This window comes from Lepidochelys kempii, chromosome 17 (assembly GCF_965140285.1).
Source record: "Lepidochelys kempii isolate rLepKem1 chromosome 17, rLepKem1.hap1, whole genome shotgun sequence".
In the NCBI taxonomy this organism is placed as follows: domain Eukaryota; kingdom Metazoa; phylum Chordata; order Testudines; family Cheloniidae; genus Lepidochelys; species Lepidochelys kempii.
Genome location: NC_136396.1, coordinates 8,404,324 through 8,476,412, shown reverse-complemented (window position 1 = coordinate 8,476,412; position 72,089 = coordinate 8,404,324). Strand labels below are relative to the sequence as shown.

Sequence of the window (72,089 nt, the reverse complement as noted above, 5' to 3'; positions counted from 1 at the left end):
TTTTAGCCTCCTTTTTATGAGCAAGAATTAATTTTCATGTGTCAATTTTTGCTATTTCACATTCTCTCTAACACTTTCTTTTTGTAAAATAGACTAGAATTTAAAAAACCAAGTAAATCAAGATAATAGATTATGTTATTTTGTTTTACCTTTCTTCCTTGCTTTGACCGCCTCTTCCCATAACCTCAGTGTCTCTACCTGCTTTCCAGGCCAGTTTGTTACGTGCTGTTGTTGTTGTTGTTGCTGCTGCTGCTGCTTCTGGTTGCTGGTCTCCTCACTCATGCATGCTACGCCAGTCAAGTAAAAACACACACAAATTCACCTTGGAAATGTATGCTCCTTTCTACTGAAAGGATGAAGGCTTTTGTTTAAGTTAAAAACATGTTCAGAATCTTGAAAAGAGAAAGATAGGAGTGTTTAAAAACATTTAATTAGTGCTGTATTTCAGTAGAATTACCTCTCTAAGATCTAGAGAAGTGCAAGCTATGAGCTGCCTGATTTCTCTTTCACAGTGAGTGACATCTCAAGGATGATAAACAAAGAGAATGAAATACAGGACTTTAAAATGGAATGGCTTCTCTGGTACTCATACAGATCAGATTTCCCCAGAACTCAAGGAGGCAGCTGAGTCAAGTTATGTTAGAACACAGCAATAATTACTTAAAAAGACACCTCTCACCCCTTCTTGAAATCAAAATTAAAAACATTTTTAGTTCACCCTCACATCAGAAAATAGCTATTTACTCTCTGGCCACATAGCTGCTCCTGCCACTTTCATCTCTGCCTTTTGTGAGTCCCATAATACCTCCTGCGAGCTGTTTAGGGTCACTGAACTGATAACGAAAGGCAGAATAGTTGGTACTGTGGGAACAAGGACTCCAACAACCCCTACTTCAAAAATAATTCACATTTTAATTTTATTTTCCACATCCAAGTCAGTATATATTTGTCAAGCTTACTAGATATTCTAACTGACCTCAAACTTCTGGGAATAAAAGAACACATTAAATATGAACTAAAAGGCAAAACACTGTTTGAAGGTTTTAAGGATGGAATTTTCAAAAGAACCTAGAGGGAGGGTTAGACACTCAACTCCTTTAGGCTGGGATTTTCAAAGGAGTCTACATCACCAACATGACGTGTAGATTTAAGTTTCAAATACTTTTGAGAGAGAAAGCCAGTCTCTCCTTCGTTTACTTGCCACTCCGAAGTTCAGGATTCAGCATTTCTGCCGAGGATATTCAGATTTTAACGCCAGAATTACAATCGCCTAGTCTGACCTCCTGTACAGCACAGGCCAACCACCACCAATGCCCAAAACGCATCAGGCAATGCAGGAAAATGCCTTGCTTTAAGTGCTTATTTTGTCCAATGCTTCAAGGAAAAAACACCGACAGCCTTGATCCAAAGCTCATGGAAATCAGTGGGAGTCTTTGGCTTCACTGAGCTTTAGATCAAGCTCAAAATCCTGAACGTAAGACTTGCCAAGTTTTCAAATATTTTGCTATAAAAGGCAAATGTGTCATTTTAAAATCTACACACATTCTGTTACTAATTTAAAATCCTGGACACTATTCTCCCTCCCCCCCCCCCCTTTTTTTTTTTTTTATTTTGCAGTTAAGGAAGTAGGTCAGGATGTATCCAATTGTACTCATAAGTTGAAAGACAAAGATATTAGGATCTTCATACTTAAAAGTGAAGAACTATTCTCTCTCACTTCAGGGCATTTCTCTAAGAGATAAGACAATACTCCTAGTTCCAGATCAGTTCCACATACCCCGATTTGTTGATCTGGAGCTTTTCATGAAGAATCCATTTTCAGAGATCTATTTTCTGATAGGTGCAAACATCTAAACTGAGTCACAGGTGTATTTTACATTTTAAGAAAGTCAAAGGCAACTTATGTTGCAAAATGTTTAGAACACACATTTACTGAAGTGTTTTTAAAATGTTCACCTACTTTTACTGATGCCTTGTTTACAGGTATTACAGTTGATACTTTGGCTCTGCCCATGTGTCTTTAAGTGGCTGGTGATATACGCTGCACTCAGAAGTTTACCACAGATATTACACGATACCTTTCCTTCATGGCGCACCATGTGTGTCCGCAGTCTGTCTTTGGTGGCAAAGGCAGCAGTGCACGTCTACATGAAGGACAACAGCATTTTTTAAGTGTAGACCATCTTATTCCACTGGGGACCATGTGGCCCATTTAAAAGTATATTTTATTTTCTAGGTGCTACTGTACCTTAGGCATGTTGACAAACCTTTTGATTTTACATGGATTTACAGTGAAGCCTATTTCAAGCTACCACTTAAGAGACAGAACATAATCTAATTGCTTAATGGAAATGGTCTTCTGATAAGTGTGGAACAGAAGAATACTCTATACTACTGGGCCTACTTTGGAGCAATTTCTTAAAATAGAAGGTTGTCTTGCATACCTAAGTGATAGATGGTTTACAAATACCTACAGTAGACAAGGATGGTCTCTTATACAGGCTTCACTGTATAGTTCTGGTTATGATTATTTTTTACTACAGTTAGTTTAGTTCCAATCCAAAATCAGGAAAGGGAAGACAAAGCATTTCTTTAGAGCTATTCTTTTAATTCAAAGCATTTACTTATAATATGATGAGTCATTAGAGACAGGTTGGAACGTGCATGGATGATTCCAAGCGAAACCATAGAATAATTGATTGTTCAACACTAGTCAAATTCTGCCTCATTTTTAATCTTCAACTTACTTTCACCATGACAATTTACTTTCGATTTCAAGCAAAATACTCTATTTTCATAACTGCCTTTACCTATAAAAATTGCTAAACAAATCCTACACATTGCTTCAGCAATCAATGTCAATTTGAGGATTTAGCCACACTGTTTTTAAAGGCAAACTTGACTTGAACTATAGGGTTTTGGGAATATTCTCCAAGGAGCAAATAAGCCTCTAATCTTACAAAATGGTAGGCACATCATCCTCTTAAGCTGCTTCTACACTGGGATCATAACTACAACACTAAGTAACTACAAGCAGTGTGGACAGAGCCATATTCCAACCTTGCATTCAAGGGAACCATGTAAATCAACACAGTCCCTGGTGGAATACTCAGTTGACATTGACTAACTGTACAATTAAACTTATGCTGTTGATAAATCATGTTAACCCTTACTTGGCATTTGAAGGGTCTCTCTGTCGAGTGAACGTGTTTGACATGACAGCTTAAGTGATCAGGCCTGTGAAAGAACAGAGGTACAGAACGTGTACCGTTACAAATAGACGGCAATGATTCTTAGGCTAGCAGCACTGAACATTGCATTGATTGCCATTTTCAGCCCACCTCCCTTCAAAGAAAAAAAAAAGAAAAGAAAAAAAGACTCCCCTTACCTATAAAGCAACCCGCTGCTAGGATAATGCAAAATGGTTACACTAGGACCCAGCCAGCAAAGTTTAAAACTCAGCCATGTGTCTATTATACACCAGGAAGTGCTACAGTTAGTGAATTTTTACTACTTGTAAAAAGGAGTTGCATTAACAGTCCTAGAGATTGACGTTCGCTCTATTCACAGAACAGATACAGCACAGCCAGCAGCAATGCAAGCTCCCCCACACTGCTCTGCCAATGAACCTCAATCTTGACCTCAAAGGAGTTACGTTAAAGGCAAGACGACAGATCAGTCTCCATGCCCCAATCTTTGACCCCTACAAAGATTGCTAACAAGGAGTCCAGCTAGCACCAACGGCGATGTGGACACCTTTCCATGTGACCTGGATTGAGGCCATCAGGTCATTTCAGAACATTGAATAACCATAAAACAGTGACAGCTTTTAGTCATGATCAAACCATCTTAGATTGAGACCCACACCCTAAGTAAACAAGGCTCTTTATCCCCTCACCAATCTTCTAAGATGTCTGGTTCTCCTAGCCCCTTGCTATGATAGTTTAACCCTTCTTGATTACGAAAAGCCAATACTTGAGCTCGCCTGGGATTTTCTACATGGTACCTCGAGAAGCCTTTTCCACAAACACCACAGGTGTATGGTTTGGTGATGCCACCTTCATGAGACCTCACATGATAGGTCATGCGGTCCTTCCTCTTGAAGCGCTGATTACAAATTGGACATTCAAAAGGTTTTTCATCTGAGTGGGACAGCTTATGCCGGTTGAGGTGGTACACATCCCGGAAGGCTTTTCCGCACATCTCACAAGCATGGTTCTTCTTAACAGGCTTGCTGGGCTTCTTCACCGTCTGAGTCACAGCCATGGCTGTTGCACCAGCACTACTGCTGGGGTTGGTGGCAGAGGAAGACGTCGTGACCGTTGACAGGATGCCCGCGATAGTTGAAACCAATGAAGTTCGGCTGTTGTCGCCAGCAATAGTTGAGATTAGGGGCACCATTGTGGTGGGAGTTTTCTTTGGCCGTGACACTAACTTTATCCCTGTGTGGCAGGACTCATGGCGCCTCAAATGGTAGCTGTCCCTGAAAGCTTTGCTGCAGTAGGTGCATACAAAGGAGGTTTTAGGTTTTTCCTTTTTAATTCCAACAATAGCATCCTTTAATGTTTCTGGTGCAGGCTGAGGTTTCTGGGTTATTGGTAAGGGTAGAATCGGCTTCTGATCAGGTGGCTCAACAGCGGAGCTCAGGAGGGGCAGCAAACTGTTCTGTGCTGCCTGCTGTTGGTGATGTGAGGCTTCATGTGCCTAAAATCAAACATTCACACTTCAGAATTTCTGTTGGTGGGCGCTCACTTTGACATGCTGAAAACATTTACAGGCAAAGGAAAGCAAATCTTAGACCAAAGAGTCACTGAACTAACAAGTGCAAGAAATTATATAAAATCTCACTACAATGATTTCCTGATTGGATAAACCACTTACATTTAAATCCATGTGTTGTGCACAGATTCTGCAGTACATAGGTGTAGGAAAATGCAATCACATAAAACAATTGTTACATATCCTGAGGGCAACATTTCTTATGGCAAATGACCAGGTATTCGTCAGGCCTTTTAACATATTGCTTGATTTATGTAGGGAGTGTCGTTGAGATAGAAAAGTGATCATATGGAGAATACACCAGATCTGTGACGGCAGATTATGGATATGCCGAAGGGGTTGACCAATGTGCCAGACAAGTGTTACCAGCCTGGTGGATGGTTACATTTAAAAATCCTGTACAAATTAAACCGTGGCCACAGTGAACTAGGAAGAAACGAGGCATCTTACTTGAATCTCTCTCTTTGCACTACTTTGTCAGTGCTGGAACCACATTTAAATAACTTGTTTCAAGAACTGTTTAACTCTAGATTTAGAGTTATATATTTAAATAGTCTCCCATGGCATTAACACAATGACTAAGATGCTCTAAGGTGCTCTTTGCTTATGGAAACTGATGAGAATAAAGACATGTTTCTTTTCTCTTTATCACCAACTCTTTCACAAAAGGGAGAGGGGGCTAGTCAATAAGCACTAGTAGCAATCTTGTGATTTCTGGAGCACAGACTTACAACAGATATAAAAGTTATTCTTTAAAAAAATAATGTAACTGACAAATGCTGACAAACCTGGACTGCTGCATCTGTGAGAGCAGTACTAGAAAAATCTTTGCTATCACACCACAATGAACAGCCCTCTACTTACCGGTACCCTCTCCTACCTGAGGCTGGTAGCAGAGATGGTGTGGGGTGTCTATATTGAACAACTGCTGTAACTAAATTGATTTAAAACTGATCTAGTTAAACTGGTGCAAAGCCCTACTAAAGACACTCAAACTGGTTTAAACCATGCTTAATATTATTTAGCTTAAAATAACATTAAGCCGAATAATTATAAACATGATTTAAACCAGTTTGAGGGTATCTATAGTAGGGCTTTGCACCAGTATAAACTAGATCAGTTATAAAATCAATTTAGTTACAGCAGTGCAACAGAACAGGCCTGTGGCATGAAACTGATCTTACTGAAACTTTTATTTCTATTAATGCCACATCTTTCCAAGATTACTCCTCTGTGCTTTCCTTTATTAAGTGATATGTACCTCATTTTACATGGTCTTCCCACATTTGAGACTTTGCAGGTTGAGTAAAACTAGGTAATGATTTGGAGCCTACAGGACTGTCAGCTTTAATTTTTAATCAGGATCTGTACCATTATTAAGCATATTCAAATTCAGATCCTTTCAGCTTTAGCCAATAGCCAATTGCTTAAAGCCCTTTGAAGACTTTACTATTTACAGACGCAATCTGTGACTTTCTATTTTGGTGGCATCCAAGCCTTCCTTCTTTTGCCTCTACAGCACATCAATAACCAGAAGCAATGACTACAATATTAAGTACATCTAAGTAGGGGTTTTAAGACTTCCATGCAACACTCCATTCATTCATTCAGGGTGCTCATGTACTCACTTTGTCTTCCCATATTCACCAATCCTGAAGCTTCAGATAATAATGATGTTCTTTGAAAATGGGTTGAAAGTGCGCACAAGTCTTAGCCCACGTGGATGAGAATGCCCACTCTGCAACACTCCCATACTATTTGGTGGGAGACTAGTTCACAGTTTAGGTCAAGCTGTTCTGTGTGAAAGTCCATGGCATTACTTGCTTTGATTACTACAAGCAGTTAGGGTGACTGGTCCACCTCTCTGTACTTTTTAGGTCTATTCAGAAACTTTGGATGCAACAAATATGTTGAGTGTTACCAGGCTAAGTGTGGACATACCAAGGTGCCTCAGTTAACAAACCCTAAACACGCATTCTTGAAGATGGAAAAAAGGGCATTCTTGGCCTGAGTTTGCTAACTCAAAGCACTGGTTCTCAACCAGGGGCACCCATACCCCTGGGGGTACACAGAAGTCTTCCAGGGATACATCAACACATCCAGATATTTGCCTAGTTTTACAACAGGCTACATAAAAAGCACTAGTGAAGTCAGTTCGGACTCAAATTTCATAAAGACAATGTCTTGTTTATGCTGCTCTATATGCTATACACTGAACTGCAAGTACAATATTTATATTCCAATTTATTTATTTTATAATTAATGGTAAAAATGAGAAAGTCAGCAATTTTTCAGTAATAGTGTGCTGTGACACTTCTGTATTGTTATGTCTGATTTTGTAAGCAAGTAGTTTTTAACGGAGGTGAAACTTGGGGGTATGCAAAACAAATCAGATTCCTGAAAGGGGAACAGTAGTCTGGAAAGGTTGACAGTCACTGACTTAGAGCACAGCATGAGGCTCATTTCTCCCATCAAGCTTTTGCATGACCTAAGTGATATTTTGTATTGTTTTACTTTCTCCTGTTTTATAAACTGACGCTTGCTGATGTGTCATACATACAGATGCCAAAATGGGTACAATATAAAACACGAGTTCAAGAACATTTCATGCACTTAATTAGAGCTTTCTGTTCAGAGCATTTTCCAGTCAGGCAATAGTAAATGTGTTTTCACACAGAGTACAAGTGGTTAATATCCTAAGATAGCTCAAGATATACAATTTCAAAGGGAGAGCTAGCAGATCGGATAATAGGGAGTCCAAATCCTTTGGACAAGGTTCAAACTTATGCAGTTTAAGGACATTTTTAAGCCTTAAAGAACCATTAGCACTGCAAGGTAAAACAATTATTTCTGTTGTACCAATATAAACATCTGACACGAAACAATGTATTCATAAGGCTGTCTGCTATGAAACCATCTCTTATATAAGGCTGCTTACCTTGGCTCTCAGATACTCCACCGTTATTACCAATATTGCCTTTTTAACAAAACCTGTCTGCAACAAGCAGCATTACTCAGTTTCCAAGGATCCTCTATATTAGAGCTTTCTAAAGAGGGATCAGGCTGTATTTTTCCCTTGCTGTTAAAGGAGGGAATGCACAGAATGAAACAGCACCTGCTGCCTGCCTTTTGCAAATCATTTTTAATCACTTGTAGGGCACCGTTTTACTTGACTTAGCATTCATGTCAAGTCAACATTTGTGATGTTTTGATTGCCTAGAAAAAGTCTTCCATGCAAAATACAGTATTTCTCTCACTAAGCAAACTTTCATTCCAGGAGGATAGCAAACAAAATAAAAACTGTATTTCATGACCCAGAGTGGTAGGATGTGGCATTGTGAACTTCCAGTGCCAGAGGCTAAGAGATTTTTGCACTGGAGCCTTCATGTCAGAACAGTAAATTAGCATCAGTGAGTCATATCTTGAATGCCCTGTTTGATGGATGATTTCTCCTAACGTTAACAGATACAACTTTCACTTTCCAGGCAGGTACAAAGTGGTTTTCAAAATATTCATGTGCTAGAACACTAATAAAAAAAAACAGAAGTTGCTTATTCAGTATAATCTATATTTGAAAAGGTAAAATTAATCAAGGTAACACCTAAACATGATTAATCTCTTTATTAGGAAAGGAGGATAAAAATTCACTGTACACATTTAATTGCCATTAAAACTAAAATTAAGACATTTAATCATTTCCCCAAAGTCAACTGGCTGAGAATTACAGTTATCCACACAGGGTTTTAAATATACCCTTTAATTATTTTAAAAAATTCTTCTACAGATGTCACAATTGAAAACCATGTGAAGTAAACATTGCATCTCTATACTATCAGCACAGTATTTTATATTTAACAGTTACCAACAAAAATAAAGGTGAGGCTTTGTGAAATGGATTTTAAATTATGAGCCTGCTAATGATTTGTTCTTGTTACTGCCTCATCCTACCCCGTCCCACCAAAACAAGAAGATACTACTTATAACTTCCCCAATCACTACTATGTTTAGGTACATTAGGATAAACAGTATTGTAAAGCATTTGTTTTATCAAAATGACTCGAAAGCTACTGAATAGTCATTACAAGGTTTTAAAGCTTTATTATCTGGAAGGATGGAAGAGGAGGGAATTTCCATGTCACATCTTTACAAAGATGCTTACTAGTTATGCACCATTAATTATATTTTTGAGAAGGTAAACTGCTGAATCCTTAATCAAGTGAAGAAATACCTACTCTAAAACCAAACTAAAAAGTTTGACATCAGTATTTGAAAGTACAATGCGCTTAAAAACAAAACAAAAACCTCACAATGAAGCAACTGAATTACCGATGCTTAATATCTGTGAAAAGACAGAGCCGTAAAATATCTGTAAGACCCCACTCTGAGAATAGTTGTTGTTGAAAATATATTTAAAGGGGGAGCACTGTATATTGAAGGGAGACAGAAAAACTGCTAACTCAAGAAAGGGAGGTGGCCCTAGAATGAGGAATCTTTACTAAGAAGTTTATGTTCAAATCACTGCCCACTAGAGTGAGAAAAATTATAAATCCTTATCCAAACTGTGTGTGTCATCACTCGCACTTATAAGGAACTTATAGTTTCATACCTGTTGTACAAATGAATACAAAAAGATTTAACATGAAATAAAAGTTTGTATATACAGTTTGAATTTGCACTAGCTCAGACTGTTAGATTTGTTTTCTAAGAGAACATTCTTCTAAGCGTGTTTTCAAAAGCAGAGCACCCAAGTGAGTGACTCATCTCCTAGTACTTGCAAGACTATTATTTTTCCTTTAAAAAGAAACACTGCATTCTCTTTACAGATTTATTCATTCCATTCAGGTTTTCAATCAAATGTCATGTTTTTGTTGTTTTCAAAAAGCCAGCCAGGACAAGGAGTAAGTAAGGGGTCCATGCTTGTAATTTTCAAGGTAAAATAATCCTCTTTGCACAAGGTGATGTGTGGGGCTTTTTTTTTTCGGGGGGGGGGGTGCAATTACATATTTCACATTTTCAAGCTACAAAGTGGCAGAAGGTTTTAGAGAACAAGCCAGTGAGCAAAGGATCCAGATTATAGTTCACAAACACGAGGGCAAGAGAGTTTTTCAGTATTTTACAGTTTCCTTTTTGAGTATTAAACAAACTTTGTATTGTATTTTTGAGCATTAGGGCCGTCTTGAATACAGACAAAAACAGTGACTCAGTTTGCAAGTGGAGGGATTATTCTCGCCTTCTGTGGTTTTTCTTGCTATTCTTTTTAGTACTCAGTTCTTAGGGAAAAAAATCCATCTCTCGCTCCCTATTTTAAATTAAATCCTATTTTAAATTAGGACAACATCCCTCGTCAGTCACCGAGGCCGGCTGTTTCAAGAGGAATTAATTTATTCTCTCACACGCACAGTGTTTGCTGCATCTAGGTGGGGTTTTTTTCTGGGGCGGGAACCCCACAAATGATTGTTATTATTTGTAATAAAAAGAGTTTAAAAAAAAAAAAAAAAAGAACCGGCAAACCATTTTTACAAATAAATAAATAAATAAATAAATAAAAATTGGGAGGGCAATCATTTTTTGACCAGAAAAAAAAAAAGCAGCCCCCTCCCCTTCATATGAATCCCCAGCGTCTGCAAGGAGCGCAGGCAGGCGGCTTAGCCCGGCGCGCTATAGCCGGCTCAGCCCAGCGCTATAACGCGGGATCCCCTCTCCCCCCCGCGGCTCCCCCCTCCCGCGCCGGCCTGGGTGGGGGGAGGGGGAGAAGGAGGCCGGGCGGCCGCGCTGACTGACAGCCCGCGGGCCTAGCTGGAAACCGCGCGCTGCGCGGCGGCCGCTGCCCGGGGACGGAGTGGCCCCGGCCGGTGAGGGAAGGGCGGGGGGAGGGGGGAGGTCCGGCCTCCCCGCGGCCTCACCTGAAAGAGGAACGCGGTCCAGTTGGCCTCCATGGCGGGGACTCCCGGGGCCTTCGCGGCCTGGTCTGCGGCGGCGGCTCCGGCTCGATCCCCCCTCCCTCCCCCGGGCCCCTGCTACATGGAGCCGACAACAAAGCGGCGGCGGCGGCAGCTCAACATGGCAGCGCCGAGCGGCCGCTTCCGCTAACCTCCGGGCCGCACCACTGCGGGCGCGGGGGGGGGGTTCGCGCGGGGAGCGCCGCCAGCCCCGGCCCTGCAGAGAGGCGCGGGCGCCCCGCACCTCGCGGGGGTGCGTCCACCCGGCGCGGCACGCGGGCGTCTGGGAGGAGGGCGTGGGGGGGACGCCGCTTCCCGCGGCCGAATAGCGGCCCGAGCCTGGCCCGTCCCCCCCGTGGCCTACCAATGGGACCGTCCCAGGCTGGGGAAGCTGAGCTCGGGAGAGAAGATGGAGGAGAGAGAGGAGAGTGTCCAGGGCTGGTCACCTCCTGCCCACACCCCCCCCCCTCCAGTATATGGGGAGGGGGACTGGGGAGGGGGAAGGAGCATCCCCCCTCTCCCCCCCTCAAAAAAACCAACCCTGCCCCCTGCTATCAGAAATAGATCGGAGGGAAACAATAAAAATATCCATAATTAATTAGGAAAATGTAAAAGTTTTTTTTTGGAGGGGGGGGGGAGAGAACCTCCTCCTCCATGCAGCACCTGCACCAGCAGGTGGAGATTCTGCAGCACGCGCTTCCTATGCATGATGTCAGCATCTTAAAAAAAAATGTTTTAACTCTTAAGTAAGACCCCTCTGAAATAAAGAAGCAGCGGGGAGGAGGATGGGGGCACATATACAACCGTAGGCAAAGCGGCTGCCAATTTTATCCCAAATGATGGCACCCAGGACAGCTCACGGAAATTGTGCAAGGTGTACCTGTTTCCATGGGAAACCTGCATATAATAATAAATATGTCAAAGGGGGACGACACCAAAAGTTATGGGTGTTTTCCCCCCAACAACATCCAAACTGGCCTGTTGATGCAGTATCCTGTCGGTTTCCATTTGAAACCTGGACAAAATAATTTTTTAAAAGTGCTACACTTTTAGTTCCGCTTCACTCCATCACCCAATGCACCCTCTTATCTACTGGGGCCACCTGTGGCTTATTTCAAAAGCCATCTCTTATTTTGTGGTGTTAGCATCACAAAGTCCCACCTCAAACTCACAGTCTTGGGTCGGTATTTCTGCAATTATCATTCAGTTGGTTATCATCTGGCATACAGATGTATGCTATGGTGCCACTAATAGAACATTGTGGGTTGTGTTGCTCCAACAAACTTCAAACATGCATTTTTCATGTAGCTGCATAGGTACAGCCACTGGGGGTGGCTTGAAATCCCCCTTTAACTTTTTCCTCTACAGCTGCTGCAATCTCCATCATGACTGCAAGGGTTCTATATTTCCATTCCTAGTCCCCCCTTTTCTTCCCAACTTCCACCCCAAGCATTTTCTTATGATGACCACACCTTTGCAAAGCTGGTCCTTTATTTCCTGAAAAGGTAGGTGGTTTAATGCTATTTAAAACAGGGTCGTGCCCCATATCTGTTTTTCAGTGCAATTTCTCTGGATTATCCAAAGTGCACCCACCTCCCATGAGATTTATATTTTCTTGATATATGTATTAAAGCACTTAACTTACAAGGCTCATTTGTAGCCAAGGCATCTCAAATGCATCATCTAGATGCAAATTATTGCCACAGTCCCACAACCCCTTAAGTATGTGTTCATCTTTAAATGCATGAGCAGTCACATTAAGTACATACGTAAGTGTTAATAGGTTTGGCACCTAACTGTTGCATTGAGTTTACTGCTCGCTGCCATTGCTTACTTTAGTTGCTCTTATTTGTAGGCATGTTCCTTCTCTACACAATAGCATAGAAAGTGTACAGTAGGCACCATTACAGACATCACAGATGGCTGTTGTACATTTACAGTGTTCCCCATTAAGTGCAGGAAATATCACAAATACAGACTTGGTAAAGTCAAATATTGAAGCACAGCAAATGGATTATTTTAAATGATACCCAGTGGACATGGCACTTTACAGAACAGGACTGTTTCCCAAGAAAGCTGGGAATTGACTTGCAAAACCCTCCTGGGTTAGCCCTAGTCAATCCTCTTTACTCAGGCCCAGGTCCCAGTAACTTGGAGTCTTGGGTGCACAATGAGTAAAAGATCCATCAGCTTCTTGCATTCATGCTTTAGGAAGGGAGACCACAATGGGTGTATAAGAAACGCAGGCTTGTTACCACTGATTCCTTGGGAGTTTGGCCTCAGTAAGGAGGGCTCAATAGGGTCCCAGCATAGTAGGTTTCCTATGCTATTCCCCACTACCACTACCACCACACACATACTGAAAACCTGTTTTTTTCTCATAAAAATTAAGTTACATACATTTAACCCAAAGACACACAGACTTCCCCAACAGTAATATTTCACTGCTAATGTTTCATTGTTCACAGTAGGGGAGAGGAGGATATCTAGAAAGGATAGATATCTAGTCCTTAGAATGAGGGGAGACCCAGGCTCTGTTCCCATCTCCGCCATTGATTTGTGGGACCTTGGGCAAATCACCTAGTTTCTGTAGTATGCTGTTTCTCTGCCCTCTGTAAAATGGGAATATTTCCCCACTTTGTGCAAACATGGTGAGCTGTAACTAATTCTGTTGATTCAGTCTTGCAATTTTATCACAAAATCTTGTAATATGTGTGGTTATTCTTAAAGACCCAGCTCCTGGAGTCAATTGATTTAATGAAAGCAGAGATTCATATGTAAAAATAGTTCCTAGACCTTGTGGTTGGGGAGAAAAGCATGAAAACATTAACCCTAAAAGGTTCAAAACTAGAGGGCAAATAAAAAGCCAACATTGATTATTTAGAAAAACCATGATTTTTAAAGCCATTCTCTTGATATCTGGGAACTTGACTCACTTTTGACCACTTGGGGTTGATCACTGCTGTAACACTTTATTATCCTTGGACAGAAAGTGCTAGAGATGTGCATTTTTCCATTGTTAGATTTAAAAGCCTATTATGCATTTTGAAAATTCAAGGCTCTAAAGAGAGTAGCCCACTATCTTACAGTACAGCTTTTTTGTCAAGACGTGGATGACTTGATCTTCTCTGGCTGGTCTGTGCTAAACAGCCTTGTTTACGGAATACAAAATGCCAAGTGAATGCTCATTTTCACACCTCGCCTTTTCAAGCCATTCGGTGCACCACTCAGGAAAGTCAAATATGCGTGGGAGCTAGAAAGGCCTTTTTTAATTAATGCCCCCCCTTTTAAAAAACAACAACCTGGGCACACAAGTTCTCTTCCTCTCACCTAGTAATTATCTACATGTTTACACATCATCCCTGCTGAAATAAAGCAGCAGCCTGCACATCCCTTAGATCTGCTCCCCTGCCTTTGACTGGGGAGAAGCAGGCCCTGCTACTTGACTACTGCTTTGGGGGGGGGGTAAGGTTTCTTCCTCTCATGTCCCCCATCTGACCTGCCCCCTCCTCACTTATTTACAGGGAGGTTTCCTCGGGGCTGGGGGATTACATTTCAGAACAAACATTAGAAGCCTCTAGTGGACCAATTTGTACCGTGGGGGGTGCTGAGAGCCATGAAACCAAACTGTAAACCCTGGATAGGATGGAGAGCGCAGCAGCACCCCTAGCTCCAGCATCTATGCTCTGTGCCCTTGCCTTATTAGTATAATTCTTTTTGCAATGTGTGTTGAAGAGCGCCCTATATTTTTAACCTCCCTCAGATCCAATCTTTCCTACAAATGCTCTCCTCCCCTGTCCCCTTCGGAGTTAAACACACGCCAGAGAATTACAGCTTGAAGAGGTGCTGGGGGGGGGGGAGGGCGACAAAACAAAACACCAATCCAGGCAGCCGCAGCTTGCCAGCCCGCTGCGTTTCCTCCTTCGCGTCTTTCAATGCGCTGCACTGATTGCGCCGGGCCTTCCCCGGCCCTCTGCCCCGCGCGCCCACGCGCCCACCCCGCCTTGCAGTCCCTTGCAGCCGAAAGGCGCTGGAGGGGAGGCGAGGGGAGAGGCTGGTGGGGCGGCTTTGCAGCCGAGGTGATGCTCCGTCAAGCGGCAGCTGCAGCCGCTGCTCCTTGCCTGCCGCCCGCTAGGGATGTGCTGCTTTGACTGAAGGGGGGGGGGGGAAAGAAAGAAATCCCGCAGCCATGCTCGGCGGGCATTGCAGGTTACACATTGCACCCGAGCGCCCAGACGTGGAAGAGAGAGCGAGCAATGGGCGTGTGCAGCTCCCTCTGCAGCCCGGTCCCCCAGAGGAGCCGGCTTTCACACGGCAGTAGGGGCAGGGCTGTTTCGTTCCTTCAGCTTGTTGTTTGTTTGTTTTTTTTTGGGGGGGGGGCTTTTGTTGTTCCTTTTTTTGTTGGTGGAGGGGGGAAATCCAGCCCCAGACATTCAGAATGGGAGCCAGACGCTCCGAAAGCAGCCCGAGCACGCCACCGTCTAAACCCACAGAGACATCAGAAGAGATTGCTAGGCAGAAGACACGTCTGAGTCGTGAAACGTGGCCACAGAGAGCATTAACTAGGATCTGCCCGGGGTTCCTTTAAGCGGCATGGGCGCCCTCGTTTCTTTTTGGTGTCTTTAGAAAGCACGACTTTTCTTTTTAATTCAGTTTAAAAAAAAAACATCCTCCCCAAAATACTAGCAATGTTATAGCTGGTCGTCCCTAATTTTGCTGGTGGATTATTTGGAGCTCTCAGATTTAGCTTGTGAACTCTCTCACCTTCATTGGAGGGAAAAGGGTGTTTAGTGTTTTAGAATAGCTCCCTCTTTCTAGCTAGATCTCAACGACTTCCTTTCTCCAGCCTGTTCCTTAGCCAGGTGTTAAATAGGTCAAAACATATGAAATGGTGTGACTAAAAATGTTCCCCTTCTTTGTTCAGCTTTCAGGCCCTTGTGACGTCCTAATTTCAGGTTTTGGGGTCACAATACAGCCTTTCATGACAGACAATTTACCGTTTGTTTCTGGGAGGGCACACAAGGCACTGTGCAAATACAGGTTCTGCACTGGCGAGCTCAATCTCCTCTGTGCCAAGTGCTTTATCCTGTGGGCAGCAGTTCAGTACACAGAGCGCAGCTAACCAGTGCCAACTCTTGCGGCGTGCCATTTTTCACCAGTGGGGAATTTGGACACTTGTGATGGGACAGCCAGGGGGTTCAGGAGATTTAATAATTAATTCAAGAATTTCTCATTTCTTAGTTTAGTCAAAGCTCCTGTTTATAGCAGCCAAATAACAGTTTGAACGTGGTTCCTTTAACAGCGTGGGGAGGGATTTCTCCCTGCTCAAAAAAAGCCTTACAGATACATTGAAGAAGTGGGTTTTTTACCTATGAAAGCTTCTGCCCAAATAAATCTGTTAGTCTTCAAGGTGCCACCAGACTCCTCCTTGTTTTTGTGGATACAGACTAACACAGCTACCCATCTGATAATAGATACCCCCTCCATCATCTGTAGGCTTGCAGTGCTGAATAACTCAGCAGTTCCTGCTCATAGTTCAGCTCTAGGGTGCTACACAGGCCTTTCCTCTTTTGTATTACAGTGGCACTCCTGCACTCCCCACCCAGCTCCAAAGAGATTCCCCTTTTGGAAAAGTGGTACAGAGACAGATGCTGTGCAAGTTTCACAGTGATGCCAATGGACCTCAGTTCTGAATTGCAGTAGCCCTTGATTCTGGAGCCCCTTTTTAAAAGAAACTGACAATCATTCCAATTTGTGCAATGGATAGAGAGACAGACTATGCAACAGATGCACACACTTTTGTCATTGTGGATAACTTGATAGAATCCTAAAACTGGAGATCCGAGATCAAGTTGGGCTTTAGGTAACAAGTGAAAGTGACTTTGGAGCTCTTATTCAGGTCAACCAACTACCATTTCAGCCAGGTTAATTCATAATCATACAGCTTTTTTACAACAACCCATATCTGCTTAGACAGGTCCAAGAGTGGACAAACTGGGGTCTTGCATGTCAGGATCAAAATGGGTTGGCAGGATGTCAATACAATCTATCTGTCCCTCACTGGACCAATGTAGACATAAATAGAGGGGCAGAAAAAGCAGGAGAACTAAGCAAAAAGCAGTGGTAAGAAACGATAGTATCAAGCTGCATGTCCAGCAAAGTGCTGCAGGGATCAATGTTGGGTCTTGTTCTGTTTAATGTTTTCATAAGTGATCTGCAAGAGGAGGGTAAACCACATAATTCAATCTGAAAATATCGTAGATTGACATTTAAAGTAATTAGCTTGCATGAATCCATAGTTTAGGTTCTTTATTATATGTTAGGCAATATATGTGCTACCTTATGGCTACATTGCAACCTTGTTCAAAATGATCAGCATCTGTGTACAGGGTGTGAATACGGGACAAACAATATTCACTACGGGGCTGTGTCACTAATTTTTCTCCCAATGAGGAAAACTTGCTCTAACATCCCTATTTCTTTGACTGTTTTGCAGGCTGGATATTTTCCCCAGATGCTTTTTTCCTTATTTTATTACAGACAGCAAGTGTCAGAGTACATATAAAAAAGAAAAAGGCAGAAGACAGCAGTTGAGTGACAGAGCAGTGTCAGGCATGTATATTAATAGGGTGCTAATTGAATGGACATAAGTTGAAAGCAGAGGGTGTGTATTGGGTTGTGTATTAATTAAGGAACTGTGCAAAAGCTCAGTTTTTGTAATAAAGACCAATTGAACTTTGTTTTCCTGTGCTGTGGTGTTTTAGTAACACCTCTTCATACGTGCTAAAATTCAGCTAAATTTCTTTGTTGGATGTTTCACAGATGAATGGAGGTGTAAGATTATTGTTTTATTTATAGACTGAAATAAACAGAAGTGTTTGTATGATTTAGGATTATTTATAAATGGTGCAAGCCTCAAGGTGACTATCCCAATCTAGCCTTTATGTTCCCTAATTAAAACTTTCAGGTAAGATATTCAATAGATTTACACTGGTTTCCTTCAGATTCTACTCTACAGTCAGAGGATAGACAGAGCTGTGAAGGGAAGGGAGAGATTTCACCCAGATGGGAAGAGAATCAGCATGAGAAACCCTAAACATAGCTCTTTGTTGTCAAATGACTCACACAACACTTCTACTGACATGCAAAATGTGAAACATTTGAGTGGTTCAGCCGGTTACAGAAACTGAAATTACAAATTGCCAGCACCTTGTTAGCCCTGATTTTATTTATTTAGCATGTGCATAGTCATCTAGCCAAGCAATGGCATCTTCAGTGGCGTGATGCAGTTCTTCTCGGCCACCACTGAACCTAGTCATCGGGCATTGCTAGGCAATACGCATCGTTGGCTGTGGGACATCAAAGGGCTGTCACGAAGGCCCCCGTGACACTGGTTGGCTGCACAGAGACCTTGCCCTGTCCGGAACCTGTTCAACAGGGGCCACTGGCGATGGGGCAGGTCAAAACCAGGCAGGCAGGTTGTGTGGTCGGCAATGAGGGACTGGTTGGGGATGGGTTTCAGAGTAGCAGCCATGTTAGTCTGTATCCGCAAAAAGAAAAAGGAGAACTTGTGGCACCTTAGAGACTAACAAATTTATTTGAGCATAAGCTTTCGTGAGCTACAGCTCACTTCATCGGATGCTGTAGCTCACGAAAGCTTACGCTCAAATAAATTTGTTAGTCTAAGGTGCCACAAGTCCTCCTTTTTTTTTTTTTTTGGTTGGGGATTATAACAGATATCCATTCCTCTCACCAGAGTGTTTCTGCACTAATATCCTGGCGTGGCGGATGATACCATAATGGACGACGTGACAGCAAACGTGCAGCTGGTGGTTTAAAAAGGTCATTGTGCAGTGGCAGGCTTGAGTTGGCACGTACTTTCTCCATTAACTTGTCAGTGGCAACCTCTCGTCTGATATGAAGACCAGCAATATTGCTCAGAACTGGGAGCCAGGGGAGTGGAGTCAGACGCAGGGTGCTGGAGATGAAACGCATGGCAGCATGTAACTGGGTATCCACCAGTTAGCCCTGATCACCACCTTCATCTCTCCCGTGCATAGGGATTAGGGTTACACATAATAATGAGAGACAGCAGCAGAGGGTTTGCAAAATCTCACTGGTCAAGTTTAGGTTTTCATAAGTCTATCTCTGGACTGATAGATAAGGTTACTTACTACCCGCTCCTCAAGCCCCACCTTTGCCACAGTGCCTGGAAGAAATCTATTTTGTGTATCCCATTTCCTACTCTTCATGTCAATTATCTTCTTATATTGTAGTCTCCTTGGGGCAGTGACTGTCTCTTCTTTGTACAGCACATCCATCTACCACCCAGACAAGTGAGTAATCATCCAAATAGTGCTCTTCTTCACTGCAGAATTAACTTGAGTTATAACTCCAGTCCCAACGACACACAAACCCTTAACTCCATTATGGTGGTGCTTTTAACTGAAGCTTGCTGGTTGGTCAATAGGTACAGGCTGCCGTTTGAGTTAGCACAATTTATCAGCAGCTAACACAATCACCCTGTGGAGTTTGAGGATTATTTTTCAGCATGTCTGCTCTCCGTCATGTTCACTTGGGCGTGGATAACTTGAATTAACTTTGCAGTGAAGAGAAGCCCTTAGTGAGGGCTAAGCTGAGAGGCAGCTTAACAAAGTGTCAGCTAAACTTATTTATAATACATTTACACAATAGTCACATCTGATTTTTAAAGTACATGCAAATATTTTAAGTGTATCCCATTCCCTCCTCTTCCTGTCAATTATCTTCTTATATTGTAGTCTTCTTGGGACAGTGACTGCCTCTTTCTTTGCACAGCACATCCCACAACAGGGCTTCTGGATACAAGTATAATTTAATACTGAACAGGAGCAAAGACCATTGGTGGTTCAAAATTAGATACCATTTATCCCCTTTCCCTGGGTTTAGCAGACCAGGAGAAATGGGTCTGTTTCCCTGTCCCCTCTTTATTTATTTAAATGAAGTGTTCAGTTAAATAATCTAGACCTAGACCCAGCTTCCTGGACAACACCACCCTGCTTTCTTTCAAAGTGGCTCTAGAAACATATTACAAAATGTTGCCCAATTTCCCACTAGACTAAGTTACAGTAAGTGTCAGCACCTGGGCTCAGATAATTTGTAGATCCCTTGGGACAGGGTTGCTTCCCACTAGGGCAGAGGTGACCCCCAAAGGTGATCAAACTCATTCTGAACGCAGAAAGGGGAAAAGGGGATTTAGGCCCTGCTTTCTTTTAAAAGGGAGGCAGGGAAAGAACAGAAGAGAAGAGATTCCTCCTGCATTGTAAATTCAGGTGTTACCTACCCTGGACTAATGAAAAACTCCTAGAATGAGGACGTCAAAAATCATACGGAAATAAAACTTGATTGTTGAGAGGGGGAAGTCATTGCTATTCAGACTATTTGCAACTGTTTTGTTTTGGTTTTTTTTGGTACTGATTGCTAACCCCTATTACTAACGAACTTAGAAAAGCTCTCTCAAGGGTTCAACACCTAACTTCTTCAATTAAAGGCTGAGAAAGCTACAAAGTCCTGATTCATCCAAGAAATCCTGACAAACACAAAGATCAGACTTGAGATTCGTGTTGCTATTTCCTTTGGTTAGAAACAAAGAGGAAGAAACATTTTTTTTTTAAAAATGACATGAATTATTCTTAATAAATAATAAAAGAGCAAAATAAATTAAGGCCATGAGTTATTTTTTCCCCTTGACATAGCATATCTAGAACCTTGCAAGGCAATATGAACAGGAGCAACAAAATTCTCTCTTACTTACCTCAGACAGACCTAGAAACCCGTAGTAACTTCAGAGCTGTAGAAAGAGAAGCCTGTCTTTGGGATAGGGTGAACCTCAGCATTGTGGGCAAACCTGTAGGGAGAAAGGGCTTGTGGGAGATCCATTTATAATGGGTGTGTGTCTGTTGAACATATAGGAATTTCCTTTACCCAGAGCACAATTAGAAGTCTAAAAAGCCATTTTTAAAAAATGATTAAAATATATGCCCCAAGGCAGACCAGACTTCAGGTAACGCACATATATGTGCCTCAGTTTCCCCATCTATAAAATAGGGATAATGACACTGCTCTCCTTTGTTAAAATGCTTTGAGATCTACTGAAGAAGAGCTCTGTGGAGCTTGAAAGCTTGTCTCTTTCACCAACAGAAGTTGGTACAATAAAAGATACCACCTGAGCCACCTTGTCTCTCATATAAAAGTGAGGTATTATTATTATATTGATTAAAGTTGTTCTGCTTCTAACAGACCTATGCTATAGGAACTTTGAATATTATGGCATTGATCTTTTTCACCTCAGTTACCCTAAAATTGTGATAGTAACACCAAACATTTTCCTGCTGTTATTCAATACAAGAGATGTAGGGCCTCGAAGAGAATTTCTTCTTAAACCCCCTCCACCAGCAAGCCCTCTTTCCCATACCTCGCGGGCACCTGCAATGTTGGAATGAATAAAATACCATACAGTGCTCTCAGGACTATCCTGTGGCAATCAGTCTGCTCTATCTGTAACACATATGCCAGTGTGAATCAAAGATAATATTGCAAGATGCAGGATAAGCCGGTCATCACCATTGGCCCCAGTAACTCAGTCCCCTTTTGTCATAGATCGCTGGTGCTGCAGAGACAGCTGCATAGAGATCAGGATTTGCAGCCTCCCATGGGACACTCATTAGCAATGCTCCACAGGTTAGATATTGTCTAAGGTCTTTCCCTAAAACTTCCACCAGTTCAAACATTGAATCAGTTGTTAAAGCTGGGGAGAGTAGTAATGAACACAAGGCTTTGACGGACAAACCCATTTTTACTACAGTTTCATTTTGACTTACTCTCCAGCAGTTTTAACTGAAAATGGCAACCTGAGCCAGAAAGGCTAGTGGTTCATCTGAACCAATGTTGGAACCGTCTGATAAATTTCTACAGACTAAGGACCGGATCTTGACGGTGTTGCGTGCCCTCCACTCCCATTACTGTCAATGGGAATTGCAGGTGTTTAGGACCTCACCAAAGGTGCTCAGCACCCCACAGGACCAAGGCTCACAAGAGGGATGTTTTCTTCTTCTCCATGCTTGCTCTCTGAAGAACTTGGCCAGCCTGCCCAAAGAGCAGGAACTTAAGGATGTTTCCAAATCCCCAATGCCATTGCACTGCAAACATTCTCACAGTTATAAGTCGCTATCAGAAACTGCAACTTTGTGCAGAAAACCAACCCACATTATTCATGCCTCTTTGTCTCAATTAGTAAGCATGCCCCGGGAGACACAGACAGGTCAGAGAGAGAGGAAATAAGTATTGGCAAGCTTGTCACGTTCTGCACGTAATCTAACTAGCTGGTGTATTTAAAATGATCAGCCATGAAACAGTTAACAATTGCTGTGTTTGAAGTGCCACCATTACACAGTGCTGTCTGAGCGTTAACTCAGAAGCCTACTAACTACAAAGTACATGTTAATTATTTCACTATGGTTATTTTAACAGAAACATCTATTATGTTGGGGTGGCAGGCAGGACTTGTGTGATAATTGTATTTTACATTTATATAGCGCACATCTCAAAGCACTTTATGAAAGCATATAAGGATTATTATCCCCATATCACAGCTGGGATAACTGGGATACAGAGATTATGAGCTGCCCATGCCTTCTGGGCAAGCTGGTAGTGGGCTATGAGGCTTTATAAGGTCTTGTATACATTTGTCCTCAAGGTATTTCAAAGATGCAGTATTTTAACTAATCGCAAAACTGTTTGCTGAGGTGCACAGCCATGATTTCACCTCATGAGTATGTACTTGAAATGCTAGGAAAATGTTGTCAAATATTTTACTTTAGAGGAGTCCCTTTCTGTTTATGCTCTGCTCCCAGAGAGAAACAACGCATTTTGAATTTCATGGCTTCAGGGGAGTGAAGAGCCCTTGAGTGTATAAATAAATTGAGAATACATTCCTAAGAATTTATTCTCAGTGAGCAGTTTCCTTTAGTCATGTTCTTAATTCCATGTCTTATTTATTTTCTTCTTTGCAGCCTGGTCTCTCCTTTTTCAATTATTCAGTGAAGTTAAAAGGGGACATATTTAAAAATGGATAAAAGGAAGCAATGTGGGGACTTACTATTGCAGGAACTTATTGGGACAAGAACAGCAACTTAAGTTTTGAAGAAAGTACTAGCTATTCTAATGGATAATATCTACTGTTGCGCCAGCTGTGGTTCCTATACAGCTCTCTGTGCGTTATGTGGGCCGCATCCACACAATATATATACTATCTGCATGACCCTGAGGATGTCACATGGGCTGCAGCTGTGGCTGACTGGGCTGCAAGCGGCTGGAGAACCACTGCTGTATAGAATATAAACATGCTAAAGGCTCTCTCTCCCTCTTCATTTTCCAGGACATCAGCTGGGGTCAAGTAAAACGTCCTCTACACCAGTGGTTTTCAAACTTTTTTTCTGGTGACCCAGCTGAAGAAAATTGCTGATGCTCGCAGCCCAACGGAGCAGGTGATGAGGGGTTTGGGGTGTGGGAGGGGCTCAGGGTTGGGGCAGAGGGTTGGGGTGTGGGGGTGAGGGCTGCGGGTTGGAGCCAGGAATGAGGGGTTCCGGGTACGGGAGGGGGCTCTGGGCTGAGGCAGGGGGTTGGGGTGCAGAAGGGGGTCAGGGCTCTGGGCTGGGGGTGCAGGCTCTGGGGTGGGGCCAGGGATGAGGGGTTTGGGGTGCAGGAAGGGGCTCTGGGTTGGGGGGGCTCAGGGCTGGGGCACGGGATTGGGGTGCAGGGTTGGGGCACGGGCTTACCTCGGGCGGCTCCTGGTCAGCGGCACATTGGGGGTGCTAAGGCAGGCTTCCTGCCTGTCTAAGCACCATGGACCGTGCTGCGCCCTGGAAGTGCCCAGCAGCAGGTCTGCCTCCTAGGCAGAGGCGCACAGCTCTCACCCGCGGGCACCGCCCCCCTTGGCCAATGGGAGTGTGGAGCCGGTGCTCAGGGTGGGGGCAACATGCAGAGCTCTGTGGCCCCCCTGCCTAAGAGCCAGACCTGCTGCTGGCTGCTTCCAGGGCGCAGTGCGGTGTCAGAACAGGTAGGAACTAGCCTGCCTTAGCCGGGCAGCACCGCCGACGAGATTTTTAATGGCCCGGTCAGCGGTGCTGACCAGAGCCGCCGTGACCCAGTCCCTTCCATTCTGCCACCTGCAGTTGGAAAACCACTGCTCAGGGTTGCCATTCCAAGCCAATTAATAAGCATATCGGACATGCTCCAAAGGGTGACCCATTGAATCCTCCTGGGCGATTCAATGGGTCACCCTTTGGAGCATGTCCTACAACGCCTACAATCAATCAGCTAACGTGTTTCTCCCAGGAGGAAATGAAGGCATCATTTGTACACTGCATCTCACTCGTTTCCAGTGGCTCAAGGTCTCTAGGAGATCCTGCTAACAAAAAAAATGCAGCCACACCATTATCACAGGAAGGCTGATGTTTCTGAAAGCTCTGTGGAGAATGTCATCTTTTCTTTACAGTTAGGCTGTCTGGAACATCATCCCACTTTTCAAGAGGAAAACAGGATGCAGGAAATTACCAGCAAAGGTGGTTGAATTACTCTGGTGAAGCATTATTGAACTCAATGAAGAAGCAGCAAGAAGCTACTCAGAGAAAAGAAGCTTCATTAACAAGACTCGGTAGGGATTTTTGAAAGAGCTCCTTGACTTTTTGCTTTTCTGAAGTCCTCAAAGACAAGCTTGAGGTGGATGCATGTGCATTGCGGGGAGGGGAAATTGGGAAAAGGAATGTGGGAAATGCAGTATGGACACATAATGGAGACAGCAAGAGGAACTATTGAAAAGAAAATAGGATTATTATTGTGATTAAGAGAGTAATAATCAGGATTGTATAATGACCAGCACTGGGAAAATCAATCACCATGGGTAATTGTAGCTATGATATTACTAATTGGAACAGTAGTTTCAGCACATTTGTTGAGAATATTCTTGATAAAAGATTGACTTTTGTTGGCAGGGAAAAGACAGTTTGTTTACTTGGTAGCTCCAAAACCTATTACAGGGTGGCCCAACAGTAAGAGCAGAGGACTGGTGGGTCAGGACTTTGAGGTTCTCCTCTAACTTTGTGATCTTGGGCAAGTTACCTACCTTCTGCTCACTTCCACTTCTCCAGCTGTAAAACTTATCTTTTCAGTCAGCCTACAAACAGTTCCCTCCTTTACACACTGCTGCTGTCAATTTTTGTGTGTGCATGCTCAGCTTGGTCTTCCAGCACCAGGATGGGTTACCTTCTACACAGAGATACTATGAAAGCACTGTTTCTCATTCCCAAGGCAGTTACTATTAGCCAAGGAGGAATATTACTAAAGGACCAGATTTATAAAGGTATTTGGGCACCTAAAGATGCAAAGAGGTTCTTCTGAAAATCCCACTAGGCACCTATCTGCATCTTTAGACACCTAATTACCCTTGTAAATCTGATCCAAAGTCCCTAAACCAACAATAGTAGTTGGAGATGTTATGACCCCTTGAATCTGAATGAGGCTACCTTATGACAAAGGGAAAAGTTATGAGGTTCCTGACCAAAACCATAGAAATCAACCATTGTCTCTTTCTAGACCCTTAAATGCTCAGTCTGAGTGACTGCCTTCCATCACATTCTATTTACATACAACTGAGGCTGGTGAAGAGTGCTGTCTAGAGGTTAGAACTTAAGATGGGGCTTGACACCCAGGTTCTCTTCCGTATTCTGCCACAGTCAGGCTCTGGGACTTTGAGTAAGTCACATAAGTTCTCCATGCTTGTTTCTCCATATGTAAAATGGGAAAAGAGATAGATAGAATTGACTAGTTTTTAAAACTGCTTTAAGAAAAGGGCTGTATGTGCAAAGTTTTACTCAATTTACATTTAATACATATGCAGTTTTCCTAAACTTAAACATCCTAATTCCCTTCTGTATTTTTATTAATAGCAGGACAATCAAAAATATTTTCAGTCTAATATCTGTAAATCTCTCTCAGTAGACTGTATTCTTCACTTGTAGGGAGATGGATGATTTTATATATTATAGATTACGTAGTTTGTTGTTCCATCACTTAACTTCTGTGGATCCTACAGTATGTATAATCCTAAGAAGGGGAATGGAAAGCCGACAAGGCTTCTAAATGTCTTGCATGTTCAATGAGGCTGTTTGTCTGTGTCTAATGAGAGAGACAAGAGCTAGAAAGACTGTTTTATAGATCATGTTGTTTTTCATTCTCCCTATTTCATGGTGTAGAGCAGACTCCATGCTGCACTGACTTCTATTGTCTGGTTTTCTCAGTTCACTTTGCCACACCTGCTACAGAAACCCTTTCCTGTTTCCAGTGGAATTCTAGCCATCCTCACTAATCTTCTCTTGCTTTTGATGTCCTTGTGAATCTCAGCTTTGTCCCCTTTCACTCCATGGCCCTCCTCCTCAAAAGCCTCCCAGGGCTTTTTTTACCTCCGCCCCCCCCCATTCCTTTACTTTTTACTGCTTGTAACACTTGAGGGTTATTTCTTAGTCACAGGGAGAGTTCTTTCCCATAATGTCACTTTTATTCCCTCTCTTGCAAACAAAAGCGTGATTGCGCTGGCTTCTTTTGTGTCAAATTTTGAACTTACAGTTTGAGTGGAACACATGATACAATCCTATTGTGTTTTTAACACTGTAGCCAAATGTTTAAATATTAAAAATGAATAAACAATAAAAATTTGATTAGAGTTTTTAACCCATTTCCTTACACTCCATGCCCTTTATTTAAAATAAAACAAAACCAACAACCATGAATTGGAGGCCTAAATTAGTTGAGAGGTGCTCTTCTATTTCCTGTTGGCTGTCATATGGAGAATCTTCCAGCTCCTTTGCTAGTTTGTTCCACTGGTTAATAAGCATCACGGATTTATCATAATCATTGATAAAAAGACAAGGCTCTGCCTAGCACGATCCACTTCTCCTTCACCAATCTCAGGCCAACTCCTTTGCAGTGGGCAGGGAATGGTTTGTAGTATACGTGAAAGGTTAACAGTGTGCTGAAAAAGTGTGATCACATCATTAGAGCACCAGCCTTAGGTAGATGCGTGTTCTATTCCCTGCTCTTCCACTAACACATAGTGCAATCTTGGGCAAATCAGCCCCTTCCCCCCTCAGCACAGTAAAAATAATACCAAGTTAAATACCTCCTAGGGTTCTTATGATAAATAGTAGCAGAGTCTCAAATACATTGAGTCGAAGACAGTAGGAATCTGACAGGATTATGGTGAGTTTCTTTACAGCGCAGACCATATGGTAGCAGTGTCTAGTGAACCACCCTCAATCACAATTAACAGGACTCGCTCCCCTTCTTAGCGCTTCCCCTCCCATTTGTGATCTCACAACCTCCTTTCCAATCATGGAACAGCTTAGTGGCGACTGTAGCAATTATCTGTCTACGGAGAAAAGTTGCATCACTTTAGCTGCAGTGGTACAGCCGCTCCCCCCCTACTGTGGTGTGGGGGTTCCCCCTCAGACCTCTTCCCCACAGCCTCCCTATTCAATTACTTACATCAGGCCAGCTTACCTGTGGATAGTTATACCGCTGCAAAGGGGTTCAGAGTGGGGTACTATATTCTTATATGGGAAGAAGAATAAGTTGCACCAGAACAAGCACATCTGCACTTGTAAAGTGTCTGCATTATGGTGGTTTAACTGAAATGGTGGGGGGGTGAGGGGGGAGTCACCCCCCTACTTTAACCATCATTGTAGAAAAGTAAAGTTTATGAGGCCTTAGAATTTTTCAAAGCTCTAATGCAAGAATCGGTTTGTCTTTTTTGAAAGAGTTATGATTGCCTTTTGCACTGTTTCCTTTTGCTGTTCATTTCATCCCCTATTCCAGCAGTTCTCAAATTGTGGGTTGTGACCCCGTTTTAATGGAATCACCAGGGCTGGCTTAGACTTGCTGAAGCCCTTGGGCTCAGGCTTCAGTCCCCGCCCCCCATCCTGGGGTCAGGCAGCAATTTTTGTTGTTAGAAAGGGGTCAGGGTGCAATGAAGTTTGAGAAGCCCTGGCCTATTCTGTTCTCATCTAGTAATAAGGACAGACAGCATAATGTGACCAGGCAGTAGTCTGAAAACCACTGACAAGTATTCTACAGAAGAGTTCTGGGAACTCTGGGGTAAAAGCTATCGTTGAACACGCAGCATGGGTATTTGGAAAAAATAGCCAGTGCATTGCTGTGCTGAAGAAAACAAGTATGTATATAAATCCATCTGGTTCCTTAGTGAACAAGTAGTCTCTAAAGGTCAGATAGAGGTATTTTCTTAGTGAATTATAAACGTGGAGTTTCTGATAACATTTTATTTAATAGCAGCAGAACCGCTATAGCTACTAGAGGCAAACTACAACACAGATGTAAAAGTATTTGCTGGATGGCTGGATACAGCACCTGCCCTATGGACACAGAAGCTAAACTAACATTTATGTATTATGTAGTGGGGTTATGTTTATTAAAATATTTAGCTGTTTTCCCAGTATATCTTCTGCCTAGGGAAGCATATAAAAAGAGACTTCTGGTCAGTTTTTCCATTTCTTTAGTTTTAGAAAGCTCTTAATAAAGGAAATCTTCCCCCACCAGACAGCACCACTTACTTTTTACATTAGTCAGTCATTTCTTGGCTACCCTGGAAAACTCAAATAGCAACTTAAGAACTAGAAACGTGATATGAGAGAATGAAAGCTGAGAGGCTGTGGGGAGGATTTTAGGGTGACTGTTAAAATTGGTGTTTGCTTTTGTTAACATCTGTTTAACTCCCGAACAAACTCAGCTGACAGGCTGTATGCATTAAGATTTCAGACACACACCTTTCCATTACAGTGTGGCAACTTACCATCAACCTGACTTTTCCCACACATTCCTATTTTAGAGAATGTAATAAAACAGAACACTAACAAGTTCAAGTTGTCTTTTTAAAATCACACAACAGCAAAAAACAAAACAAAACCACACCTTTTAAAAAAGTTGAGTATCACCAATCTTGCCCACTAGATGGCTCTACCGTCCAAAGAAGGATTTCATTTGTTTTTCTACCCTTCCTGAACTCTAACTACCCTATTTTGTTTGTCCTTTTCTTTAAATTAAAAGAAAAACCCCCTCAGAAAGTAAATACTTATTTGTTTGGCATTTATGAAGGAATTTTCTTCAGAATAATCCACATTTGTCAATTAATGTGTCTAGCAGCCTGTATGGTTAATCACAAGCCAGTACACAGGGATTCGCAGAAAGCACATATGATTCTAAAGAACTACGGAAGGCCACACAGTGAGTCAGAAGCAGACCTGAGATTAGAAGCAAAGTGTGTAGCCCATAATCCAAAACTCAGAGCCTTATAAACATTCTTCCCCACATTCTCAAAGACATACACAATTCCAACAACATGCAAAAGGGAGTGAGGTCATAGTAAACGAATGTGCAATTTACAGGGATGAGTTACGAGGCATGGGACCTGAAGCTCTGTTTCTAAAATGTATTCCTCATTGTCCTCTTTTGTCAAGTTATTCTATTTACATTAACACTGAAGAGTCTATGTGGAATTAATTTTATGTCATAAAATTATGTGACAATTGTCAGACCTGTGATAAAGGCTCAAAATGCACTTAAGATTACACAGTCCAACTTGTCCTTTAAAAATAAATTGAGTAGACACTGCATCATTTTTCAAGAGAATGTACAGATGTGCACAGCTATAATAGGGAAACATCAGAGTGGTAATAAGATAAAAGGACACAGGTTAAAATCCACCGTGTGACAGTAGTATGTTTTTACTGGTGCCTGTTTAGAGATTTAATATTTGACCTAGATGATCAATAACTGACAAAGTTCAATCAGGTCATTTGACAAAGAAAATGCCTAGACTTACAGAAAACTATGCTGAAGAACTGCAACTACTACAATTAAATAGAGATGAACCAAAAATCTTGGAACTCAAACCAATGAGGTCTAGCAGATAAAGTTACTGGACTGGATGTCAGGAAACTTACTGTTCACTTTATGATGGACCAGAAGCTTGAAGATTTAGCTAAACCACTTGCCAATATAAAAGTGGGTTAAAGGACAAAGTAAGAGTATTAAAATGGAGAGGTAATTACTCATGCAAACTATGCCAGTCTCAAATTTTTAATGACTGTATGTTAATGCCACTGCTGTGATTTTGTGCACTAAAGATGTTTCAAACATTAAACTCTGCTTCGAGTAGTGGTTGAATAGTGAATTATGTAATGACATCATAACTCAGACTTCTTGTCTAGTTTCAAACCAATTCTGCAGTGTTGGCGTAAGAAGCACGTCACTTAACCTGTTCTGTTCCTCATCTATGAATTGGCATACCTATTTAAGAGGGAATGTTGCAAATATTAGTTGGTTCATGTGCACAGAACTTGGCCTTCAACTAATTCATTCATAACTGTATGCATAGTTATTGTCAATTTTAAACAAATTATATTTTAAATTGAAGTTAATTTAGGTTGCGTGTTAACTGGAATGAAGTATGTTTGGTTGGAAGTGTATATTTTCTATTTTCATTGTGTTAGTTAAAACGTAAAGCTACGAAACCAAAGACTGTTTTAATTACACTACTCAATTTAGATATGACGACTAGGGATGTTCTGCACTGAATACAGTGGACACTACAAGTATCAAATCTATGACTTATCCACAAAGTAGTTTGTGAGTGACAAGTCTAAACAAGCTATTACCAAGCAAGATTCAGGGATACATTAAAGTAATTTGGCATTTTCCCCAAAAGATTCAAAACCAATAATCATATTAGCAATATTAGTGAAGAACCATTTAGTTTCAGATTTATTAGAGGGTGGATAAATTTGATCAAGACAAAAACCTATGGAACAGGGAAATAACTAAGTTGGGGCAAGTAGGGGGCATGAAACATGTACCACCACTTAACTCTGCACTGAGATGTAAATTAAATTGCAGTAAGTCAGACAATTGAGGAATGCAGATTTGAAGGGGGTGGGGGAAATTAATTGATGAAGCATCCATGATAAAGTCTTTTCTGAAACTCAAAGACTTTTATGTTCCTAGTGGCAACCAACACTTGGATGTTCTACTACAAGAAATGCAATCAACCAAAATTGTATCAGTGAGCAAAAATACTACAGAATACAAACAGCATGTAAAAGGATAGGGATCCATTCTCGGTCATGTTGCTTTTCTAGTTAAACACATCAGAAAAGAGAACCAATATTTTATTAATCATTTTAAAATGAAGTCTAATCTTATCAGTTCATTTGGCAAGTCCACCCAGAAGTTTTATTTCAACCAGGATGAAAAACTTTCAAGTGTGATCTCACCATGTCAGACAAAAGAGACCCGTAAGTAGTTTGCATTGAATGGCATGAATGCTTTTAGATAGGCTCACTTGCCAATTTTTGTGGATTCAACATTTTTCCCCCCCTCCAAAAGGGCTTTCCAGAGGAAATTCTGACTTTTAGAAAAACACTCAAAGAATTTTAAATGGGAAATATTGTCATGGTGCCTCATGCCTCCATTCTCCTTTATGGGTCAGGTTCCCCACCACACAGGCTACATCTCTGTTGATACACCTCAGGTAGGGATTCTCATGATGCACCACTGTGATTCAGCATGAGATGCAGCCATGGTGCAACACTGGAGATGTTGTCTGGCTAGAGAGTGCCCAGCTCAGAGAAGACTGAGGACATTAGGCACCTGAACTACAAATCCACGAGGCACTGTAGCTGAAATGTTCGGTTTCAAACTGAAATGAGGAAGTTTTTTGTGAAAGATTTATAAAGTTCTCAGTGTTAAATTTTTCACCAAAGAAGCTGATTTTTTCCTGTCTGGTATTGGGGGATGGGGGCTGGAGGAAGAGGAATGACTCCACATTTTCCAACCAGCCAGTGGTAGAGTCCATATTGCAGTAGCATCAACCCCAGTTTTTAAAAAAGGGCAGATTTCTCCCCCCCCCGCCCCGCACAAAACGTACTTCACCGTGTATTCTATTACAAACAAGCAACTGCAAAGAACAGGGATAAAACCCAGAAACTGTGTGTCTTGAGAGAAAGAAATTACCCCTCAGTAGATTCACACTGAGATTGCGATGCTGCTACTTTTGATATCTGAAAAGATTTACACGCAGGAATGCAGAAAAACAGCACATTCCAAACTCTACCATGCACTGCTGGGAGAGAAAGATGCTCAAAACTCAAGTGAAATTTTCCTTGCATGGCCATTAGATCATAAAAAGGGGAAGATGACATTTATAACTGATGTTAACAAAATGATGGCATATTTCTCCAATAGAAGCAAAAGAGTTGTTGTCCTTCATATGGAAAACAAAGCCATGTGGGCAGCTTTAAGTTACATTTCCCTCCCCATGAAAACAGACTGTTTAAATCTTCACATTAATTTAAACTTTATCCTTCTATTATCTTTGGAGCATATGTATACCCAAGGCATGACTGGAAACTTCACCCTGAATTTTAGGAAGGGCAAGAGTCACATGGTTTAACACAAACCATGTGATCCCAAGGAAAGTCTAAAGGTGAGCGTACTCCGGCTGCCACAACTTGTGTAACCTTACTCTATTGATAGTCCAGGTGTCTACATGGCTCCTCCAGTCTAAGTAACAATGGTGTCAAAGGAAAGAAGCCAAAGAGACATGATACAAAGACAGCATGTAAGGAGACCGATGGATACAGGAGAGGACAGATTCACACAGACCAAGTCCATATAACACTTTTCCTAGCTCTAAGAGTTTAAACCCTTCTCTAATTGTAGGTCAGTAAGCCACTGTATCCATTAGTTGTGTATTTTGGCTAAAAGAATTGTAGAAGAGATTGGAAAACATCCTTTTTGAAATATTGAAAGAAAAGAGTATGTTGCATTATAACAATTTTATTTCAGGATCTCAAAGTGCTTTACAACAATCAGTGCCTCAACACTGTAGTGAGGTACATATTGTCTCCATGTTACAAAGAAAATGGAAATTAGAATGATTTGCCCACTACCACATAGGAAACTTATGGAAGACACAGGAATAGGGAACACCAGTTGCCATGTCCTGTACCCAATCCATTGAATCATCTTTCTTCAGCAGTCAGCAGAAAAGAAAGAAACATCTTCAGAATTATTCCATTTCTTTCTATTTAAGTTTATATATGAAAAAACAGATGCTGCTGTTCTGTTTAAATTAGGTGAGGTTAACATCCTCCAGCCTTTTAGAAGTACGCTGTTGAGCGATTCTTCAAGAAAAGTATTGTCTGCTTCACATGGACCTAAAAAAGCCCATGGCAATATTTTTTTAAAGCGCAGGTGTTTATATTAAGCCAACAGGCCAATAAGTCCTCCTCCTCCTTCTGGCATAGAGGGTGCCAGTACACATCTGCCCTCCATTCCATGGTGGTTGTCTTTCACTAGGGCTAAGTGTACTTTGATTGCAAACCACTTTGAGATAACCCTGGAAGCAAATGATTTTCAAGTATTTAACATCTATAGCTTAATTGCACAAGAAGCAGTTTAAAATATGGGTTTCCGGTATGTACTGTAAAACTCACTGTATATTTATTCAGACATATTGCTTACCTGTCAAATTTTCAGACTGCTGGGAAGTGCAAGTCAGGTCACTTTCAACTTCTTGGCAGATTTCTTTTTTAAAATAGCCCTTTAAAAATGTCAGCTTCCCTATCAGGATTAACCTCATGCCATTCTCTAGCACAAAGCTCTGCCAAAGGACAATGGGCTGTACTGTCACACATCATGACAGCATTCCTGGGCTGCCATCATTCCGTACTTCCACTAGTAAGCATCCCTACTCCCCCAACTTCCTTTAGAAGTATATGAAAATTACTTGTAATGTTGCTCTCTCTTGCACCCCAATATAGGATTACTATATAAAGTTTTTAAACCCCAATTGTGATATGCTTTCTACTTGAATTTATATCCCCCTCCCACATGGATGCTTTTACTCATTGTCATCTGAGAAGCTCTACAACAGTATCTATAAGCAAGTAGAAATTCCAGTCTCATTTATGCAATATAGATTGTGCCACATTTGTGAAGCACACACATTACACTTTACAAAGTAACGTCATTGATGCCAGTAATTTCATATTAGAACAGTGCCCACAAGTCTATTTAATGGAATAAAAATCTAGATTCTCACCTTGAAATGCAATGTACTTGTCATCTTGATCACTCCAGTCTGGATGCTAGCCCTCCCTGTCATCCGGAAACAACCTACAACCACCTCTGAAGGGAATCAAATCTTAACATATATTTACACCATTAGTCTGTTTAAAATTAATAGTATGACAGCTCTCCTGTCAGTGTTGGTTATGAAACCCATCTGTGCAAGGGTTATAAATCAGACTAGGTAAATCTATTTTGGCATCCTATTTAACCTTAATCCTGTAAGCATTCTGATCTTTACTCAGTGATTACATCTTACATATTGCACCCCTGCTCTTGCTTACTCTCAGCACTTCATTTCACAATGGCTTTTATATAGTGATTTTATTGATAGTGTATGGTGTATTTATATTTAAATTTAAGTAATAGCACGTTTTAAAAGGAGATAAATTTGGCTACAAACTAGTTCTGATGATGCATGGCTATATGTTTTATAGGCATTTAGAAAAGTTTAATGTCACATTCGGATAAACCAAAGAGTGTGTTCTACAATGACACACCGTGGGAATTAAAAGGACTTAGCCTGGAGCTAAATAACAGACCCACGCGTCGTTACTCAACAGCCTACAATACAATCATGGTTTAATTACAAGTTTAACCCTCTCGGGATTTCTTCTTCACAACCTATAATATTTAATCTTCACACATATTAATTATATATGAAGTCCAGTTGAATTTTTGTAATTCTCCAATTATCTAAACTACTTAGCATTTTATTTTAACAGTCTGAAGCATATTTTAGTCCTTCCTACCATATAGTTATTTACTTTCATCAGGATTACAACCAAGCTCGCTCTTTATAGCATGGTCCCTTAAAAAAGTCTGTCTACATCTTTTGTCTTTAAAAAGTTGTTGCTAAGAAGTTTTGTTAACTTAGCTAAAACTTGTGCTTTTTTCCTGTATACCCTCAATAACTAATCTATGTCCATTTTGCGAGAGATTGATGCTTTAGAGGCAATAAACTATCAAGATTACAATAGCAAGAACAGATACAACAGTTTATAACATTAAAAATCTTACCATACCATGCCAACCTTGGTTGTCTTCATTTTAAAAGAAAAATTTCAGTGAGCTTGATCAGTTAAGAGTGACTGATCAAAACATTTTCTATAAAATGTGCGTCACAGTATTCTCTTCAAATTAAGAAATCCTCTATATAATCCTAAAAGTTAAAAAGAAGCGACCTGCTTAAAACCTCAACTATTAACATTAAGAGTTGGTGTGAAAAAATGGACCTTTATGGAACTCAAAATAAAAGCCCCTTTGTCTGAATACTGTTAAGTGTAACCTTTAGTCTTATTGTAGTTCATTGTGGCAGGACTTTGATGACTACCTTAAGATTCTTACATTTGACAAATGAGAACAACCATGCAATTTTTTTTTAAAATTTTATTTGTCAAAGAAAAAAAGGCAGTAAGCCAATTGAAAACCTACTTAATCTTTAACTCCAATTTATCTTTAAATTTAGAGAAATGACTGATTTTTTTTTTTTTAAACAAACCCCCCTTTTCCCCTTTAATGTTTACCATCTACTCGTGCTGAATCCTTCCAAGGAGATTGCTCCAGCGTACCTCTCCAGGTCCTCGCTTTGCTCCTTTTACCAAAAAAATGAAAAAAAATGAAAAAAAAAAATATCCATCGTGCATCTTAAGGGCTCCAATCGTCAAAAATAGGAAAAAAAATCTTTGGAATAGCCAATTGAGTTGAATAAAAAAATCCACACGAATGCGGTTTGGTTGGGGCAGGAATCCACTCCTATGTTCCTGGTAATTTGATCCCGCTCCATGAATCCTTGTAATTCAGCCTCCCTATCCTATCCACATTATGATTTGAATCCAATGATCCAGCTCCAAGGATTGGGATCCAGTGAGCCCTCTCCAATCCAAACCTTTATAACCAGCAAAACCAAAAAAGAGGAGGCAAAAAGTTAGATACTGTAATGAAAAAATAGGATTCTGGGGAATGATTAGTTATGTTTGCCATCAATTAATAAGAGATGTACATTAATAACTATCAATTCCCCAAAACAAACTTTTGAATGGTGATGCTCAGATAAATTTTAGGAATATTAATTATTTGGAGAAAACATTGTAATATTTACATATGTCAACTGATAAGGCCAACATAGTCACTGCTTGTAAGGTGTATTACAGGTTTTGTGGTTGCAAAAAATTTTTTTGATATTGGAAAAGTTTATCACTAAAGCTATCCACTTACTATATGTCTAAACTAAAGCTAGTATTCCCATCTGGAAGGTAACAAAATTAACTAACTGAAGTTTTCAAACATATTAGTGAGTCAACTGTGAATTAGTCTGAAGGGGAAGGGTTGAGATTTAACGAATTATTCCCAGCCAAGTTTTCTATATTTTGTTTTCATTCTGATACTTAAAAAAATGTAATAGCAACGCTGTATCAGTCACACAGAGGACATGCAGATTTTAGCAGTATTGATATTATACTCTATCTGGTTTCAAGATTCCCTACATCTACAAATGTACCAGCACTACGTCATATTAACATTTGTAACTGAATGCAGCATGACAAACTGAACCAGTATACTCCACCCTCCCTGATTTTTTTTTTTAAACTAGAATGGAATAGAGATACAAAAGCAAGTAATTTAGCCACAATTGTCAACATGGTTTTAAAGAAAAGAGCAATTGTAGTCTACAGTAACTAAAACATGCCTGTAAAAGTTACCAGATAAGGTGTATGTATATACTTATTTAACCATGGTATAAGGTCAATACTGCCAATTTCATCTGTGACAATAGCACTTGGAGTCATACCATTGCCTCCATTATTGATCTGATCCTCCTCAATCCTCCTTTTGACAATCCTAAAATGATTGACATGTGCTCCACAATCCTTTAATCCAAAGCATTCTTAATCCATCTCTTCAGATATGTCTACAGAAAGACACATGAAAAGGCAAGATAAAATATAAGATCCCCCAGAAGAAACAAGTTAACCACAAACATCCCAACATCCCCAGCTCGTATAAACCATAGCTGAACACTGAGACATTTACACAGCAATACCACAGTCTGCAAAGTGTGGGTAGTTAACTTTAACTAAATTTAAACAATCCTGGCTATAACATCAATTAAAATACAATTTACCAAAGACATGAGGGGAATGTTGATGTTAAGGAGCAAATACTCACTAGGGATATTACACAAGAATGCAATTCAACACTTCAGCCAATTTGAATAAAACAGTTTGAATTAAAAAATTAAAGACTGTACTGAGTAAAGGAAAACTGTGTACAACATGGGGTTCTACAAAAAGAGAGCATCACTAATCATTTATGTACGAGAACGGGATCTGCTGTGACGGGGAGAGTAGCGTGGAGATCCTCTGCTTCTTCTTGGGGAATAACTGCGGCTTCTGCTGTTGCTTCGACTACGGCTTCTGCTACGACTACGGCTGCGTGACCGAGATCTTCCATAGCTTGGACTTCTTGGGCCATCAACTTTAACACGGATGTAGGCAGTTTCTCCCTATTAAATAGACAGAACTTTCGATTGAAAGGTCTAAGATTTTTAGCTATCTTTTCAGGCATGCTGATACACTGATTACATTGATATAAAAACACAGACATAGATCTCAAAACTCTAAATGAGAATCTTATTGTAAAAGACTCAGCTACCTGCATGTTAGTATAGTAGAGACTTCATGTCCTTACCTTCAAATCCTATTGTTAAGCCCTGTGTATCCAATTCTGGCCCCCCAAAAAGCATGAAACCTACCTCATGAGATCTAAATTTAGTGTTATCCAGTTTTCGCACTGCGTAGGTCATATCTTCTTTCCGTACAAACTCCACGACACCAGTTCCATCTCGGAAAACATCAGCATAACATACATCACCTGCTTCACGCATGTGATCCTTTAAATCCTGCCAACTTCCACTTGGAGGCAGTCCTGAACAAAAAGCAGATTACAGATTACTTCAAATACAAACTTTTATTATTTACTTTCCATTTACAATGCATCACCTCCCACTGCCAGGTAAAGGAATTGCCTACTGTAGTTGAGAGAATGTCTTCCAGCAGGAACCCATATAATATGCACCCTATACAAAAATGTTACTATTATGCTCCTTAGAGGCTGCATAGCACAATGCTAAACAAATAATTACACACAATACCAAAATATAATATAGCTAATTGACAAGTGTAGCATCCTTTGCCATTAAGGAATGACTGTAAACATGCCACATCTGAACTGATAAGAATCGATCTCATAATCCTGAGCAAACCAAGAGTATTAAGCAACTTACCGGAAACTATCACTCGATACTCAGATCGCCGGGACGGGGGGCCATACCTGCCCCTGGGGGCCCCACCACCTCCACCTCCGCCACCTCCTCTGCCCGTGCCTCTGCCGCTTCGGGGAAACTCCACCCTCAGACGATATCCATCATAATCGTACCCATCCCTTCCGTACACCGCGTCCTCCGCATCCCTGCAAGAGAAGGGTGAGTGAGTAGAGGCCCAGCCACACCGCACTGCAGAGGCACAGGCCGGACAACGCACCTCCTCCCTCCCTTTGTTCCCTTGCAGCCATTTTCCCGCCCTAACCAGCAGGCTGACCATGTAGCCCCGCCCCGAACAGCCGAGGCCGAGCCCCAGCTCACCTCGTCCCCCTCTGCGATAAGCTGCTGCAGCAGGGCCGAGGCAGACAGTCACCTGAGGGGAGAGCACGGCAAAGTGAAGGCCGGGCGGTGCCCGCCGAGGGCGCTGGAGAAAGGTCTAGGCAGAGATGGGGAGGAGGATCTGTCCCCGGGCCCTCCAGCAGGAGCGCTGTCTGTATGGCATGACCCTGGGGCTGGGGAGTGGTGCCCCCAGGACGGAGCGGGATGCAGCGGGGTTTTGGCAGGCCAGTGTGTCCCCGTCCCCCACCAGGAGGAGGAGAGGATGTAGCGGTGTCTCGACAAGGAAGCAGCTCCCCCCACCCCCACCGGGGAGGAGACGTAGCGATATCTCGGCGACGAAGCGGTTCCCCGACGGGAAGCCTGGAACTCAGAGCGGCCCCTGAGGGCTCCTCGATCTGCCCGCCATGGAGGAGGCGAGGTACCCCGGCTCGGGAAACGGCCCCGCTCCCGGAGGCAAGCACCGCGGAGGTGGCGGCGGGTCTCACTGGGAGTCCTCGGGCGGGGCCTCACCTGGGGTCCTCGAACTCCACGAAGGCGAAGGGCGGCCCGCCGCGGCGGTTCTTGAGGTCGATGTCGCGGATGGCCCCGTACTTGTAGAACACGTCCTCGATGTCCTTGGTGCGGATGTCGGGCGGCAGGTTCCCCACGTAGATGCGGCAGTCGTTGTTACCGGCTGGGCCGCGGATCACGCCCCCTCCGGACATGGCAGGGTCGGCAATGGCTGCGGCGGTGACGAGCCGAAGCTGGGACAGTAAACGGGTAAGTAAGCGGCGGGAACGGGCCGGACGCTCAGGAGCAGCTACACACGCCGCCTCCCTACAACCGCTTCAAAATGGCGACTGCCGCTTCCCTCGCGCGGCCCCACAGGCGCAAGGATTCTAGCACGGCCCACGCAGCGCTTGCCCCCTCCGACTCGCAACACTCAGCGTTCAATGCTACCCAGCGCGGGTCCGTTCCACCTCCAAGGCGCATGCGCCGCTGAAGAAAACGAGTCCGCCCCTTAGCAGCCGCAGTTTGGAAGCCCCACTAATTCCAGCCGCGCAGTCCTCGGCCTCGAGAAGCCACCCCGTGTAATGACTCTTATAACCTAGGAATAAACGTTCACCGCGCTCGCAAAAGTTCCCTTCAGCCGCTGCAGGCCGGGGGCCCTCAGACATCCGGTGAGGAGTCCACACAAAGAAGATCCGGCCCGGGTAGAGAGGAGGGGTATATCCCACCATGCACCGCGCGGGGGGGAGCTTGGCGCCAAGGAGAGGCGTTATATCCCACAATGCAGTGGGGTAGGCCTCAGGCGGGTGCTGGACTAGGGCGTGGGCCTGAGGCCCTGCAGGCGTCTCCTATGGTGTGTACGGAGCGCTGGGCGGGTGCCGGCTTTGGCTTTGTGGGTAGCTTCCAGCTCTAGGCGAAGGGGGCAGAAGGTCTGGAGCCCAGTCAGCAGCAGGGCTTGTTGGGGGTTACCTCTCTCATTGCTCCAGCAGCAGAGCTGCCCCAAAGGGGTCTCTGGGAAGGGTGAGGTGGGCCCGTTCCCTGGGCATTCTGATTCTGGGGCTTATGAGGGGGAAGTTCAGCTGCCCCAGTGGACCAGCGACTCTTCAAGCTGCTAGCCAGCATGACTGTCCTTTGTTATTCATTTTATGGTAGTGCCTTGAGATGCAAGCGCAGGGCTGGTCTGGGCTAGTCATTGCACAGGTCGGTGCATACTAAGGCCCTGTCTACACTAGGGAATTTACAGTGGCACTCACTATAAACTCCTGCTGTAACCCTCCTCTCTACCTGAGCTGGATGTGTGACAGCCCCAGGCCTGAAGTGGCTGAAGAGAACTTTTTCTAGTGCTGCTGTAAGATTGTGCTGATGGGAGAGAGCTCTCCTGTTGACATAAAACCATATTAGTGAGCAGCAGTAGCTATGTTGGAAGGAGCTCTCCCCCTGACATAGCGCTATGCACGCTACCGCTTGTGCTGGCGAAACTTGTCACTCAGTGGTGTATTTTTTAACTTGGTGTTAGGGAATAGCCAGCAGGGCAACTGCCTGGGGCCGCAAGCCACAGGGGTTCCCATGAAGCAAAGTTCCTTGGGCTTCCGCATTAGCCTTGCACGGTGGGGCTTGGGCTTCAGTTTTCTGCCCTGGGCCCCCACGAGTCTAATGTTTATTTTGGAGGACCCCCTGAAACCTGCTTGTGGCCCCCCAGAGGGCTCCGAACCCCTAGAACCTCTAATCTAGGCCATCTCTGACAAGCGTTTGTCTAACCTGCTTTTAAAAATCTCCAATGATGGAGATTCCACAACCTGCCTAGGCAATTTATTCCAGTACTTAACTATCCTGACAGTTAGGAAGTTTTCTTAATGTCCAACCTAAACTGCCCTTGCTATAATTTAAGCCCATTGCTTCTTGTCCTATCCTCAGAGGTTAATGAGAGCAGTTTACCTCCCTCCTCCTTATAACAACTTTTTATACTCTTGGCAGTGCTTGTAATTTGTCCTGCCATTTTTAATTTACATATCACGTATTCATCCTCCGTCCCAGTGTAAGCACTTGATGTTCATTACATATTGGTTAGATCACAGTGAGGAAAGATGATGTATCTTTCTTACTTATTTCTAGGTTGACTCATGTCAGTCATGGGGTTTAGCATTAAGATATCTTAATGTTGTCAAAGATTTAGCTTGTCAATTAATGAAAAATAAATTATATATCTATTATGCTAATGAATTCCTATGCTTGCACTAACCCAGGAACCAATCCCTGCAACAAACCATGTTGCCAATTCTGTCTGCATATCTATTAAAGGGACACCATCGTAGGACCTAACCACATCAGCCACACCATCAGGGCTTGTTCACCTGCACATCTACCAATGTGATATATGTCATCATGTGCCAGCAATGCCCCTCTGCCATGTACATTGGACAAAAGAATCTACACAAAAGAATAAATGGACACAAATCAGACATCAAGAATTGTAACATTCAAAAACCAGTAGAAGAGCACTTCAGTCTCCCTGGACACTCAATAACAGACTTAAAAGTGGCAATTCTTCAATAAAAAAACTTCAAAAACAGACTTCAGTGAGAAACTGCAGAGCTGGAATTAATTTGCAAACTTGACACCATCAAATTAGGCCTGAATAAAGACTGCGAGTGGCTGGGTCATTACAGTTTTTTCCCCCTCTGTTGATACTCGCACATTCTTGTCAACTGTTGTGAATAGGCCCATCCACCATGGTTGAATTGGCCTTGTTAGCACTTCAAAAAGTAATTTCCCCTCAGTTGATATTCACTCCTTCTTGTCAACTGTTGGAAATGGGTGACATAAGGCAACTCCCATTTTTTCATGTGCTGTGTATTTATACCTGCCTGCTGTATTTTCCATTCCATGCATGTGATGAAGTGGGTTATAGCCCACGAAAGCGTATGCCCAAATAGATGTGTTAGTCTCTAAGGACTCACAAGGACTCCTCGTTTTTTTTATGCTTGCAGTGTTCGACGTGGTAAGTCAGGGCTTGATGTTTTCTTGTTAGGATCACTAGGTACTTTTCATTGTGTGCCCTATTTCTGCATGGAACCTTCAAAATGGGGCACCTAATTCAGTCCCAGCAATTTCTTTTTAAAATATGCATTTAAATACATCATCAATGCAGTGATCAGACATATTTCTCTCCTTGTGTAGTTCTTCCATTCATTTATTCAGAGTGAGCCATATGTGCTATAATATGCTTCTTTGTAGATTTCACTTTGTGGTGCATAGCAAGAGAACAACATAAGGAAGCAGGGGGATAGGAAGGGGAAGATTAAATCACTGCCATGCATGATTTGAGAATACAAGCAACATAAGACAAAAAAAGAAACATAGACAAAAGAAACAAAAATACTGAAAGGAAATAGATTGGAAAGAAGCAAGAAAAGAAAGGAGTCCAGTGACTTAGGTTATAGGATTGTGTTTTGCGTATGCAGGTTGTTTCCTACATCTTAGTGTATTTTTCTGGTACATATCACCGCCATACATGTTGGCAAGAGAGTAGAATGTTGTTATTCTGGGGACTTCAGTTAAACTGCTGTTTACTACTGTAATTAGATCAATGGAACATGTAATTTTTAAAATCACATGCTATTTTAGCAGACACTTGCTTCTCTGATGTTTAAGCCTAGACAGGAATACATGTGTTTTCCAAAGGTAGCGGGTAAAATTTACAAAAAGGCCTGAATGACTTACAGAATCATAGGACTGGAAGGGACCTCAAGAGGTCATCTAGTCCAGTCCCCTGCACTCATGTCAGGACTAAGTATCTAGACCATCCCTGACAGGTGTTAGTTTAACCTGCTCTTAAAAATCTCCAGTGATGGAGATTCCACAACCTCCTTAGGCAATTTATTCCAGTGCTTAACCACCCTGGCAGTTAGGAAGTTTTTCATAATGTTCAGCCTAACCTCACCTTGCTGCAATTTAAGCTCATTGCTTCTTGTCCTATCCTCAGAGGTTAAGAAGAACAATTTTTTCCCCTCCTCCTTATAACAACCTTTTATGTACTTGAAAACTATTATTGTGTCTCCTCTCAGTCTTCTCTTTTCTAGGCTAAACAAACCCAATTTTTTTCAATCTTCCTTCATAGGTCATGTTTTCTAGACCTTTAATAATTTTTGTTCACTTTTTTTTCCAGGAGTGTTACACTGTTGACTCATATTTAGCTTGTGGTCCACTATGATCCCCAGATCCCTTTCCGCAGTACTCCTTCCTAGGCAGTCATTTCCCATTTTGTATGTGTGCAACCGATTGTTCCTTCCTAAGTGGAGTACTTTGCACTTGTACTTGTTGAATTTCATCCTATTTACTTCAGACCATTTCTCCAGTTTGTCCAGATCGTTTTGAATTATAATCCTATTCTCCAAAGCACTTACAACCCCTCCCAGGTTGGTATCGTCCACAGACTTTTAAAGTGTATTCTCTATGCCATTATCTAAATCATTGATGAAGACATTGATCAGAACCGGACCCAGAACTGATCTCTGCGGTTCCTCACTCGTTATGCCCTTCCAGCATGACTGAACCACAGATAACTATTCTCAGGGAATGGTTTTCCAACCACTTATGCATCCTCCTTATAGTAGTTCCATCTAGGATGCATTTCCGTAGTTTTTTTGTTTATGCTCAAGTCCCATTTTCAAAAGTAAGGTAGGCACTTAGGCTCTAATCTACAGAAGTATTTAGCTCCTTACTTGATTTCTGGGTCTCAGCACCTCTAGTCAGTGGCACATAGTCTCTGAAGTGGTAAAGTCACTTTTGAAAATGGGACTTTGGCTTGGTCTACAGTCTGTTTGTACTGGTATAACTATTTCAGTTAGGGATGTAATTTTTTACTGAAGTGGTTATATCCGTACAATTCCTTGTGTGGATGCAGGTATATCAGTGTAAAGGTGCCTTATACTGCTATTGCTTATTCCCCTTCCCTTGCCATCTATAATTATACCAGTATAACTGCCCCCATGCTGGGGAGGTGGAGGGCTGTACCACTTTATCAAGGTAGAGTTAAAGCGGAACAACTTTTGTGTATAGAGAAGCCCTTAGGCATCTAAGTCACTTAGGTGCTTTTGAAAATGTTGCCTAGCATCTTTAGCAGTGTCCTTTCTTTACTATGCCTCATTTTTTTCATGTGTTAATTAAAAATACATGTTTCTGTAAGAAAACAGCAATCATGATGATTTACCATTAGGAAAATATTTGCAGTGTATTGTCATACCATGCCAATTTGACTATTCTACATTTCTTTCATTTTTCCCTCATGTAGGTTAAAATACAGCAATATGTTTTTCTCTAATGACTTTAAGATTGATGTTACTTCTCTTTTTTGCTATTTTTTTTAAAGTTTGCTACTAATCACTGAAAGGAGTTATATGAAAACTCTTCCTACAGAAGCAGTAGTTTGTCTAAGTATATGATCATTTCCATTTTAATATTTTTATGATTTAATAATTCTAGTGACATCAAAATATAAACTAGTGAGGCAGCAAGAATAGTGTCACACTTCAGTTCTGGGAACTAGTAAAGTCTTGGGTACAAATCAAGGGCTTGTCTACTTTAGAAAGTTACACTAATTTAGCTTGAATTGATGTAAACCAATATATTTAAACTGGTGCAAAGGGCAATGTGGAAACTCTCATTTTGGTACAATAGTGGTTCATTAAAAATAGCGTGCATCATCTGAACCGAGTGGTTGTTGAGTAAATGCATTTTTTAAAATGCAGGTATAATATTCACAGCTGATTAATTATGTCAGATTACTAGAAATATTTTCTATATTTTAAGTTTAAAACATGATACTCTCTTTCCTAGCACAGATAAGTCCCACATCATTTGCCTGGAAATCAGACTTTATTATCAAAAGCTTGTTGATTTGCTCTATAAGGCATCATCAAAAATTGTGAATCTGCTTGATTTGGTAAGACATTATCACTTAATTTTGTCCTCTTTCTTTTATGTGTTGTTAATCCTTAGAACTATGTTAAAAGACTGACTTAATTACCTTTATGAAGTGTCTCTTTATTGAAATATTTGAATGTGTGAATGTTTTCTTTCTTTTTACACTTCTAAATCTTGGTAAGTGTTATCAACAGATACTTTAAATACAAATGGAAATGCTGTAGAATATTTGTTTACCAAGTGAGAATCTCTTTTGGGTTTCTGGTAAAACACACATAGAGAGTCATTAAAGATAATAACTTTGTAGAAAATAAATGACCGGAAACGGAATGACAAGCACAATGTTATCTACAGCAATCTCCTAATGTAGCAATAAGAATCACAGTTGTAGAATGAGAGGTTTTGCTTTTGAGAATGAGGGTGATATAATGCAAGGCCTTCGTATTTAAAATATTGAACAGCAAAACCAATATTAACCATACAAACCAATGTTGGAAATGTCTGAAGGTACCTCACCTGAGCAACATTGAAAGGTGTTGGAGTAAAATTTGTCCTAAATGCTCCATTGGCTGCTTCTGGCCCTCCCAAGTACAGCAAGAAAAATAGGTAAGTCTTTGGTTAGCCCTTTGTTTAGCAGTTCCCTATGCCCCCAATTGCCCCCCCCCCCCCCCAGTTTCAAATGTCTTCCTTGTTTTGCATGATGCACTCCTGACCTTTCCAAGCACTTTCTGAATTCTCTTAGCTCAAGGGTGGGCAATAATTTTTGCAGTGGGGGGCCACCCATGAATTTTGGTAAGTTGTCACGGGCCGCACATTTCTACTATATTAATGAAATTTTTAAATTCTATCCCTCCACTGCAGTGTCACGTAATAAAATAATTTGTGCAAAAACTGAGGGTGCAGGAGGGGGTGCGGAGTCTGAGAGGGAGTTTGGGTGCAGGAGGGAGCTCCGGGCTGGTGCAGAATCTTGGGGTGCAGGAGAGGGTGAGGGGTGTGGGCTCTGGGAGCGAGTTTGGTGCAGGAGAGGGCTTCGGGCTGGGGCAGGAAATTGGGGTGCAGGAGGGGGTGCAGGGTCTGGGAGGGAGTTTGGGTGCAGGAGGGGGTTCTGACCTGGGCCAGGTGGTTGGGGTGCGGGAGGGGGTGCGAGGTGGAGGCTCTGGCCGGGAGATGCTTACTACAGCTGGCTCCCGGCTGGCGGTGCAGCAGGGCTCAGGCAGGTTGCCTGCATGCCGTGGCCCCACGCCACTCCCGGAAGTGGCTGGCTGCTGGCACGTCTCTGTGTGCCCCTTCGAGGGGAGGGGGGCAGTGGGCCTGCAAGCACTGCCTCTGCAGTTCCCATTGGCCAGTTTGTGGCCAATGGCATTTGTGAGGATGGTGGTGAGGGCGGGGACAGCATGCGGAACCGCTTCCCACCCGCCAGGAGCGTGCAGAGACATGCCAGCACCAGCCAGCCACTTCCGGGAGCAGTGTGGGGCCTGCTTGCCTGAGCGCCCCGCTGCGCTGCCGGACTTTTAGCAGCAAGGACAGAAATATTAGTCATGGCAGGCCGGACAGAGATGTTAGACGGGCTGGCTCCACGGGCCGTATTTTGCCCACCCCTGTCTTAGCTGTTCCTTGACCATCACTGATATAGCAAGAAAAACTGTAAATTATCTATTTTTTTTCTGACTTTTCTGCAGCCCTCTCCTTAGTGTTGATTAGAGCTGGCTGGAAATGTTTTTCCAAAATGTTTTTCATCAGAAGTGTTGATTTGTCAAGACTGAAATATTTTATGGGAAAGGGTCAGTTTTGACTAATTTCTTGATTAAAAACAATTAGGAAAAAAGTTTCAAAATTGTCTAAATATCTGACTGATAACTTTAAAATGAAAAATTCAGGTTTTTTGGTTTGAATTACTTTTTGTTTTGAAATTTTAGCTAAGTATAGTAAAAAAAATTAACATTGAAATTTAAACAAAATATTTAGAAAATATGTAAACAAACTTTTGGTTGACCCAAATTATGTTGTTGGTTTTTTGTATTGTCAGGTTGTGAAAATTTGAGATTTCAACTGATTCAGAATAAGAAATATTTTTGAAATCTTGGCAATTTTCAAAGGAAGGGAAAAACATCTCCCCCCAGATCTAATATTGAAGCTGTGGGAGGGCTGTGCACTAGTAATTCAAGATAAGTTCAGTTATCGTATGTGAAAATGATCAGACCTGGGTTCTGATCCTGCTTTAGTTCTTGCAGTGGTATTTTAAAGAATACACAGTTGGGTCCTGAGTGTGTTTTTTGGTTCTTGCAACTAAATACCATTACTCTTGTTGCTTCTCTGGGCCTTCTTGACCTACTCTGAGTCCCCATTAATGCTGCCTGTTCAAGAAGGTCAAGAAACATAATGGTGATGATTATCCAGTAGCATGAGAGAGAGTCCACTGTCACAAAATTCAATACAGCTCAAAAACAATTTTCTCTAATGTAAATCCTCTGATTCCGGATTCAATGTTGTATGTATTATTGGACAATTTTCTTGGGGAAAACTAGTTCCCACAATTTGTAACAAAATTGTGGTACTATCTTATTCTCAAAAAGAAAAGGCACCTTAGAGGCACTTGTGGCACCTTAGAGACTAACATTAGTACAAGTACTCCTTTTCTTTTTGCGAATACAGACTCACATGGCTGCTACTCTGAAACCTATCTTATTCTGATACTCTTCCACTGAGAATCAGAGGCTGAGTTGCCTTGGTCAGTGCTCTAAGCAGGAGAGTACAATTTTAAAGTATGGATGGGGAAAAATCCCTTTTTTCCCCTCCATAACTGTGGTCCTGATTTTGCTGCTTCTGTAGGAACTGGATTCTTTTGGCAATTCAGCAGTAACAGTGAAATACATTGAAGATAGCCTGGGAGCATGAAATGATACTTAAAGTGACATTTTACAGAGCACTCAATTTTAAGCCACTCTTGTTTTTTCTTCCCCTGGTAATGATTTCCACCATCTCATCTTTATTACTAATTTGCTTCTGTATGGAAAATGTAAAAGTTTATTGTTTAATTTTTGAACGTGACTCATCTTTAATGGATAATCACTGATTGATGTGAAATGTTACAGAATAAAAGTTGTGCTTATATTAGTTCAAAGGAAATATATAAATCTGTGAAAATTATTCTGTCCGCTACTCTGTGAATATACAAAATGGCACTGGGAATGGATATATTTGGAGAGAGAAATATATCTCATATATATCATTATATATATCATTTTATATCTTAAGAAATTGAATAAATCTCAATAATTGAAGAAAACTTATAATACAGCATGGTCAGTAATTTGGTGGCAAAGCATGGTAGCAACTTTGTAGAAGGGACACTGGGATCTCAATTGCCTTGTGGCTCTGAAGTATATCGGAAGGGTAACATAGATGAGGGGTTGCCAGCATACTTAATGTCTTGCTTATTTGAGAGTAGAGATGATTTGTTTTTCACAACAATGTTGGTGTGGGTGTTAGTGGAGTCCAGTATTCTTCCACTCTGAGATGTCTGGCGTATGCAAAAAAAGTGAAGATGGCAGTGGTGTTCTCCGGAGGAATAAAATGGTAGCTCTGGAATGACGGGTTGAAAAGGAGCTTGAGGCCAGATTTCTGCCTGGGCCAAGTTTGCTTGACAAAGGGCAGCCTCCAGTTTGAAATTGGCGGAGGGAGAGATGAGGACCAATAGTAAACCTTGGATTTGAGAGAACATAGGGGGATACAAATTATGATGATGGATATGGATGTGAGTACGAGGCTGTATTTTATAATATTGACTCTTGGGAGTTGGGGAGGGTACAAAGGTAAATGAGAATTTGTGCATGAAAGCTTAAAATCACTTTCCAGAAACATTCTTCTAGTAAAACTCATTTTATTTATTTATATTTGTACATAAGTTTAAAAAATGCATATGCACATGCTCTAGGTTCCCTTGTCATGATCTTCTAATACAACAAACATAATATTCAAACATAACTAACGTGCAGCTTGACTGCTCAAATGTTTGCTGAAAGCAAGTGCAAAAGAGCAACTGCACGTATAAAGAATAAGCAAGATAAGCTTCCTAAGAGAAGGAGAGTGCCAAATTCACTGAGCTATGTAGTCTAAATTACTGTATTTAGTACATTGGAACTCTGTGTGCACCTGAGACAGACAAATAGAAGTGAATTCATTAAATAATTTAAACGGATATTTTTATAGAGGAAAATTGATATTTTCTCAGCTCTTAAAACTACAAGTGGTTAGCACCTTGAAGATCTTGTGTTTTGTTTTGTTTTGTTGCCTTATCTGAAACACATCTCTGAACAGAACAGAACCGTTTCTAATTATGACATATTGGATCTATATTGCTTACATTTGTGTATTGAATCATATTGCTAGTTAGGCCATCATGTTATTCCCTCATGCCTGAATCCACTAGAGGTATTAAGGAACAAACATTCCAATTTTTGGCTATGTCAGACTATGGCTGTAACCTCATCAAATATAGCAATCCTTGATGGTTTTCCAAACTTAAGTAGGAAATTCAGACCCTTTAAAATGTAGTATAAAAGCCACAAATGAGAGGCAGGATCATAATTAGAAAACAAAAAGACTCAAAAGATTTTGAAAATAATTTTTTTGAGATGTGGGGTTGGAGGATTCATTCAGCGGAGTACACACTATGTGCAAAATGGGTGGCAATGCTAATTGAAGCCTTCTAGCTTGTTGTGATGTCTCAGCACTGTTCCTTGCAGAATTTATAAACACAGCTGGCTCAATGTATAAGTGAGACTGCTTCTCTGAACAGATGCTCTTCAGAAGTTTATTTAATACTGGATGGCTTCTGATTTCATTGCTAGTGTAAGCGGGGGAATAGTCCCGCTCTTGTGGGCAACTTCCTGTTTTCTGCACTACCCCGGTGAAGTGGGCTAGCGAAAGGATCTGAGTCCTCGCTCCCACTTCCTTTACCCAGTGGCCTCCCTGCCTTTGAGGACTCCCCTTCCACTCTCCTGTCTGGCAGAGTCCTCGTAACCCCAACAAGGCTGGGCTCAGGATTCCTGGGGGGCTCAACCCCCAACCCTGCTGTGGTCACCTAGGACAGGGGCTAGGGTGTCCCCACTCCGGGGTGCTCTCTCTGCACTGGGCACTTCCATGACCCACTGACCATTACACACAAGTTAAAGCAAATGCAAGTTATTTAATCAACAATTAATTTTAAAAAGAATAAGGAAAAATGGGAAAGGTTAAAGGAAACACATCAACCCGCTCTGTGGCACGGAACATCACAAACAGTGTCTCTGGAATGCCTAGGCAGTTCACAGTCTGTTCCTTGTAAGTCCCAGGCCAGGTACAAAATTTTGAATGGTGATGCGGACTCCTTTGGAAATCTTAGTCTACAGTGTAATCTTAGACTAAGATTTCCAAAGGGGTCTCATCGCCATTCAAAATTTTTTTGGGGTCCACAAATGAAAAAAGGTCGAAAACCACTGCACTAGCAGAATGTTGTGTTCTGGGGTGGAGACATGGGGTGGGGTGAGAGGAGGGTTGAACTTAGGAAGGAAAAGTTTTACATTTTAAAAATATTTGTTTTCACTGAATTTTATTTCCATGAAAATATTTATATTCATGAAAGATTCTGCAATCTTTCTTCCCACTCTGCATAGCTCACCGCCTCCTGATGTTATTAAATATTGTAACAGCCTGTTTCATTTGTTTTCACTTTGAATCTGAGACTGGTATGTTCCAAGAACCTGACATTTACAAAGAGAAAACGAACGCAAATGTTAGTGAAAATACAGCAGAAGCTCTCTCTTTGTGGTTTCAAGATATAAATAAATGAAAAGTAAAATTTGTATATTTGATTCACTTATTTCTTTAAAAATAACAACCGTCTCATATTTGAGAGACAGATTAGCCAGAAAAGTGACCAAACAACACTGTAAACTGTTCTTTCGCGGTGGAGGGGTTCAGGGATCACAGAACGAGAAGGAAAAAGGAGGAGAATTCCTAGTTCTGTGCAGGGGCTGTCCCTCCCTGTTGTTTCTCTGGGATGCCTTTTCTCTGGTAGGCACCCTGGAGTTTAGATTCAGGATAGCTCAGTGGTTTGAGCATTGGCCTGCTTAAACCCAAGGTTGTGAGTTCAATCGTTGAGGGGGCCATTTAGGGATCTGGGGCAAAAATTGGGGATTGGCCCTGCTTTCAGCAGGGGGTTGGACTAGATGACTTCCTGTGGTCCCTTTCAACCCAGATATTCTATGATTCTATGACTTGACTTGGCTGGGGAGGTGAGTGCAGGCATGGAGGCACAGTCAATGCTGCTTCCAGCTGTGGGAGAGGTGGCTTTAATTATCCTTTGCATGTCTCCTATTCCTGGCCCAGTCCCTGACATTTGTTGTAGCAGACTCAGTGTTCTCAGGTGGACCATGACTCCCAAGATGCTGGTCTTGCAGCTGACTGTGCTCTGATTGTGCCTGATACACTGGGGGTTGGCAGAGAGATTTTATGCTGATTCTACACCACCTGGGGAACTCCCCTTTCGCGTTGCACCCCCTTTATAGCCTCTTTACAACGTGAAAGAGAAAATTGTGCGGATGATTTTTCTCTGGACAGTGTCTCTTTAATTTTTCTCAGTCATGATAATACTTCTTTTTGGGTTTGTCTTGCAAGGGGTTGGTGTCCCACAACATTTTAAATAAAAAACTACAGTGATATAAATTAAACATGGTGTATGTTAAATTAATTAAAAACTGGCTAACTGATAGGTCTCAAAATGTAACTGTAAATTGGGAATTGTCATCACGTAGGTCTGTTTCCAGTGGTTTCCCGGTGTTTTAACATCTTTATCAATGACCTGGAGGAAAACAAAATCATCTCTGATAAAGTTTGCCGATGAGACGCAAATTGGGGGAGTGGTAAATAAGGAAGAGGACAAGTCACTGATTCAGAGCAATCTAGATTGCTTGCTAAATTGGGTGCAAGTAAACAATATGCATTTTAATATGGGTAAATGTTTACATCTGGCAACAAAGAATGTAGCCCATACTTAGAGGATGGAGGACTCTGTCCTAAGAAGCCGTGACTCTGAAAAAGATTTGGGGGGGAAGGGAGGAGGATAATCAGCTGAACATGATCTCCCAGTGTGATGCCATGGCCAAAAGAGTTAATGCAATCCTGGGATGTATAAACAGGGGAATCTCAGATAGGAGTAGAGAGGTTATTTTACCTCTGTATTTGGGGTTGATGCAACTGCTGCTGGAATCCTGTGTCCAGTTTTGGTGCCTAGAGTTCAAGAAGGATGTTGATAATTTGGAGAGGATTCAGAGAAGAGCCATGAGAATGATTAAAGGATTAGAAAACTCGCCTTATAGTAATAGGAGAATGTTAAGGAGTGCCTTGATTACAGTCTATAAGTACCTATGTGGGGAACAAATATTTAATAATGGGCTCTTCAATCTATCAGAGAAAGGTAGAACACAGTCCATTGGCTGGAAGTTGAAGTTAGACAAACTCAGATGTGAAAGAAGGTAAAAATTGTAACAGTGAAAGTAATTAACCATTGGAACAGTTTACCAGCGTCATGGTGGATTCTCCATCACTGATAATTTTCAAGTAGAGATTGGATATTATTCTAAAAGATCTGCTGTAGGAATTATTTTGGGGGCATTCTATGGCCTATGTTATACAGAAGGTCAGAGGAAAGGGTCACAAAGGTTCCTTCTGTCCTTTGAATCTATGAATATGAATAATATTTGCAGCTAAGTAGAAAATAGAAATCTGTCGTGTACATTAAAGCTACTGGCATTTTAGATATAGATTCAACAGATAGAGACACTGATACATCAGAAAAAAGAATTATAGTTACTTTTTAAGCAATTGTAAAATAGACGTAATACAGTGATACCATTAAAAGGTCTGCCACGGTTTCCATTATTAATCATGTTTCATAGGGTTTTACTACCCAGATGTTTCCAACTCCAGTTAGGCACAGAGCAGTGTGCACATAAGAGGCAATTTTTAAAAATAAAAAGCAAACCAAGTCGATTCAGCTGTTTTAAAATTAGTTAATAAAATTTTTAATCTGAGAAATTAGGAATGAAAAAGACCAATTTTGGCATCTGCAACTTCCCGCACCTAGAACTGAATAGTTCCCTATGCTACATTTTTAATGCAATAGAATTTTCTTTTTATGATGGGTCTGACTTTTTGGGTACAACAATAAAAATAAATAAATAGAGGGTGAAAAAAATCTAACTATTAACAAATGTAATTGTGTAGGTTGTTTTATAGGAAAAAAATAAATAGAATTGTAAAAGATAATCATGTTGTACAAGCAGCTACTGAGCAATATATTACAGTATTTAAAACATAAAACATTATAGTCCATGAAATACCTTACACCGAGAAAGGACAGAGGAAGTTGAGAGTACAACCTAGGGAATTCTTGGGATCAGGGGAGCTGGGAGGATGAGGATGGAAAAGAGTACCAAAGTGAAACCTCCTGCTTCCCTCATGGAATCTCTTGTACTACAATAGTAAGAACTCTGGATAATCTTACACCATATTAAATGGATCATCTTGCCATCCTTAACTTGTCTTTACCGTGTCCAAGTCTTCTCCAGAAGACGGCCACTTTGTCCTTAAAGGGGCACTCAATTTTTACAAAGATATGAACATATTTATTTAGTCTCTGTTGTTTGTAATATCTTCTCCAGATCTCGAGAACAAAATTTCTTTCCCGACCAATTCTGTTCTTCACTTTGGGAAATGTTTTTTGTTCTCTTTCTAGCCTTCTTTATTTTTTTAGCAAAATTGCACAGTCTCAGTTCATGGGATACAAAATCTTTGTGTATGAAGCTGGTGAGCAGTATAAAAAAATGCTAAGCTTTTCCAGGGAAGGAAGATGAAACGTTAACAGCCAAGTTCATCCCTGCCCCAACCCTTGTACTCTTTCTATTCTTGGGCTCCCCAAAACCTGACCCCTAGCGCAGGCTAGGGTAGGTCTCTGGGCCATCTTAGCTTATGCTCCCTGCTGCCAGGCACCCATGATCATTGCAGTAGTGAGAAATTTCAGGGGTGCGGGATTTCCCCACCCATACCCCCTCCAGTCCCGATGTGCCCCAGGACACCCTCTATGTTGGAGGCTTCTAAGGGGGTGGCACAGAATTGGCAGATATGGCTTTGTGTTTAGCACAGAGGCTCGCTTTGCTGGTGCTATTTATCTGGGTGTGGGGAATGAGCTTGCACCTGCAGTACTGCCCCCTATGCATGAACAGTGCTGGTGCAAAGGGGTGTAAGGCAAAGCTGAATCTGGCCCTGCCATTTGGTACTAAAAGGCCCGTCTGAAAGCTGGTTCAAACACTACAGCGTTCCACTGCAGACACGAATGGAAAAATAAACTGGAAGAGCCGCCAGCAATGCAACAGCATCCAGGGCTTTGCTGCTAGCTGGTCTCCACATGCGGCACTCCTCTCTGCTCTCGTTTGCTGCCTGTCAGGTTTCAGAGCTAAAATTTCTCTCCTAATTGTAAATTAATATGACGAATAATTATAGCGGGGCAGTTTGCAGTGTTATAGTTAAAGGTCTGTCAGGGGTTCCTTTATAAAACACTTGGCTGCAGCTCAGCGTATGCCAGGCCTTAGCCTGCAAGAGTTTTTACTGTTAAATGTAAAGAAAAAAAGATAAATCCATTCGGCTGTTTCTGAGTTGCAGGAGCAGAGATAAATAGCAATGTCAGTTACTTTTGTTTGCTCCTATACCACAGAAAATATTTCCCCCCTATTTCCCCCCTCCTTTTAATTCCTCCTTTGCCTGATAGGGTGTTCAAACGTCACACCCAACAATGAAAAGGAGCAGGAAAACAGCCAGGAAAACAGCACCAGAATAGTCCTATGAATTTAACAGGAATATTTGTGTGCTTAAAGTTAAGCGTGTGCTTAAGTGCTGTGTTGGATTGGGGACAGAGTGCCCAGCACCTTGCAGGGCTGAGCTCTTGGTGAGCCTCTGGGGAAGGAAGGAAAAATATTTCCCCTTCCTGGAAGGGGAGCATCGGAGTTGTCAGTCCTGAAGGGAGGGCTTCATGAGTGAAGCAGACTTTTAAAAGCCAGTAGTTGGGTTAGTGGAGAGGCCCTTGTTTTCTAGAAGGAATATGTCGTCTCTGGAGCCAGATCGCCTCTTTCTAGGGCTGGCCTGCATGGAAGGCTTGAGACTGCAGGTACTCTACTTTGGGACTGCTGGACCCTTGGAAGCCAGAGGCATATGTTGTGAGTTAACCCCTCTGTGAGGTCTGGACTAAAACTATTTCATGTCTAGAACTGCATCATTCTTCACTTGGTGACTCTCAGTGATCAAGGTGGGACCTTTACACCCACTGTGAGCCTCAACTGAAGGCCTTCATCTCTCCAGCTGAGAAGGGCAGGAAGCATTTCTCCCAGAAGTCTATCAGTATTCATGTCTTGCATTGCTGACAGGGGGTTGCGAGAGAACAAGGCAATTTCAGCCACTATGAATCCAGGGATGAGTCCGTTTCTCAAATTTGAGCCTTCCTGCACCCCACGCATGCTGCAGCGTTGATGTACAGGCCCCGCCTCCAAACAGCTTTGTATATGGAATAACTAAGCTATAAAATACTGTTTTGCTAGCATGGGAATCTTTCCTACAATGCATGCAGGGTGTGTCTCAGTCAAACAGAGGCTAGTTCTTGGGGAGTCGGGTGCTTGTTCTGGAGTTGCTGCTTTACTGACGCAGTATTGGCCTGGCAGATAGTTCTGCTTGCAGCTCTTGTTTTCACTGTAGTCTGTATCTAGGGTGACCAGATGTCCCAATTTTATAGGGACAGTCCCGATATTTGGGGCTTTTTTTTAATATGGGCTCCTATTACCCCCTACCCCCTGTTCCGATTTTTCACACTTGCTATCTCGTCACCCTAACTGTATCATGCAACATAAGCAGTGCCAGCTCCTTTCTTCCTCTGATGTAAATTTAAAGTACAAAACCCTAACCTGAATAGATTTCCCCTCATCCCCATAAAGTGGAGTATATGTCTGTAGATTTATTGCATGGTTTGTAATATGTTCCCACGACATTCTGGTACAGGAGGAGAGGTCACTGCCTTGCAAAGCAAAACAAAGTCACCATGAGAGTGGGCTTTGAACAGATAGAGAATATCTGTTCTAAAGAAGTGCCCTGGCTGCCAGAATTCAGACCCCTTCCTTTCAGTGCAGCTGGTAAGAACTTTTAAGATAGCGCCTATGAGCAGCTGTTGTGTCAGGGCCTATCAAGTCTATAATTACTTTTTAATGCCAAAGAAATCCTTTCAACCCATTATGCAGGTCTGGTGGTTAAAGCAGAGGATTGGGAGTCAGGACTCCTGGATTCTATTCACAGCTCTGCCAATAATGTGTGATCTTGGGCATGTCAGTTAACCTCTCTGTGTCTCAGGGTATGTCTACACTACGAAATTAGGTCGAACTTATAGAAGTCGTTTTTTTAGAAATCGGTTTTATATATTCGAGTGTGTGTGTCCCCACAGAAAATGCTCTAAGTGCATTAAGTGCATTAACTCGGCGGAGTGCTTCCACAGTACCGAGGCTAGAGTCGACTTCCGGAGCGTTGCACTGAGGGTAGCTATCCTACAGTTCCCGCAATCTCCGCTGCCCATTGGAATTCTGGATTGAGATCCCAATGCCTGATGGGGCTAAAACATTGTCGCGGGTAGTTCTGGGTACATATCGTCAGGCCCCCGTTCCCTCCCTCCCTCCGTGAAAGCAAGGGCAGACAATCGTTTCGCGCCTTTTTTCCTGAGTTACCTGTGCAGACGCCATACCACGGCAAGCATGGAGCCCGCTCAGGTAACCGTCACCGTATGTCTCCTGGGTGCTGGCAGACGCGGTACTGCATTGCTACACAGTAGCAGCAACCCATTGCCTTGTGGCAGCAGATGGTGCAATAGGACTGGTAGCCGTCATTGTCATGTCCGAGGTGCTCCTGGCCACGTCGGCCAGGAGCATCTGGGCAGACATGGGCGCAGGGACTAAATTTGGAGTGACTTGATCAAGTCATTCTCTTTAGTCCTGCAGTCAGTCCTATCAAACCATCTTATGGTGAGCAGGCAGGCGATATGGATTGCTAGCAGTCGTATTGTATCATCTTCTGCCAGGCAGGCAAGAGATGAGGATGGCTAGCAGTTGTATAGTACCATCTTCTGCCGAGCAGCCCTGAGATGTGGATGGCATGCAGTCCTTCTGCACCGACTGCTGCCAGCCAAAGATGTAAAAGATAGATGGAGTGTATCAAAACAAGAAATAGACCAGATTTGTTTTGTACTCATTTGCTTCCCCCCCTCCCCCGTCTAGGGGACTCATTCCTCTAGGTCACACTGCAGTCACTCACAGAGAAGGTGCAGCGAGGTAAATCTAGCCATGTATCAGTCAGAGGCCAGACTAACCTCCTTGTTCCAATAAGAACAATAACTTAGGTGCACCATTTCATATTGGAACCCTCCGTGAAGTCCTGCCTGAAATACTCCTTGATGTAAAGCCACCCCCTTTGTTGATTTTAGCTCCCTGAAGCCAAACCTGTAAGCTGTGTCGTCAGTCGCCCCTCCCTCCATCAGAGCAACGGCAGACAATCGTTCCGCGCCTTTTTTCTGTGCGGACGCCATACCAAGGCAAGCATGGAGGCCGCTCAGCTCACTTTGGCAGTTAGGAGCACATTCAACACCACACGCATTATCCAGCAGTATATGCAGCACCAGAACCTGGCAGAGTGATATGGGGCGAGTAGGCGATGTCAGCGCGGTCGCGTGAGTGATCAGGACATGGACACAGATTTCTCTGAAAGCATGGGCCCTGCCAATGCATGCATCATGGTGCTAATGGGGCAGGTTCATGCTGTGGAACGCTGATTCTGGGCTCGGGAAACAAGCACAGACTGGTGGGACCATATAGTGTTGCAGGTCTGGGACGATTCCCAGTGGCTGCAAAACTTTCGCATGCATAAGAGCACTTTCATGGAACTTTGTGACTTGCTTTCCCCTGCCCTGAAGCGCATGAATACCAAGATGAGAGCAGCCCTCACAGTTGAGAAATGAGTGGTGATAGCCCTGTGGAAGCTTGCAACGCCAGACAGCTATTGGTCACTTGGGAATCAATTTGGAGTGGGCAAATCTACTGTGGGGGCTGCTGTGATGCAAGTAGCCCACGCAATCAAAGATCTGCTGATATCAAGGGTAGTGACTCTGGGAAATGTGCAGGTCATAGTGGATGGCTTTGCTGCAATGGGATTCCCTAACTGTGGTGGGGCCATAGACGGAACCCATATCCCTATCTTGGCACCGGAGCACCAAGCCTGCGAGTATATAAACCGCAAGGGGTACTTTTCAATAGTGCTGCAAGCTCTGGTGGATCACAAGGGACGTTTCACCAACATCAACGTGGGATGGCCGGGAAAGGTACATGACGCTCGCATCTTCAGGAACTCTGGTCTGTTTCAAAAGCTGCAGGAAGGGACTTTATTCCCAGACCAGAAAATAACCGTTGGGGATGTTGAAATGCCTATAATTATCCTTGGGGACCCAGCCTACCCCTTAATGCCATGGCTCATGAAGCCGTACACAGGCAGCCTGGACAGTAGTCAGGAGCTGTTCAACTACAGGCTGAGCAAGTGCAGAATGGTGGTAGAATGTGCATTTGGACGTTTAAAGGCGCGCTGGCGCAGTTTACTGACTCGCTTAGACCTTAGCAAAACCAATATTCTCACTGTTATTACTGCTTGCTGTGTGCTCCACAATATCTGTGAGAGTAATGGGGAGATGTTTATGGTGGGGTAGGAGGTCGAGGCAAATCGCCTGGCTGCTGGTTACGCGCAGCCAGACACCAGGGCGGTTAGAAGAGCACAGGAGGGCGCGGTATGCATCAGAGAAGCTTTGAAAACCAGTTTCATGACTGGCCAGGCTACGGTGTGAAAGTTCTCTTTGTTTCTCCTTGATGAAACGCCCCGCCCCTTGGTTCACTCTACTTCCCTGTAAGCTAACCACCCTCCCCTCCTCCCTTCGATCACCGCTTGCAGAGGCAATAAAGTCATTGTTGCTTCACATTCATGCATTCTTTATTCATTCATCACACAAATAGGGGGATGACTACCAAGGTAGCCCAGGAGGGGTGGTGGAGGAGGGAAGGAAAATGCCACACAGCACTTTAAAAGTTTACAACTTTAAAATTTATTGAATGCCAGCCTTCTTTTTTTTGGGCAGTCCTCTGTGGCGGAGTGGCTGGTTGGCCGGAGACCCCTCCACCACATTCTTGGGCGTCTGGGTGTGGAGGCTATGGAACTTGGGGAGGAGGGCGGTTGGTTACACAGGGGCTGTAGTGGCAGTCTGTGCTCCAGCTGCCTTTGCTGCAGCTCAACCATATACTGGAGCATACTGGTTTGATCCTCCAGCAGCCTCAGCATTGAATCCTGCGTCCTCTCATCATGCTGCCGCCACATTTGAGCTTCAGCCCTCTCTTCAGCCCGCCACTTACTCTCTTCAGCCCACCACCTCTCCTCCCGGTCATTTTGTGCTTTCTTGCACTCTGACATTATTTGTCTCCACGCATTCGTCTGTGCTCTGTCAGTGTGGGAGGACAGCATGAGCTCAGAGAACATTTCATCACGAGTGCGTTTTTTTTTCTTTCTAATCTTCACTAGCCTCTGGGAAGGAGAAGATCCTGTGATCATTGAAACACATGCAGCTGGTGGAGAAAAAAAAAGGGACAGCGGTATTTAAAAAGACACATTTTATAAAACAATGGCTACACTCTTTTAGGGTAAACCTTGCTGTTAACATTACATACATAGCACATGTGCTTTCGTTACAAGGTCACATTTTGCCTCCCCCCACCGCGTGGCTATCCCCTCAACCCTCCCCCCTCCGTGGTTAACAGCGGGGAACATTTCTGTTCAGCCACAGGCAAACAGCCCAGCAGGAACGGGCTCCTCTGAGTGTCCCCTGAAGAAAAGCACCCTATTTCAACCAGGTGACCATGAATGATATCTCACTCTCCTGAGCATAACACAGAGAGATAAAGAACGGATGTTGTTTGAACGCCAGCAAACATACACTGCAATGCTTTGTTCTACAATGATTCCCGAGTACGTGTTATTGGTCTGGAGTGGTAAAGTGTCCTACCATGAAGGACGCAATAAGGCTGCCCTCCCCAGAAACCTTTTGCAAAGGCTTTGGGAGTACATCCAGGAGAGCCACGAATGCCAGGGCAAATTAATCCTTTCACATGCTTGCTTTTAAACCATGTATAGTATTTTAAAAGGTACACTCACCGGAGGTCCCTTCTCCTCCTGGCGGGTCCGGGAGGCAGCCTTGGGTGGGTTCGGGGAGTACTGGCTCCAGGTCCAGGGTGAGAAACAATTCCTGGCTGTCGGGAAAAGCGGTTTCTCTGCTTGCTTGCTGTGAGCTATCTACAACCTCATCATCATCTTCTTCATCCCCAAAACCTGCTTCCATGTTGCTTCCATCTCCATTGAAGGAGTCAAACAACACGGCTGGGGTAGTGATGGCTGAACCCTCTAAAATGGCATGCAGCTCATCATAGAAGCGGCATGTTTGGGGCTCTGACCCGGAGCGGCCGTTTGCCTCTCTCGTTTTCTGGTAGGCTTGCCTCAGCTCCTTAAGTTTCACGCGGCATTGCTTCGGGTCCCTGTTATGGCCTCTGTCCTTCATGCCCTGGGGGATTTTGACAAAGATTTTGGCATTTCGAAAACTGGAACGGAGTTCTGATAGCACGGATTCCTCTCCCCATACAGCGATCAGATCTCGTACCTCCCATTCAGTCCATGCTGGAGCTCTTTTGCGATTCTGGGACTCCATCATGGTCACCTCTGCTGATGAGCTCTGCATGGTCACCTGCAGCTTGCCACGCTTGCCAAACAGGAAACGAGATTCAAAAGTTCGCAGTTCTTTTCCTGTCTACCTGGCCAGTGCATCTGAGTTGAGAGTGCTGTCCAGAGCGGTCACAATGGAGCACTCTGGGATAGCTCCTGGAGGCCAATACCGTCGAATTGTGTCCACAGTACCTCAAATTCGATCCGGCAAGGCCGATTTAAGCGCTAATCCACTTGTTGGGGTGGAGTAAGGAAATCGATTTTAAGAGCCCTTTAAGTCGAAATAAAGGGCTTCATTGTGTGGATGGGTGCAGGTTTACATCGATTTAACGCTGCTAAATTTGACCTAAAGTCCTAGTGTAGACCAGGGCTCAGTGACAATGAGAGATGTGTCAGACATTCACATGCTACGGCACGGGGTGCAATGCAAACATTTAGGTAGACCGCAACAGACAAACAAATGGATTTCGAGCCATTGCAATGCTGCTTTATTGGATGTATGTTGCTTATACAGGGGCAATCCAGGGTCTGTCTGCCCTCCTAAGACTATTTCCTTACCACATGTTCTAAGCAGGTGTTACGTGGACTTAAATTCATAAACTCTGGCAGTATATATTTTATATACTGTAAACCTCTGCTCTTTTGCTTGCTGTGGAATGAATTCCTTATACCTCCTCCCCATATTTCAGTGATTAAATAATAACTCTCAGACTGAAGAAAGTGACTGGACTTTGCCTTGTAATTCACACCTGGGTGGGTTGTTAGGCAAGAGCCTGAAGATTGAGTGCCATTTATGGCATCCAGGCATGAATTATTACACAATAACTCAAGCTCTGAAACATTTCATTGCATGTAGGAGACAGAGTGAGAAGAAATATATTGCACAGCTGGCTGTGATCTATATGGCAATACACCTACCTAAAGGGGGTCAGACAACATCATGTAAGCCATGAGCATAGCTTGAAGGGTTGTGATCTCATCAAATGATGGTGTCACTTTGAAGGTGGTGCTGCTTTCTACATTGGAAGGAAATTGTAAATCTTTATAACAAGTAACATGTTTTATTAAAATCAGGCATCAAATGTTAGTTTTTCCTCCTGCCTATTTCTTTCTTTAGTTGTTGTAAAAGTTGGCTTTGTTTAGAGAAAAATACTGGATTGATTAAAAAAGTTAATTCTGGTTTTAAAGAGATTACTGGTCCTAGAGTGATTCCCTATTCTTAAAGTGCTAGAGTTGCTAATAACTCTAGCACTGGGATGGACTTCGTAAACAGGCCGACGGTATTATGGACTCCGCTTTCAAAGCATAATGAATAGATGATTGTGGCGTGAAAGGGTTGGGCTTGTGACGCTAAGGGGGATATGGTCAACTGCAGACTTAATTCTAGCTTATGTGCACTGTGCCATCTTGTTGAAAGGGCCGTGGACGTCACTGCGAAATCCACATTTGTGCACGCCATCGATTTACCCTAGAAGTGGGCCAGGTCAGCGCAATTTTGAGGTGGCTCTAAACTTTGGCTGGACTATTCGTACGAGCGAAGACACTGGCAGGGGAGCAAAATTCAGCCTGGGCAGAGGACCAGCACAACATCCGGGCACCAGTTAAGGCCCATTTATGCCTTATTTTGACGGCTGTTATGCCAGTGCTCCGTGCAGGGGTGAACTTCACCCAGACGCGTGTGTCTGCAGGGTTAGGTCCAGTGCCAGGTAACTCACATTCAGATTCTTTGAACAGATCCCACCTTATGCAGAGTTAGCTTCAGCTCTATCACTGACAATAAAAACAGAATACAGCCACTTTCCCAGTATCAGCTGAGCCGCTGCCCTGTATTTACATGGGAGATGAGTGAATAATTTCCGTCAATTCTTTGTCTGTTTTGCCTCGAGAATGCATGCGTCACTTTTCAGACTGTTGTGTCTCCAGCAAGAGATCAAGCCAAGTCAAAAGGGGGTGGGAATTAGAAGCATGCTGATCATTATATGTTTTTTCTGGCCAGCGTTAGAGATACCAAGAGGGAAATAAATATGGCTTGAATTCTGCTCTTGGTTGCATTGGAGCAACCCGCCTCTTGACTTCAGTCAGGCCTTGGGTTTGCTGTTGGCAAAGACTAGGATCTGAACAACGCTGCAGCATTCTTAGTGTGGGGGAGTCTCTGTATCATTGGAATTAATCTTTTTAAACTTATATTTTTAGGGCAGATTAAATGTTGGGTATGGCCACTTTAAGTATCCCTCTAATTAAAATGAAATCCCTCAAGGACTTTTAAAGCCAAAGAGGCATTACATATTTAAGGGATTTACAGAATGTATTGATCTGATCAGCTGTAGTGGCTCCTTACATTTATATACGGTAGACTCTAATTGCATGCATTATTGACAAGGATGGCCATGTGAGCACTGAAGTGGCCATTTGGCTGAACGTCTACTTATGTCAACTTAAATCCATGACTTTTTGAGGGCTATGCACAGCTGCTGTTACATCCATGTATTAATGATGTGCATGTAGGTTGTAGTGATAAGTTAGCATGTGTATTAGGTTGTAAAAGAGTCAAGCAATTTGGCATCAGATCCTTTCACTACCTCAGTTCTCCCTTCTTGGAATTCCCAATAATGGCACCCAGCCTCTCATGGGAGACCAATAACACTGGGTTATTACAACGTCACAGCTCAAACGTCAACTTAAATCAAAACAAGTCTTTCCCTGACTCCATGGTTTCTTCATCTCCTTGCTGGGCTCAATAGCTTTTCCCAAAGCCCAGTTCCTGCTGCCTGGAGTTTCCTTAAGCCTCTTCCTCTTCAGGCTTCTGCTCCTGCCCCTCACTGGCTGGAGCAAGCTGCAGATCTTTTCATCTGGCTTGTGTGGAGAGACCCTTTGCTGGTTCTTTCTGATTCTGTAGGACCCTTTTTCTCCTCAGTGACAAAACAAGCTCCCTCCTATGGGATAATCCCTCCAACGAACAGCCACCTACATACTAGGTGATGCTGATCACCTGACTCAGCCAGTGGCCCAATCCCAAATCCATCACCCGGGGCCAGATAACTAGACACAGGTCAGGCTGAGCCCAGTTCTCTTAAAGGGCTAGCTCATCCTGTGACATAGGTGCTTTTATTATTTTTTAATGGGCTTCAAACTTGATCGTGTCCCACTGAAGCCAATTGGAGTTTTGCTGTTTGACTCCAGTGAGAACAGGCTCATGCCCGCTTTGATCTTCCCATTTTCTCCCCACACACTAGTTCACTCATCCAGCTGGATTCAGTATTACCCATTAGCTCCTTTAAGGACCCATAAAGAAGGCAAAAAGGCCTCTCCTCTGGGCAATACCACTGATGTAAGCAGCTTCTGTACCCACCACAGGAAGCTCCTTCCAGGCTGTGAGCAAGCAGGGGATGGACTTGGAAGGAGCTGGAGCAGTCTTGGACCCTGGTGGTTCTGTGCCACAGGGGCCACTTGCAGCAAAGGTGCAATTTAAAGCAGCCCTCAACCTGGACTGGGGCATGGATTGACCCCAGATAGTCTCAGCATAGGGGAAGCTTGAGCTTTTCCTGACAGGAATGGGGCCACTTGAGCTGCCCAAGAGTATTCAGCCCTTCCTGATGCAGTTGCTACCTTCTTGAAAGTGCACAAAAATGCCTTTGGGCCCAATTTGGCCAGGCTGGGTACTGGTCTAGCAGAATTTTTTTCTCCCAAAATTATCCAGGTCCCTGGGGTATGCTTCTCTAGGAATGGCAGGAGATGTTCTTGCTGAGCCTGTTGAGCATCTTGCTGTTGTTGCAGCCCTTGTAATAGAGGCAACAAAAGAGCATGTGTCTGCTCCTGTTGGGCTGCCAGCATGTAGGCTACATCCTCCATGTTCCCCAGAGGGGGGGGGAAAGCCTTAGTCTGTCCATCTGTCACTCAGCTTTAAGGTAGTTGGTATCTTCCCCTTTCCTCAGAGAGGGATCCTCTCAATCCCACTTCTGATACCAACATATGGTGAAGCACACTCCCCCTTGGAGCACCCCCTACTGTCCGGGTGCAATGTCACGAGTATCTTCAGTTCCAGTGCCTTCTGATGGCTGTTTGCCTCTGGCTCCAGACCTTCTATGGCTCAGCCCTGTGGCTAAGTCACAGAGTTCAAATCCCTTCTGGGGTATCATGAACAAGACCAAACAAATCTGAATCATTCTTCTGCCCCCTTGGGCAACTGAGGTCTTCTCTTTTTACTTGCAAAATCCCTATTGGGGCTTCCTCTGCAGGAGCCTACCATGCCCCTATAGCATGCTTCCCTCTTTATCCTCCTGTTAAACCCTAACTCTGGATTTCTTTCTGCCAGAAAGACCTACCTCTTGCGGGGTGGGGGTGGATAAGAGAGAGAGAGAGCGAGAGCGTGTGAGTATGTCAACTGTTTAAATGGGCCATCTTGATTATCACTACAAAAGTTTTTTTCTCCTGCTGATAATAGGTCATCTTAATTAATTAGCCTCTTACTCCACCTTTTCATGTTTTCTGTATATATATCTTCTTACTAGATGTTCCAATCTATGCATCTGATGAAGTGAACTGTAGCCCACGAAAGCTTATGCTCAAATAAATTGGTTAGTCTCTAAGGTGCCACAAGTCCTCCTGTTCTTTTTGCGGATACAGACTAACACGGCTGCTACTCTGAAACCTGAGCTCCTTCAATCTACCTATTATGGCCAGGAGCTAATTAGCTATCCACCTCCCCAGGTTCAGAGCATGATTAACTGGGTGCATTCACTAGCCTTGCAGGTGATGGGGGTTAAGCCCCATCACAATAAATCATTCTACATTTCTTCTCCTCCTCCCTACCAGTGCTGGCACACTCCATCCCAGAGTCAGTGACATTTTAGTAATGGGTGAAGTGATCTATGCACATGCTGTCTATAAAACCCTGTGGGTTGAAATGTACTAACTAAATAGAAGATATCTGTGCACACAGGCATGTTGTGATAGGCCCATTCATAAAACAAATCCAAGCATGTGTACTATGCTAGTAAAGATAGTGCAGACTCCGGTTTTGAATGATCAGCTCTCACAAGATGTTACCGTCAAATCTTGTATGTTACTACTTTTGTGCTACAGCAAATAAAACAAAACATAAACTCATCAGAGTCACCTCATAGTCACTGAAAAGATAGACCTACCCTCGGGCCACAATGTACAGTATTTCAAAATTGCTCTGTTAAACGTGCTTTGGCATCACTTGATTTAAAAGACCCTCAGTAGATTAACTGAGAGACAATGCAGCAGGGTGTTGAAGACGGTGTTGTCTAATAGAGGCAAAAAGTCCTGTGGCACCTTATAGACTAACAGACGTATTGGAGCATAAGCTTTACTCACTTCGTCGTATTCACCCACGAACGCTTTTACAGATCCAGACTAACATGGCTACCCCTCTGATGGTTGTCTAATAGCTAGATCAGGAGAGTTGGTTTCTCTTACCAAGGCCTTGTTTGCACTAGATCTGGTCTGAAAAATTTTAACTAAACATTTTTGGTTGTAATTTGCTGATTTCTTGAAATTGAAATGTTTTGTGAAGAAGGTTTGATTTTGATGAAGTTCTGACAGAACCCTACCTGCCATGCAGCATTACATTGCAAACCCACTGGGTTCCTGCTGGCTTACCCACCTGGCTCACTGGCAGCCCGCATGGCAGACTGATGCGGGTGGCTGAAGAGCCCAGAAAACCTTGGGACCTGAAAATATCACACGTCTAACCACAGTAGTTGTGCTTGCAAAAGCCCTGGTAGATACACGTATACCAGCAAAAAAGTCCTTTATTTCATCAGGAGAACTGGTATAAGCTATACAAGCAACAGCAGTCGTTTGCTATATAAGTTGCATCTGTACTAGGAGGGTTTGCCCATATAGCTATATCCTGTCTAATGTAGACAAACCGTAGCTGGGCCACTGACTCACTGTTTGACCTTGGGTAAGCCACCCATCTGTTGGTGTCTAATTACCACACCTGTAAATCAATTATAATAATACCTACCCACCATTGTAAAGTGCTTTCTAGTCTTTCGATAAACAATGCTACACTTTGAAAGTGCAAAGTGTTATCATTAGGCCTATGAAAACATGCTCTATGCCAGGTTTTAGGTCTGGTTGACCTGCGTTCAGCACAGATTGAAGGGAAATGTGAAAAGGTGATGTAAAGCTCACCTGTGCACTCTCTGAATCTTAGGGCTGCTGCAGAACCAGACCCCTTGTGCTAAGATTGAGCAGCCCTGAGGGGCCAAAAGCACAGCTGAGGATTGGTGCAACAAAGGGACATTGGAGCTACACCGCCTTGCCTCTGGGCACGCCCTCTCTGCCAGCCGTGGTGTGTGGGTGTTGGCATAGAAGCCTCTACATGGATAAAGGACACCCCTTACACTGGGGTGATTCTCCCAGGGCCATATGCAGCAACTTTAGGGCTAGATTGCACTGGTGATGTGGTACAAAGTAAGTGCACTACACTGCAGAATGTGGTGCTATGAATTCTCACCCTGTCATAATAGGAAATATTTCTTAAAAGAAATAGGATTAGTTTTGTTCCCTAAGTATTTAAAAAAGAGAACACCAGCCATGATTCTGCACAGCAGCTGCATTGGTATGTAGAGGGGCACTACAAAAGTTCTGACATATTACATGTATCTGGTATTCAACAATCTCTTCACCCATTCTGATTTGCCTGTGGAAATGCTCGTAATCTCTCAGTAGAACAGCCAGCAATTCAGCTCTTGTTCACACAAGCCATATCAGTGTTGTTGGAGACACAAATAAGACCCAAATTTCAAACCTCATATACCAGTGCAAACCCATACATATTTTCCCCCCACCCCCAAGGTGTTCCTAGTAACAGCATCAAAGAGCTGCCAGATCTGAGACAGAACAAAGGGGCTCTGCTGAAATAGGAAAAGTTGGCAGCATAAACAATAGCTGGAGAAGAGATGCTGGGTTTGACTACATGAATGCACCTTCATATTTATATCACTCAGCAGCAACTTCTCCGATTTAGGGCCTGAGAAAAGAAGTCAACCTGTCTGTTATCATGCCCGTGATAGTAGGGACCCTGGCTGGTGACTCGCTTTATCCCAGCTGTGTGATGACATGCCAGACAGAGTGTTAAGCAGTAGCTGATCCTACAGCCACGCCATCTTGTGTTCTGATCGTGTCAGATTGCACAAACTGAACATTGTTAGGAATGCTAAGTATCTGAATGGGAGACATCCAGGGAGGGCCTGGATTAAAGTGAGAGGGGCTGTGGACACAATAGGTGGTGCTCTTTCTTCTGAACCTAATAGCCCAGGGTGGTGTTAGGGGCATTGTGTTGGTGGGGATGCTGTCATTAGGATGAGATATAAAACTGAAGCATTTATGGTCAGTAAAGGCTCGCCTGGGAGCCTAGGGGTTGGTGTTTTTCCTTGCTCTAGTTTTTGGAAATTACATTAGGCCTCTCTAATTTCCCCCTGAACTCTTAACTGGATATGGAAGCCTTTCCAAACAGCTGGCTAGTTTCTGTGTGGTTAAATAGCTGCAACATGCCACCCCAAAGGCATTTCAGCAGTGAATGAGGTGATCCCTGTATTTGTGTGTAGGTGCTCTGAGGCTTGTGAAAGGTGATATAAATTGATATATAATAATAGTTAATAGTGTGATCTAATTGATAGAATGCTGGACTGGGACTCAAGAGACATGGCTTAAGCTAACTTGGAAAAAAGCACTCTTATTCTAGAACACGTGGAGTTATTCTGGAATAGCTATTCCCCTTTAAAGTCACACCCTACTTTAATCTGGAATAATTTTCACATGCCCTTAGACTGGAAGTTCTTTGGGCCGGGGACTGTATTTGTATTTGTACAGCACCTGGCATGATGGAATGCCAGTCTTGCTTGGGGCTGCTAGGTGTTATCACAGTACAAACGGTAATAAGAATAAGAGTTAATAATTAATATTAGGGCTGTCTCACAGTCTTGGAAATGCAGCCTAGTGAACTGAAAACTGCTGGGAAGGAATGTGCAACATTATGGCTGTCGTGTTTATAAAATACAGGGCGTGTGGTTATTGGAAAGGACTGGCTGGAAAGCAGAGTGAAAGGGGGTGATGAATATAGTGCCACTTTTGTTAAGTGGTCATTCCAAGGGACCAATAAAAATCGCTTCTTTCACGGAGGCCTTCCCCAAATAAAGTTGGGGCAAAATTGTACTCCAGTATATTTGGAGGATCCCTGGGGGTGGTCCCTTACGAGAGGAGGTTACCCATTAAGGGAGATCTTTAGTGCAGATTTCACTGGATAGGATTTAAACATGCAGGAGCAATAACATATTACATGTAACTTATGCCCTTAATGAATATTTTAGATGGCAAGATGCCACATGGCCCATATTATTCAGCTGTAACTGCAATGTATATGACCTGAGATCCTAAGTAACATGATTCCAAAAGAGTGTTACTCCCAAATAGTCATACATAATTCAGTGAGATTGGGGAGTTGGTACTCATTAGAGGCCATCGAGCTCCCAGTGTTCCCAATACCAGCCATTCATTGCTGAGGTCAGTTGGGGGGCAGTGCAAGGAAACATACACCATAGTTACCTGCACTGTCTCAGATGAGGGCATCAATGAAAAAACCTCATGATCAGTTATAGAGACAGTGGGCCTGATTTTTATTTACACTGGCTCCTTTGCACTATTCTAGCTATGTCAAGGAGCATCACTTTAAGGCGTACTGCCAGAGTGCTGTAACTGGCATAACTGAGAATCAGGCCCATCTTCATGTTCCAGATCAGCTGACAGCTGGTGTAAAAAGGATCTGAAGAGCCTTGCTTTATCCCAAGCAGGCAGTAACCAGCATATATTTGTTTTGCATTTAAATAATGTTATTTTAGGTATTACAGCAAAACAACAGGACTCTGAACTCTCTGGGAGGGCAAGGGAAAGAACAAGGTGCAGAAATGTTATCGTCTGACTCGGGTCAGAGTCCTAGCAGTGTGTGAGCTTAATTCTCACACAAACAGATACAAGTTACATTCCTCCCAGGTTAGTCTTGCTAGAATTTCATTGCTTCTCATGCCCACAAAGGAACATGAGTTAAGAGGGGAATTGGGAGAGAGCGGAGTAGGGAAGTGTTGTCTAAAGATCTGAGGAAATGCCCAGAAGCGAGGAACATCTGGCTTTGACACTAGCTTCCTCTTCATCTTGAGCAGGTTACATTAGCCACATTCATAAAACAGAAAATGTCCGCGGCAGCCAGGCATAGTACCGAGGCACTCTGAATGGCTCCCTGTAGGGTGTTGTACCATAGTACCATACTGCACTGTAGTACCCTAATACCATGCTGTACCCTAGTACCATGCAACCTAGTACCACAGTACCCTGCTCCTCCATAGTACCCAGGCACTCTGACTGCCTTCCTGTAAGGTGTTGTACCCTAGTACCGTAGTACCATGCTGCACTGTAGTACCCTAGTACCATGCAACCTAACACCACAGTACCTTGCTCCTCCATAGTATCCAGGCACTCTGACTGCCTCCTTGTAGGGCGTTGTACCCTAGGACTGTAGTACCATGCTGCATCCTAGTACCGTAATACAATGCTGTAGCCTAGTACCACAGTACCTTGCTCCTCCATAGTATCCAGGCACTTCTGCACCATACTTTACTAATACCCTAGGAGTACTATATTGCCCCCGAGTACCCAGGAGCTCTGACTGTCTCCTTGCAGAGTGCTTCACCAAACATCTCTCTTTTAAAGAGGCCAGAGAGACAGACACTGAATATTGTTGGTGCTGTTCAAAAATATGTCTCAGGCAGATCTTTCTTTTCTTTCTGTGGGAGGCGGAGGGAAGTGGGAATTCCATTTTGGCTAAAGCAGTTTGTTCCAAAAAAGGCAGACTTTGTGGCACACCGTTGTGTGTGAGAATGTGTGTATTTATCCTTGTGTATCTTATACAGGCTTGGAAAGATTAGTTTTTTTTATCCATAAATGTCAGTAACCATCAATTTCACTGTACTCACACAAACCGATGAAAACATATTTCCGTAGGTGAAAATAGACATTTATAGATAGGCAATGTAAGGCAAATGCTGCTTGAGAACTTACTAGAGTTTGATTTAAGGATATTTACTTTGTATATTTTGACATTTGATGTTGACAATTTGTGCATTAATGGTAATAAAGCGTTAACTTGTTGAATCTCAATGTCTACTCTCATTAAATCATTGTTGTCTGTCCCCCCTCAAAAAAAATTTTTCCCGCAACTTTGAAATTTAAATAGATGAAAATGCTTAAAACCCATAATTTTTAGCAACTGTGAACATTTAAATAGATAAAAAGATGCTTAAAAATAAACATCTATATTATCTGTCAAAATTATTTTTAAAAAAATTTGAATTCTGCCAAGCCTGGTCTTAGGTATAACCTTGTGGATAAAGGACAGATTTTTCATTGGCTCCCCTGCAGGCCCCAGAGGAACCAGGGCATCAGTCTCTGCCCTTCTCTGCTCTCAAATGGAACCTCCCCTCCTCCCCGCCCCATCTCACACCACATGCCCCTGATTGCTCTTACCGACTCGCTTCCTCACCTCCTACCTATGTGTTTCACAATGTTACCTGTTTGAGAATTAAAAAGAAAATATTAACCCCCTGCAAAAACTCCTTTCTGAGGACTCCGTTCTGCTCTGAATTATACGGGTGCAAACCCAGTGGAACTGCACTGAAATTAGTAATTGTAATAGAAATTAGATATTGTAAGGAGAGTGATCACTTTAGATAAGCTATTACCAGCAGGAGAGTGGGGTGGGGGAGGTATTTTTTTCATGCTTTGTGTGTATAAAAAGATCTTCTACACTTTCCACAGTATGCATCCGATGAAGTGAGCTGTAGCTCACGAAAGCTTATGCTCAAATAAATTGGTTAGTCTCTAAGGTGCCACACTTTTCTTTTTACTGAAATTAGGAGAGTTATTCCTTATTTACCCTGGTGTAATTCACAGCAGCACTGGAGCCTGAATCTTTGCTTTCCCCTGGCTCTTGCTGTGAGAGTGAGCTCCAGTTTACAGCATGATGAGAGAGCAGCAATCTGGTCAGGATCACATGACAGACAGTAGACCTTGCTTATCTCCCATACCCACAAACACACAGCCTGAGGGGGTGGGGAGGAAAGAAGCCCAGTTAGGATCAGTGGAGGGGTCCTGGCTTCTCTCTAGGAACTCCC

At 42.8% G+C, this 72,089-nt stretch overlaps 2 protein-coding genes across 6 annotated transcripts in view; both read right to left on the bottom strand.

Annotated features, from left to right (window-relative positions):
• Positions 1-10,892, bottom strand: part of VEZF1 (vascular endothelial zinc finger 1) — a 16,519-nt gene extending 5,627 nt beyond the window's left edge. Inside the window, exons 1-5 of one of the 5 annotated variants that reach the window (XM_073316141.2) lie at positions 10,683-10,892; positions 3,899-4,704; positions 3,174-3,237; positions 1,961-2,144; positions 150-287 (exon numbers count right to left, since the gene is read on the bottom strand). In XM_073316141.2, the coding sequence (XP_073172242.1) occupies positions 150-287; positions 1,961-2,144; positions 3,174-3,237; positions 3,899-4,704; positions 10,683-10,715 (1,225 nt within the window). In that variant the 5' untranslated portion in view covers positions 10,716-10,892. The remainder of the gene's footprint in view (positions 1-149; positions 288-1,960; positions 2,145-3,173; positions 3,238-3,898; positions 4,705-10,682) is intronic. The other 4 variants (XM_073316144.2, XM_073316142.2, XM_073316145.2 and 1 more) reach the window with 4 other exon arrangements.
• Positions 10,893-32,644: 21,752 nt separating this feature from the next.
• On the bottom strand, positions 32,645-39,736 carry SRSF1 (serine and arginine rich splicing factor 1). Its single transcript, XM_073315940.2, is given in 6 exon segments — positions 32,645-35,841; positions 36,745-37,382; positions 37,384-37,458; positions 37,708-37,880; positions 38,239-38,423; positions 39,124-39,736. Coding segments are annotated over 5 exon segments (750 nt in total). The 5' UTR covers positions 39,318-39,736; the 3' UTR covers positions 32,645-35,841; positions 36,745-37,259.
• Positions 39,737-72,089: the final 32,353 nt, after the last annotated feature.